General features: G+C 35.1%; 5 protein-coding genes across 7 annotated transcripts in view; 3 read left to right on the plus strand and 2 right to left on the minus strand.

Annotated features, from left to right (window-relative positions):
• Positions 1 to 2,263: 2,263 nt before the first annotated feature.
• On the minus strand, positions 2,264 to 11,524 carry tusc2a (tumor suppressor 2, mitochondrial calcium regulator a). Of its 2 annotated transcripts, none has more exons than XM_056459189.1 (4): positions 11,452 to 11,524; positions 9,059 to 9,266; positions 4,785 to 4,905; positions 2,264 to 2,680 (listed from the first exon to the last, which is right to left on the minus strand). In XM_056459189.1, the coding sequence occupies exons 2-4, from the start codon at positions 9,205 to 9,207 to the stop codon at positions 2,615 to 2,617; spliced, it is 336 nt and encodes a 111-aa protein (XP_056315164.1). In that variant the 5' UTR covers positions 9,208 to 9,266; positions 11,452 to 11,524; the 3' UTR covers positions 2,264 to 2,614. The 2 variants fall into 2 exon arrangements, with proteins under 2 accessions (XP_056315164.1, XP_056315166.1); XM_056459191.1 differs by having other exon boundaries at positions 11,448 to 11,513.
• Positions 11,525 to 16,273: 4,749 nt separating this feature from the next.
• Positions 16,274 to 25,443, plus strand: hmga1b (high mobility group AT-hook 1b). Of its 2 annotated transcripts, none has more exons than XM_056459192.1 (5): positions 16,274 to 16,597; positions 17,010 to 17,108; positions 17,542 to 17,619; positions 20,686 to 20,733; positions 25,189 to 25,443. In XM_056459192.1, exons 2-5 carry the CDS (start codon positions 17,019 to 17,021, stop codon positions 25,249 to 25,251), a joined length of 279 nt encoding a protein of 92 aa, XP_056315167.1. In that variant the 5' UTR covers positions 16,274 to 16,597; positions 17,010 to 17,018; the 3' UTR covers positions 25,252 to 25,443. The 2 variants fall into 2 exon arrangements, with proteins under 2 accessions (XP_056315167.1, XP_056315168.1); XM_056459193.1 differs by having other exon boundaries at positions 16,274 to 16,587.
• Positions 25,444 to 30,708: 5,265 nt separating this feature from the next.
• nudt3b (nudix (nucleoside diphosphate linked moiety X)-type motif 3b) lies at positions 30,709 to 50,820 on the plus strand. The gene is made up of 5 exons (XM_056460577.1): positions 30,709 to 30,966; positions 35,091 to 35,201; positions 41,934 to 41,978; positions 42,063 to 42,147; positions 45,989 to 50,820. Exons 1-5 carry the CDS (start codon positions 30,868 to 30,870, stop codon positions 46,186 to 46,188), a joined length of 540 nt encoding a protein of 179 aa, XP_056316552.1. The 5' UTR covers positions 30,709 to 30,867; the 3' UTR covers positions 46,189 to 50,820.
• A 2,383-nt stretch (positions 50,821 to 53,203) lies between these two features.
• On the minus strand, positions 53,204 to 58,751 carry rps10 (ribosomal protein S10). The gene is made up of 6 exons (XM_056460578.1): positions 58,651 to 58,751; positions 57,745 to 57,894; positions 56,257 to 56,431; positions 53,815 to 53,892; positions 53,663 to 53,718; positions 53,204 to 53,282 (listed from the first exon to the last, which is right to left on the minus strand). Exons 2-6 carry the CDS (start codon positions 57,892 to 57,894, stop codon positions 53,241 to 53,243), a joined length of 501 nt encoding a protein of 166 aa, XP_056316553.1. The 5' UTR covers positions 58,651 to 58,751; the 3' UTR covers positions 53,204 to 53,240.
• Positions 58,752 to 63,749: 4,998 nt separating this feature from the next.
• Positions 63,750 to 72,089, plus strand: part of pacsin1b (protein kinase C and casein kinase substrate in neurons 1b) — a 72,353-nt gene continuing 64,013 nt past the window's right edge. The window contains exon 1 of the mRNA XM_056460580.1: positions 63,750 to 63,832. The gene's annotated coding sequence lies outside the window, so the exon portion shown is untranslated. The remainder of the gene's footprint in view (positions 63,833 to 72,089) is intronic.

Genomic DNA, 72,089 nt, shown 5'->3' on the forward strand with positions numbered 1-72,089 from the left:
TATATAACTGGATGCATTTTGTGTCAAAGCAATAAGAAATGTGTTAATTTTATAGCCTACAAAGACAGATGTTGTGCTAACCGTGTTAAGAGTTTAGGAAACTTGTTAAATGTTTTGAAAAACCTGTCATAGCCATTATAAAAAAACTGTATTACACAACGGACAACAAAATACTAAATACAAAACTCAGTGTGAATCAGTGCACCATTGCCTGACATTGTAGCCTATTGGCCATGTCATTTGTTGTCTTTCTATTTGGGCTGTCAAATTTGCCTTTTTGCAAAGAATTGGATGCAGAATAAGAAATGCTTTGATTAAATTTATATTGAATTCATGACATTTTTCAAACTGTGGCTGAAAACAGAAATACTGTAAAGAGTAATAAAATACCGTAAATATTAGAGAAAACACATGTAAACCAATATACAGTCAAATCTATTGGGAGTATAGGACATAGCCACTATTGACCTCCTCCATCCATGCTGGCACAGAACAACACAGACCTCCCACCGTTTTAATGTTCGCAGACTGATTGCTAATTGAAGATTTGTGTGAAGGAGGTTCAAACCGGTGCTTCAGTGAATTCATACAGATCTTGGTAGTTTCTAATGGTTAGGAATAGATGGTTTCTGTTTGGTTACCAAACAAAGAAAGTTTGGAAGAATCTAATTTTGTCTAATAACTAATATGGTGCATTCATTAAACATTTAGCTTCACTTCAAAAGAAATCAAAACGAACCATATTAATTTTGTTAGTGCACATTGTGATCAATTCATCTGTGTATGTCATTTAGAAAAAAAACATTGTTTGCCCTCCTAATCTTTAATTAAAATCTGAAAACGCCCTTCCTGTTTGTTTTCAGTTAAATTGTCATAATACATCTGACTGAGGTATTGGGCGTGGCCAACATACTTAACCACGCCCCTCCAGCTGTCACACTAAACAGAAATGGAAAGGAGGAGGAGTCTGTTACGCTATAGTAACTCTTCTAAAACCCTTTTCCTGATCTTTCTGAATGAAATGCCTCCTTTGCTACATCCACTCAGCTCGCAGTAGAAAAAAACAAGCCACGCCCACCGTTTTTCCATTTATTATTTCATTTTCAACACCAGCTCATTCTGAAAACGTAGCCCTATATACATTTCTGGAGATCGTGAATTATGTATCCAGAAGTACGTATGGCTGCATTTCGTCTTTAAAATGAACGCTACGGGGCGGTATGATGCCATTCCTTTTCTCGCTCACCAGCTGAGAGATTACCTCAATATGGTTGGCTTTCTCGCCGAGTTTCTTACCAGTTTGTCTAGTAGCTCAACATGACTTGAGACGCAGAGAGGAGTTGACCACGACAACGAGGTTCGAGTGAAGAACGGTTCCAGAAAGCAGGTAAGACAAAAACAGAAGCCGAAAGATAAAAAATACAATTAAATAACAGGGTGAGAATGTGGTAAAATCTGTAAATGTGGTAAAACTCAGGCAAGGGCTTTTCTTTTTCTAGGTATGCTTTTTAAAACTGTTGGTTTCGTTTAGAGAAGTGGGTGGGCGGGTCAATCTGTGCTTTTGAAAACACTATTGGTTGGGTTTAGGGAGGGAGGAGGGTGGGTCAGTCAATGGGTTAGTCAATTGGTCAGTCAGTCAGTCAGCGGCCTCTGGTGAATTTACGCAGCGATAACAGAGCAGGTGCGAATGGCACTCGCGTGAGAAATTTGAGATTTCAAAAAGCGTACACAGCGGCCTCTGGTGGACTGGTGAAAACAAAAACTGCAAAAAAAAAAACGTAGCTCCAGGAATGTATTTGGCGCTCTCCAGAAATGTATATAGGGGTACGTTTTCAGAAAGAGGTTGACATTGAATGTGTGTGCTCTATTCCTTTGTGGACCATTTCACAGGTTTGGGGTCAGCTCTTAATGGCCAAGTGGCTGTCTGACGTTTGTGTGCTTGAGATATTGAGATATTGTTCATAATTGTACGCACACACACACACACACACACGGAAATGTTCTTATATGTATGATGCAGTTAATGATGTTATGTGAGAGTATAATTGTTGTTGTTTTGAGATTGTAAGCAGAGCAGCCTACAAACTCTTTGCGAGTGTTGAAGCTGGCTACTAATTAAACTGTAAACTATCTTCAGTAAACTTATTTTTGAATTGAATCTCTGACTCTTCATCTGACAGATTGGTCATTTTTGGGTTAAAACTGTTGGTCCGCCTACAGTACCGTCTTTTCTGACTTAGATAAATAAATCACTACTATATAATCTGCTAAACCATTTTATTCAAGTATATGAACTCATAACTTACTGTACAATACATGTTTACAAGTGCCAATACGGGTCGCAACCCAACAAACAGAATCAGACACAACAGAATATCATAATATACAGAACAATGATAGTCAGACACGAGTGCAGTGCGGTCGACATCAACAAACACCAGTGATTTATGTACAATCCCTGCATTGCTCTAGTTTTCCATACTTACTGTACATCACAGAAGACAGAGTGACGCACGTCTGCTGTCAATACACCAAAACACTAATCAGAAAGTATGATGTTTTTGGTGGAAGCCTCGCTGTGGTGACAGATGGATGAAGGACATCCAGGATCACGTCAGATTTCACACAAGATCACAGGAAAGTCCACGTGGATTCGGGGGTGATCCAATTTCACTATTCCCTGTAGATGTGAATATAAAAATACAGGGAAAACTAAATGATGTGATTCAAGATGAGCTGCCAAGAACTAATAAATGGATCAATAATTGAATTCAATTAAATATATTAGCAAAATTCATGTTTAGATGAAAGACGAATCAAAAACGTTTTAATGAAGAAAAGGAAGGTATGAATAAATGAAGGAAGAAAAGAAGGAAGTAACATTAATGAACAAAAACGGAATGAATATATGAAGGAAGGAATAATCTAAAACAATAGAAGGAAGAAATGAAAGAAAGAACAAATTAACAAGCAAAGAATAAAAGGAATTAACAAATAAATAAATAAAGGACGGAAGGAAGGAAGGAAGGAAGGAAGGAAGGAAGAATCAAAAACAATAGAAGGAAGGAATGAAAGAAGGAATAAATTAATGAACAAAGAAAAATGACTGAATGAATGAATGAATGAATGAACAAATTAATGAATATATAAAGGAAAGGAGAAAAGAAAGGAAGAAAGGAAAAAAGATGGAAGGAAGAATCAAAAATAATAGAAGGAAGCAAAGAAGGGGCAAATTAATGAGCAAAGAAAAAAGAAATGAGTGGAATGAAATTAGAATAAATTAATTAATTAAAACTAAAAGGGAAAAAGAAAGAAAGAAAGAAAAAAAGAAAGAAAGAAAGAAAAAAAAGAAAGAAAGAAAGAAAGAAAGAAAGAAAGAAAGAAAGAAAGAAAGAAAGAAAGAAAGAAAGATGGAAGGAAGAATCAAGAAACAATAGAAGGAAGGAATGAATGAAAGAAGAAGCAAACTTATGAGCAAAGAAAAAAGAAATGAGTGGAATGAAAGTAGAATAAATTAATGAAGGAACGAAGGAAGGAAGAAAGAAAGAAAAAAAAAAGAGAAAGAAAGAAAGAAAGGAAGGAAGGAAGGTAGGAAGAAAGAAAGAAAGTAAAAAACAAACAAACAAACAAACAAACAAACAAACAAGCAAACAAACAAGCAAACAAAAACAACAGAAGGAAGGAATTAAAGAAGGAACAATTTAATGAACAAAGAAAAAGAATGAAGAAAGCAAGGAAGGAGCAAAAACAATAGAAGGAAAGAAAAAACATAAAATAAAATAGAAGAAAATAATATTTCAATATTTAATATTTCAATAGAAGAAAGAAGAAACAGATTAATGAAGAAAGAAAAAAGGAATAAATGAAAGCAAAATGAAGGAAGGAACAAATGACGGAAGCAAGGAAAAAACAAAACAATAGAAGGAAGAAATGAAAGAAAGAACAAGTTATTGAACAAATAAAAAAGGAAGGAAGGAAAGAAGGGAGGAAGGAACAAAAAAATAGAAGGAATGAAAGAAGAAACAAATTAATTAACAATTTTGTGGTCAAAAAATAATGAACAAAGAAATAAGAAATGAATGACTGAATTATTGACTGAATGAACGAACGAACGAATGAATGAATGAAGGAAGGAACAAATTAATGAACTAAGAAAAAAGAATTGGATGAACGAATGAAGGAAGGAAGGAAGGAAGGAAGGAGGGAAGGGAGGAAAGAACGAACAAATTATTAAACAAAGGAAAAAAGGAATGAATGAAGAAAGGAATGACCGGAAGGAAGGAAAGACATGTATGGAAAAAGGAACAAATCGACAATGAATGAAACAAGTAGAAAGAAACAAACACAATAGAAGGAAGGAGTGAAAGAACAAACAAATTAACGAGCAAAGAAAAAAGGAATATGCCGCAAAGTAGACAAAAATCAAGCTGTAAAGCATTATGGCTATGACATAAATTAGACCTACTAGTTATTAAAAAAACAAGCCCTTAAAGAGACAGTTCACACAAAACTAAAATTGTGATCATTTACTCCACTTGGAATTTAAACACAAAGTAAAAACTGTCATTGTTTTGTGTTCAGAAGAAGAAAATAATACGTTTAGAACCACTCGAATGTGAGAAAATGGTGAGGAAATGTCCATTTTTAGATGAAATATTCCTTTAAATACAGTTATCACATTCAACTGGAACTATAAGATCACACCTTCAAATTATTCTGCACGTTTCAGTGTAAATTCTGTATAAATATATCCACATAACTGAATCCGAATCACTATATCTCACCTGAGGTATAAGGTTTTTCTGAATTCTCTTCAGCTTTGCTTTCTTTCTGCCGTTCTTGGTCACCACAGTCTCCTCATAAAACTCATGAGCCAGATCTCCATCTTCATCAAAATACAAGGAGCTGCAGCAACAAACAGACGCATGAATGTCACAAATAAAAGAAATGTTGCTAACACTTTTTAAAAAATGTTGGTAATGTATTTACTAACATGAACTAAGTATCTAGTTCAGCATTTATTAATTATAGTTCAACATTTATTACCACACAGCGGTCTGAAATACTTGATTATTATTGGTCAGTCGTGACATTCCAAGGTATATCATCCTGAGATAACAACCGCTAAATAAAAAAGGCTCATCCTGGAACTTCAAATCCCGGTTTTTGACTGTTTGGCGCCATCTTGTGAATGAATAATATTCAGCTAGTTTCATTTATGTCAGGTTTGCATTTTTGACTGTTTGGCGCCATCTTGTGAATGAATAATATTCAGCTAGTTTCATTTATGTCAGCTTTGCATTTTTGACTGTTTGGCGCCATCTTGTGTCTGAATAATGCGCAAGCTACAGCTGTTTTCGTTTCTGTCAGCTTTGCATTAATTTAATTAAAGTATTTATAAACTATAATGGCTCAGAACAGTGTTTTGTGTCTACTTTTTTATGTTTTGTGGAAAGTAACCGTGTAATAAACGAGATAAAGTACACCCAGGGGTGCGTATCCCAAACATCGACATAACTCGGGGCTGAACTATTATAGTACGATGCAGAATTTGGGAAAAGAACGATGTAGTGAGGAGTGTTTCCTAAAACCGTAGTTGCTTTGTCGCAGATCTATCATTTGAACCACGTTAGTTATAACGTAAAACGCCCATAATAAACAGGGCGGAGTAACAACTTCTTTAGAAAAAAAAAAAATCACAACTTTTGTACAAATTATATTGTTTTACAGGTACACACGTTTATTTTATTTTTTTAATCCAATACTAGGCTAGTTTTGGTAAATACATGCACTTTACATATTAACTGAAATTATTTACAAATATTATGAATTTTCCATATTGTATACTAAAACATAAAACCACTTACAAAAAGCGAACACGTATTCTAATCTCATGGGTAAATCATATAAATCGCTAATGGTTTTGATTTACAGTAGCTATTTACTAAGAAATTTAAATACATTTTTACTTCATAATAAAATTAATATTATAAAGGAAGGAAGGAAGAAAGGAGCAAAAACAATAGAAGGAAGGAAGGAAAGAAGAAACAGATTAAAGAAGAAAGAAAAAAGGAATAAATGAAAGTAAAATGAAGGAAGGAACGAATGATGGAAGCAAGGAAGAATCCAAAACAATAGAAGGAAGAAATGAAAGAAAGAACAAGTTAATGAATAAATAAAAAAGGAAGGAAAGAAAGAAGGGAGGAAGGAAGGAACAAAAACATTAGAAGGAATGAAAGAAGAAACAAATTAATGGACAATTTTGTGGTGTAATGAACAAAGAATAATGAACAAAGAAATAAGAAATGAATGACTGAATGAATGAATGAATGAAGGGAGGCAGGAAGAAAGGAAGGAAGGAAGGAAGGAAGGAAGGAAGGAAGGAAGGAAGGAAGAAAGGAACAAATTAATAAACTCTAAACAGGGCGGAGTAACAACTTCTTTAGAAAAAAAAATCATAACTTTTGTACATATTATATTGTTTTACAGGTACACACATTTATTTTATTTTTTTAATCCAATAATAGGCTAGTTTTGGTAAATACATGGTTTTAATTTACAGTAGGCTATTTACTAAGAAATTTAAATAAATTTTTACTTCATAATAAAATTATTATCATAATTAGTAGTAGTAGTCATTTTATTATTAATGTATAGTTATTAATTTACTATTATTATTATTATTATCATTATTATTATTATTATTATGTAGGATATTGTTTATTTATACATTTATTGTATTTGTACTCTTATTTATTTATTGTAAGTCTACTTTTACAACTTTGACACATTCAACCCACTGCAGAAATGTTCTAGCCATCAGGCCCATGTCAGTAGGCTACATTTCTTAAATAATAGCCTACTACAAATTAAAAGCATTAACGTCTGCTATGTTTTTTGTTTTCACAAGCTTTGGAGATGTAACATAAATTCCGCTTTTAAATAATAGGTCACCTATAGCTTTGGTCATGAGCCACGGCTGTGTTTAAAATGACATCAATGTCTTCAAAGTTTACTGCAAAGGGAGCGCAATTGTCAATATGAAGATCGCTAAAACTAAGCTGTAAAAATACATTGAAATCAAATTACACGTAAGAGAGATGACTTTAATGCTTTTTTTTACATTTCAAGTTTAAATGTTAGAAGTTTCGAAATGAATAGGGCATAGGGGGATATCTGGGAATAGAACAAAACCAGGAACTATGCTCCTACAGCTCCAGACAGGAGCGTAGCAACCAGGGGGGAGGGGGGTGTCTCTCACATTTAGAGACAGACCCTTTAGAAACAGGTGATTAATAGTTATATGAACGTATGATCTCATACAGCCCCCCCCCCACTTTTAAAATGTCCGCTACGCACCTGGCTCCAAAGGTCTAGTTGCAATTGTACAAGTTTGCAATGCAGTTTGCGAATGTTCATTGGAACACTGGACTTGGGAAATGCCAATTTTAATAGGGAAAATGCCATTATTGGGAAATAAACAAACTATGTTTGTAACAATAGAACTTGCGACCTTGGTTTTCAGAAAAGCACCTCAGGACAGTTGTTTTCAGAGAATAAAGCCCTTCAGCATACTATTATCTCAAAAACATTGCAAGAATTAGATGCTTTGTGTCCACTGAAGACTTAGAGAAACTTGTTCATGCTTTTATCAGCAGCAGGGTGGATTACTGTAACGGCCTCCTCACTGGCCTTCCCAAAAAGACAGTCAGACAGTTGCAGCTCATCCAGAACGCTGCGGCCAGAACTCTTACCTGAACCAGAAAATCAGAGCACATCACGCCTGTCCTCAGGTTTTTACGTTGGCTCCCAGTTACATTCAGAATAGATTTTAAAGTATTATTACTGGTCTAATAATCACTAAATGGTCTAGATTCTCAATACATTATAGATATGCTCACTGAATACAAACCTAGCAGATCACTCGGATCTTTAGGATCAAATAAACTAGAAATTCCAAGAGTTCAGTCAAAGCAGGGTGAATCGGCTTTCAGCTACTAACAGTGCCCCCTGTTGCTGGAATCAGCTTCCAGAAATGAACAGATGCGCTCCAACATTAGGCACATTCAAATCAAGACTGAAAACACATCTGTTTAGCTGAGCCTTTACTGAATGAGTACTGTGCTGCGTCTGACAGATCGCACTATTTTTCTCTTCCTTTTCATTCTTTTATATCACATTTTATCTGTTATATGTTTTTTTACCGTTTTTACTATTTGTTTTTTATTTCTCTTATACTTGTTTCTTTTATTCCTGTTTGTGTAAAGCACTTTGAATTGCCACTGTGTATGAAATGTGCTATATAAATAAACTTGCCTTGCCTTCAGTCTTAAACAAGAGTGCACTGTTTTGCAGTGGGCTGCAGATTATTCTGTGATAACAACCTCTTGGATGTACTTTATCCATAACCTAATCTATTATTAAAATCCAAATTTGTGCTTGTTAACATTAATTAATGCACTGTGAGTTAACAAGAACTAACAATGGAATCTTATTTTAAAGTGTTACAGAAGTCTTGACATAAATGTGCTGGATGTGTAATTAATTGAGGGCTATTACAAAGTGTAATTTAGGAACAAAACATTCTTTCTTTTTTCCTTTCATTCTTCTTTCTTTGTTTCTGTGAGATAATGACATTTAAATGCTTTATTGTTTTTGTAAATATCATTTTAGGACCACATTTTACTTTAAGGTACAATTCCCCCAGTTAATAAACCATTAACTGAGACAACTAAGACTTTTGCCTCAATAAACTCCTAATTTGCTGCTTATTAATAGTTATTAAGGTAGTAGTTAGGGTTAAGTATTAGTTAGGAATATCATGCAGAATATGCACTTTATAACTACTAATAAACAGTTAATATCTTAATAATAGCCAAGTAAAAAGCCAATAGCTAATAGTGAAAATTGGTTGTTAAACTAAAATGTTCCTATTTCTCTTCCTACGTAATAAAACTGAAATAAACAATATTCATACTGAAGGTGATTATTAACCTTGATAATCACAGGTTTTCCTCACATGTTCTGAACTATTTTAATATCACAACACAGTATTTACCTTCTCCTTGTGAAAACAAATGGTGTGGCATTCTTGGATCCTCGCAGACGTGCTAAACACTGTTCGCTGCCCTCACCGGGAGCTTCTCCTCCAGCCGCTGAGCTGGTAAAAGGCCAAACTCCTTTGGCTTTGGATCCACTGCCTCCCATTTTTATAGACAATGCATTATTCTGGAGGAGACGCACCAACCTGCAGATCAGATTCAGTCCTGAAAAACAGAGAGTGTGTGACAGACTTCAGATATAAATATAAAGTCATATGGCACTGCTTCTGGACTTGTGGTGTGGCTTCAAAGCCCTGCTGTGGTTGCACCAGCTGTCTGAACTCTATGGTTTGGTCTTTTTTTTATGGTTTGTAATACCTGAAGTCTAAAATGAGCTCTAAATGTGAGCAAAACTGGCTTTGGAGGATGGGAATGTTAAACCCTTGTGCACTCTTCAAATTTACTTCCTTTAGTTATGTCTGGGATGAAAACATTCACTGAATTAAACTGCTGTAAAAATGCATTTGATAAATATAAAAAAGATTTTTTTGCATAAATCTGTTATTCAGCCTCAGTCCTAATCAAAACTATTGAATGTTTTTTAAAAGTACAGGATTTTAACTCGTTAATTTTTAAGTTCACAAATGTTGTCACCAATTTTGTGGGAAAAAAACACACAAAATTACGTATTTTCAATATAAAAAGCAATTGCGGACTGCATTTTTTTAACCATTTATCAAAGTCTTGTACATTTGAACGATTAGTAACAACATTGGCTCTGATGCATTGTCGGATTTTTTTCATTTTGTCTACCTAATTTACTGTTGGTGGCTGTTTTGCCCCATTGACTTCCATTATAACCACATTTGATGGTGCATAAATACACAATCTTTGTTTTTATTTACTTCATGTAGTTCTGAGAGCTGAAATATTTGATTATTTCATGCATGCATATCATGCATATTTGATTTTCTCAGACACATCAAGGTAAGTGCGTAAAGGTCACACTCACACACTCACAGACACACTTTATTTTGCTGTTATACTACATAAAAATTCAGAAATGTTTTTTTGCACATGGCTATCTAAAGTGTTCATGATGCCAACTGATGATTAGCAGTGAAAATTACAAATTTGACCTCTTCCCAACAGGTAAAACCACCAACAATCAAAAATGCATGATTATATGGTGTCATGTTTTTGTAATAAAAAAAATGTGGTTATAATGGAAGTCAATGTGGGCAAAAACGTCCACCAACAGTAATTTAGGGAGAAAAAAACCCAAATCAGTGATTTGTCAATTAAAGTGTTAAAATCCTCTAATTTTCTAAGCAGTTTAGTAGTTTTAATCAGGACTGAGGTTGATTAACAGATTTAAAAGAAAAATAAAAAAATATTTAATATATATATTTATCTGATGGATTTTTAAAGCAGTTTAATTTACTGGATGTTTTCATCCGTAACATAACAAAAGGGTAGTACATATGCCCGGAGTGTTTTGTTGAGTTTTTTTTTTTAAATCTCAAAAAAGACTTGGCTATACATAAACAAACAATAACAATAAAATAATAAACATTTTATTGTACATTTTTTTAACCATGTACTATTTAATTTTTTTTCTAACAAAATAATTTGTTAATTTTAATAATACACAATCATATCATAGCCTTTTTTAAACCATATGTTTACCTACTAAAATGTCACTGAATGTAACAATAGTTTATACACCAAAAAATCCAGTCATAATTAAAACAAGAATATTTAATGACATATTATAATAATCTACTTAAGAAATAGTACACCAAAATCTCAGTTATTTTAAATCTTTTGATTGTCTTCATGTAGTCAGCAAAGTTTAAATCATTGGAAGTAAATAAAATGTAATAGGCCTATATTAATATTATATTACATATAATATGTAATAAATTTAGATATTTTATTAAATACATGTCTGAATGCTTTCAAATATATATTATTTAGACATATACATACATATTTTATTCGTTATTATGACAGAAGCGTTGGCAACAGTCTCCAAACACAGAGATTTTACTGGTTAAAACTGTAATCCCAGTTGGTTAAAGCTGTAATCCCAGTTAGTTAGCAGACTAGCTCCTTACCTTTGGCCAAACTCTATACTCACGGCTAAACACTGTTTTACAGATGTCTGACATTCTGACATCTGACATATATAAATAAATACAGCAGTTTTCCCTTTTCAAAACGTTACTGACTCGCACTGTTAAGGCAGAATGTTCTAGAGTTGCTTGCAATGAAAACAAGACAGAATCCATTCACAGCCATTCAACACGCAAGAAAACACGACTTTCGCGCATTTCAACTCATCGGTTCGATCAGGTTTCATGACAGAAAACATTCAAATAAAGGACAAAGTGAAACGCTTACATACAGATCACGTAAAGCTCATTGTTTTGAATATTCCAGTCTGCTGTCTCCATGCGCAATGACGTGGTTTGCCAACGTCACATTCCCGCGCCGCCTAACTGAAACGAGAGGAGCTCGTTCTTTAATATTTCTTCGTTTTAATGTTCACGTATTAACATTACGATTATTATTTCAATTATAAATGTATTTGTAATCTATCTATCTATCTATCTATCTATCTATCTATCTATCTATCTATCTATCTATCTATCTATCTATCTATCTATCTATCTATCTATCTATCTATCTATCTATCTATCACTTTAGTTTAAATATAAATTTCCATTGTTAATTACTAGCTTATTACCAGTTTAAGATATTGGCTGTTTAGTAGTACAGTTGGCTTCTTGATATCATTAACCCAACTACAGATGCATCCCAAATTGCATACTTATGCACTATTCTATGCCATTTTGTGTTTATGTAGCTACAAGTTATTATAGCCTATTATATTATAATATATTATATCCTACATCTATCTATCTATCTATCTATCTATCTATCTATCTATCTATCTATCTATCTATCTATCTATCTATCTATCTATCTATCTATCTATCTATCTATCTGTCTGTCTGTCTATCTGTCTGTTTGTCCGTTTATGCAGCTACAAGTTATTATAGCCTATTATATTAGAATATATCCTATATCCCATCTATCTATCTATCTATCTATCTATCTATCTATCTATCTATCTAGCTGTCTGTCTGTCTGTCTGTCTGTCTGTCTGTCTGTCTGTCTGCTTGTCTGTCTGACTGTCTGTCTGTCTGTCTGTCTGTCTGTCTGTCTATCTATCTATCTTTTAAATATCAATTTCCACTGTTAATTACAAGCTTATTACCAGTTTAAGTGATTGGCCACTTAGTAGTACTACTTGGCTACTTGACATCATAAACCCAACTACAGATGTGTCCCAAATCGCATACTTATGCACTATTCTATGCCATTTTGTGTTTATGTAACTACATGTACATATGTTATTATAGCCTATTATATTATAATATATTATATCCTACATCTATCTATCTATCTATCTATCTATCTATCTATCTATCTATCTATCTATCTATCTATCTATCTATCTATCTATCTATCTATCTATCTATCTATCACTTTAGTTTATCTATCTATCTATCTATCTATCTATCTATCTATCTATCTATCTATCTATCTATCTATCTATCTATCTATCTATCTATCTATCTATCTATCTATCTATCTATCTATCTATCTATCTATCTATCTATCTATCTATCTATCTATCTATCTATCCCATTGTTAATAACTGGCTTATTAATGCTTATTATTAAGATAATGGCTGTTTATTAGTAGGCTACTTACATCCCTAATCATAAACCCAACTACTACCTATATTACAGTTACGCTTTGGTGCATTTCTCACAACACTACTTACATTTGCACAACAGTTTGTTTGCACAATGCATTTCTCAAAACAATTAGTACAAACTGCAAAACCTAGTTGATAACCTGCAAATGCGTGTCACTTGCTCAAACTGGATAGCTCTTTCCTCAAAAGCAAGTATTCATGTCAATGAAAGTGTCAGTGTCATCTAGATGAAGAGTCCTGACACCAAGATAGTCAAGATAGTGTTTTCATTATGACAGATTACTCTGCTCATTTTTTCCAAAAGTCAGATTTTGGTGACACATCCTGAAAATGTTCAAGACAGCACTATATACTATTTGCACAGCCATTTGAAAATACAGTAAAGTCAGACATCACTGCATTTAGTGAGGTATCTGAGTACAAGACACTGAATATGTATGTTTCACATTTTTACTGCATTTGCTCTGTGCAATTCTAATTTTCTAATTTATTCACAGCACTGTGCAAAAGAATAAACACACCCTTATTTACAACAAACATATGTTGTAGGTTCAGTTCCAATATGTACTGCAATATTGTTTACAGTTGTGCACAGCTCTAGCCAAAGAGAGTTTACTCTTTGGCTAGAGCTGTGCACAACTGTAAACAATATTGCAGTACATATTGGAACTGAACCTACAACATACACAGGTCTGTAAATCATTCATGAAATTGTTCAGTTTAGAAGACATTTTCAGAAAAAAAAAAAAGATTTAAAATATTTTATAAAATTAGCTTGACAGATTTTGATAACTAGTTCAACATTTGTGTGTGTAAAGACTCAAGTAATGAAATGAGGATTGTTATTTGTATATGGAATGACTATTCAGCATTCACAAGTTTAGTTCATTTTGACTGACATGACATAAGCAAATGATAATGTTATAAAACAGCAGAGAGTTGTATGACAGCAGTTGATGCATGTCCAAAAGCATTCTCAATTTGTTGGAAGGAATGAGAAACTGCTGCTTTGATGTGCACAACTGACTAAATGTTTTGAGAAATGCATTAACTGTTGTGCAAATGTAAATAGTGTGAGAAATGCACCAAAGCCACTGAGAAAAACTGTAATAAGCAGCAAATTAGTACTTTATTAAGCTAAAAGTTTTATAAGTTAATAGTCTGTTAAAAGCTAGAATTGTTCCTTAAAATAGAGCAACTTTTTAATATATTTATGTTTTTAAGATGTAGCACGTGTTTTATTTTTGGATTATGTGCATGTATTATATTATATTACATTAGCGTATAATGTATTATAGCCTATTTATTTTCTTTTCGGCTTTGTCCCTTTATTAATCTGGGGTCGCCACAGCGGAATGAACCGCCAACTTATCCAGCATATGTTTTACACAGCAGATGCCCTTCCAGCTGCAACTAATCACTGGGAAACACTCATACACTCTATCACACACATTTGCTATGGCCAATTTAGCTTACCCAATTCACCTGTACCACATGTTTTGGACTGTAGAACATGCAAACTCCACACAGAAATGCCAGCTGACCCAGCCCGATGGTGCAGTGGGTAGCACAATCGCCTCACAGCAAGAAGGTTGCTGGTTCAAGCCCCGGCTGGGTCAGTTGGCATTTCTGTGTGGAGTTTGCATGTTCTCCCCGTGTTGGTGTGGGTTTCCTCCGGGTGCTCCAGTTTCCCCCACAGTCCAAAGACATGCACTATAGGTTAATTGATTAAGCTAAATGTTATGTATGAGCGTGAATGCAAGAGTGCCTTGGTGTTTCCCAGTGCTGGGTTGCAGCTGGAAGGGCATACACTGCATAAAACATATGCTGGATAAATTGGTGGTTCATTCCGCTGTATGTGGCGACCCCTGATTAATAAAGGGATTAAGCCGAAGGAAAATGAATGAATGAATATTTAGGGCTGGGAAAAGTCTAATTGCAATTAATCGCATCCAAAATAAAAGTTAGGTTTGACGTAATATAGACATATGTGTGTGTGCTGTGTATATTTATTATGTATATATAAATACACACATGCATGCATATTTTTGAGAAAAATAAAATGAATATTTAGATATAAAATATATATGTATATGATACAAATTATATAAAAATGTAAATATTTATGTAACAAAATAGTTTAAAATATTTATGTTTATGTGTATCACATATACGTACATACCAAATAAAAATAATACACATATATATAAGGTCAAAACAAACTTTTATTTTGGATGTGTTTAATCAAGATTAAGATCTTTGCTCAGCACTAATATTATATTATATTATATTATATTATATTATATTATATTATATTATATTATATTATATTATATTATATTATATTATATTATATTATATTATATCATATCTTATCATATCATATCTTATCTAATCATATTATATCATATCTTATTATATTATATTATATTATATTATATTATATTATATTATATTATATTTTATTATATTATATTATATTATATTATATTATATTATATTATATTATATTACATTATATTATATTATATTATATCATATCTTATTATATTTTATTATATTATATTATATTATATTATATTATATTATATTATATTATATTATATTATATTATATTATATTATATCATATCTTATTATATTATATTATATTATATTATATTATATTATATCTTATTATATTATATCATATCATATCATATCTTATTATATTATTTTATATTATATTATATTATATTATATCATATATTATATTATATTATATTATATTATATTATATTATATTATATTATATTATATTATATTACATTATATTATTTGTATTATATTATATTATATTATATTATATTATATTATATTATATTATATTATATTATATCATATATTATATTATATTATATTATATTATATTATATTATATCATATTATATTATATTATATTATATTATATTATGAAGGGCATCCAAGATTAAATCATGTGCTGGATAAGTTGGTGGTTCATTCCGCTGCGGCGACCTCTGATTAATAAAGGGACTAAGCCTAAAAAGAAAATGAAGAGTGGATGAATATTATATTATCGGCTATATCTGTCCATTTTATCTATCTATCTATCTATCTATCTATCTATCTATCTATCTATCTATCTATCTATCTATCTATCTATCTATCTATCTATCTCTCTATCTATCTATCTATCTGTCTGTCTGTCTATCTATCTTGTTTCTTGATTTGTTTTTGTTATTTTAAATAATAGATTGATTGTGAAACCATTCGTCTATTCTATTCTATTCTATTCTATTCTATTCTATTCTATTCTATTCTATTCTATTCTATTCTATTCTATTAAAGAGCTTAAATACCCCATGATCCCTGAAGTTGTTTTGTACTTGGCGCCGCTAATTTGTCAGCGCCAGTGTATAGAGTATGCAGCAGCAGCATATGGCCCCGTGAGATCCGCCTCTCTTCCCATCAACCTGCGGCTCATCCTGCTTTTCCATTGGCCTTTTATTCCACAGACAGACTGCTATTCCTGAACTCGCCGTAATCGCATCTATCCCGAGTGTCCCTCGACAGGATCGGAGCTGACAGAGTTAATTTCGCTCCTTTAGCACCCGCGGACGTCGATTTGCCTCGGAATTAAGACGGTGGTTTATTGGTAGACGGTCGGTTGCGCTTTAATTCAACCGGGCGACATCGTGCGGGAGGTGGAGCCGCCGAACAGAACAGCGCGCGCAGCACATTATTATTATTCCTCGTAAGTGCATGTAAGTCAGTGTTTCGTCTTGTGTTAAATGAATGCACGAGGGCTGTAATGCTCATTTGCACGTCCGCCTTTAAAGTGGAGCTCACGCTATATGGCTTCCATACAGATTTATCGTTGCATAACCTATTGAGCGCCTCGCCTGCCTGTGCATGATCAACATCAGAGTGATTCAGAAGGGCTACCAGCGTGAATTAGCCAACTTTGAAACTTGATTATGCATTATTTTGATGTCTTTCATTGTTTTGAAGTGTATTAAATTTCACCATTTAGCATTGCATTTATAGTTTTAGGAATGTGTTTATAATCATGAGCTATTAAACCTATGTTTAGGTAGCAATAAGAAGTGAGATAGAAATATTAAATATTGCATATCATAATCAGCTGTTTAATTGATTCCACCTGTTTTTAAACAGACTACAATCATGAGTGATTCAGAAAAACAAACCGTCTCCCTTAAGGACAAGGATGGAGTGGAGAAAAGAGGACGCGGAAGACCAAGGAAGCATCCTAAGGTATATAAAACAATTGCATTATCTGTGATCAGATATTATTGATCACCGAGCAATCATTTAATGCATAAAAATATGCATCCTCAGTTTAGTATCACATTACAGAGGTAACATCTTAAAGGGATAGTTCACCCAAAAAATAATATTTATTCACTATTTACTCTCTTTTTAAACCTTTATGAGTTTCTTTCTTCTGTTAAACACGAATGATGACATTTTAAAGAAAGCCAGAAACCAGTAACCATTGACTTCCATAGAAAAAATTTGAATGGAAGTCAATGGTTACAGGTTTCCAGCTTTCTGTAAAAGACATTTCTTTGTGTTTAACTGAAGAAAGAAACTCATAAAGCTTTGAAACAAGGGAAAGGAGAGTAAATGAAGACAGAATTTTCCTTTTTGAGTGACCTGTCTCTTTAATAAACATGTTTTCTTTTAGGAATCCAGTGGGTCACCGAGTGCGAAAAAACCAAGAGGACGACCAAAAGGCAGCAAAAACAAAGGCCCATCCAAGAGAGTGAGCAGTATTGCTTTTAATTAACTCACACTATGATTAATTAGGCTCTTTGTGTGATCATGGCATAGCCGTGAGTATGGATATAAATATAGACTCACTGTTTTTTTTCTCACTATTGCCTGGTAGTACAACACAGCTGTCTCAGGTTTGCAAACACACAGAGACATATGCATTATTAATTTTGTATAGTGTATGCAGGTTTTTTAGTTGACGGCTCATCCGCTGGCTAAATGCAGGTGACCCGCTGTTAGCCACTTAGCCCTGAGCAAAGCACTGTCAGCTCCTGCCTCAAGAGTTCTCCATGAACTCAATGCCCCCTCCATCTGTTGTTATGTGCAGAAAGAGGCTCCCTCTGCTGGTGCACTTTGCCTTGCATTGCGATTGGTCTGTGAAAATGCTGTGGGGAGGGGGACAAAAATCACCCATTATATCCAATGGCTTAGCCTGAGAGGGTCAATTGCATGCAGTTTAATGACATGTTTTTTTATTTTTTTTTTTATTATAGGTTTTGCAGACATAAAAAACAAAGAACAGAGAGACAAACCCATCATGTAACAATAAATCTGTGCAAAAATGTCAAATAAAGCATGAAACCATTGAAAATGGTGACATATATGACTTAAAACGGACTGGATGTAAATAAAAAAACAACAACTTACAAATCTTCAGAAATTAAAGGACATTATTAGTCTTTTTGTTGTGTTAGAAAAAAAATCCCACATTTTATTAAATTTTGCAGAGTTCCTAGAGGTAGCATATCTAAATCTTTCCAAATGTAAAGTATAGGTGAGTCCAAGAAGTCAGTCAGAAAAGAGAAGCCTAACATTTTTCTTCCAGAAACAAAGGATAACTTTCTTAGTCATGCTTTTGCTATACTGGGGTGCCTTTCCCAAAACCATCGTTAGCCAACTATAAGGTTGCAAGTTGCGTCGTTACAAACATAGTTTGTTGATTTGGCGTTTCCCAAATCCATCATTATAACGAACATTCGCAAACTGCGTTGCAAATTTGTGCACTTGCAACTACACCTCTGGAGCTGTAGTTAGAAACATGGCTGTTCTATTCCCACTTATCCCCCCTATGCCCTATTCATTTCAAGAGTTCACACTTAGCTGATAATCAATAAAGCGTATTTGGCATGCTGTCCCAGGAGAGAGCCCTGAGCTCGTAATATCCTCGAGCCCGGGGCTCCCTCCCGTTAGAAGGGCGAGAGGGGAGTTCGAGCCCAGGTAGGTCTCGAGAACTCCCCTGCTTGTCGCCGCGTGAGAAGTGTAAACTAGGGTTGTTTTCGGTGATAATTTGGTTTAATCTATTGCTATGGTATATGTTTTTGGACGGTGGGAGGAAACCGGGGGACCCGGGGGAAACCCACGCGAACACGGGGAGAACATGCAAACTCCGCACAGAAACACCAACCAGCCTGATAAGAGGCTGGACCAGCGGTGTTCCTGCTGCGAGGCAACAGCGCCAGCCACTGGGCCACCGTGTCGCCCTATCGGAAAAAAGAGGGAGGAAGTAGGGGTGGAAGGAGGGGGAAGCTTCAAGACGAAGATAACTGGAGTGAAAAACTCTGGTTATTTATAATGCTTCCGTAATCATCTAATGGGTCAGATTACGGAGCTAATTAGGAGCCAGCCGTGTTGCTCATAAGCACGTGATCCTCTCGAAATTAGTTCATAAATAAACCACACTTAGAACATTCTAACATTTAAACTTGGAATGGTTTAAAATATTAAAGCATTAAAGTCATCACTCTTAGGTGTAATCTGCTTTTAAACTATTTTTACAGTTCAGTTTTAGCAATCTTCATGTTTACAATTGCGATCCCTTCGCAGTGCACTTTGAAAACGTTGATGTCATTTTGAACACTGCCTCATGGCGAAAGCTGTAAGTGACCTAATATTTAAAAGCGGAATTTATGTTACGTCTCCAAAGCTTGTGAAAACAAACAACATAGCAGACGTTAATGCTTTTAATTTATAGTAGGTTATTTATTAAGTGTCTGTACTGTATATGACATGGGCCTTTTGGTTAGAACATTTCTGCAGTGGTTTGCATGTGTCAAACTGTAAAAGTAGACTTTTAAAAAAATAAATAAAGATATTCTATTTAATAACAGTAATAATAATGATAATAATAATGATAATAATAATCGTCATCATCATTAATATTATTAATATTATTATTAAAGTAGGATTTTTTTTTCATTTCCTAATAAATAATAAATATTAAATTTCATTTCTTAACAAATAGCCTCATTATTTATTTATTTATATGATTTATATATGATATTAGAATACGTGTTCGCTTTTGTAAGTGATTTTATGTTAATTTAGAATATAATATGTGATGTTCTCAATAATATTTGTAAAGGAAACACAGGCCCTATACAGTATGTGCCATTTACATCTATTTGAATTAATATGGAAAGCGAGTGCATGTTTTTAGCAAAACTAATTTTGGATTTTATTTTATATGCGTGTGTGTGTAAAACAATATAATCTGCACAAAGAAATGATGGGGTTCTTCTCTAAAGAAGTTACTCCACTCCGTTTAGAGCATCATTATGGGCGTTTAGTATAACTAACGTGGTTCAAGCGATGGATCTGCGACAGAGAAACTACGGGTTTTGGGAAACACTTGTCACTACATCGATCTTTTTGCAACCGATGCATCATACTATGATAGTTCAGCTGCAAGTTACGTTGTTGTTTGGGAAACGCACCCCTGTGCAAGTAACCTTACATTTTGGTCGAGAGTCTCCAGAAATCTGACCAACCAAAAATTGCTATCATTGGCTCAGGGAGCAAAACACAATAGCAAAAACCTGAAATATTTCTAAGCAAAAACTTTATTGTGCTAATATGTGCTAATGTCCCCTCTGCAGCTTTACACTTGTCGCATGTGGTGGAAATAGACAGATAAATTTTACTAAGCTTTGTTTTAAAATAGTAAAGTCTGTGTAATACTATTTACTGAATAAGGTTGTGCCTAGAATGTATGGAACATGAATAAATGACATGATTTTTGAGGCTTGAATAACTTATTTATTTTGTTGTTTAATAGAAATCATCAGCCTCTGGCCGCAAAGCGAAGGGAAAGCCTAAGAAAGAGGTAGGTTTTAAAATGTTTAAGTTCTCCTGGGGAACACGGATTGAGATATTTTTGATATTTGCACATGAATGTGACATAAACGTGGCTTAAGGGTCAATAAATTAGTTTTCCACTGATGTATTGTTTGTTAATATAGGCTAATATTTGGCTAAGATACAGCTATTTGAAAATCTGGAATCTGAGGGTTAAAAAAATCACCCTTGAAGCTGTCCAAATTACATTTTTAGCAATGCATTACTAATACAAAATTGAGATTTTAATATACTTAAAAATATCTAATTAATTAAAAAAAAATAAAAATAAATAAAAATAATTAATAATAATAAAAGTAATAAAAAATATATAACAAAATATATTTATTTACTAACCTGATTTTTACTTAATGTTCTAAAATTACTTAATACTTACTTAATATTCTTAAATTACTTAACAGCCATCCAACACAATTAGGTGCATGAACCAATGAAGTATAAAGCTTTAAATTAAAAAATATTGTTTTTTAGAGTAAAGACTATGCAGACTATTATTTGACATGGTTATTCAGTTGTGTACCTGAATACTGTTAGACCCACCTTAAATAAAATTAAGCAATATTTATTTTATTTATATGTTTGTTCTGATGTAGTTATCTTGGGTTGTAAAATATTGCATGCAGATTCGTTTCCTTTTTAAAATCAACCCAGTCATTCTAATATGATGAACATTTTATAAATAAAGCTACATCATAGTCATCTGGTCGCAATTTTCATAGCATAAAATATAGTATTGTATATTATCATGCTGTCCTTATTCTTTTCCAGCAAAAAACAGCTCCTGTCCTACCTAAAATGCACTGATCAAAGCCCAGATCTTATGAAATGTCTTATGAGTTTAAAATATTAACATATTGCCACCTAAAGTATAAACGACAGCCTAGCCAACAGTAAGGATGACAGTATAGACGACAGCATAGATGACAGTAAGGATGACAGTATAGATGACAGCATAGACAACAGTAAGGATGACTGTATAAACAACAGCATAGACAACAGTAAGGATGGTAGTATAAACAACAGCATAGATGACAGTAAGGATGATAGTATCGACGACAGAACAGACGACTATAAGGACGACAGCATATACATTGGTAAGGATGACAGTAAATATGAATAGACAACAATAAGGACAACAGATCAGATGACAGAATACCCCATAGAATATGACAGTACATAACACTGAAAAACTGACAGGACAAAAGATTAAGACGACATCTACAGACAACATGTACGTCAACAATGCTGATTTTCCTGAACATGCGGGCAATGAGAGTAGACGAAGACAAATGTGAAGTACAAAGCAGAGAGCAGGCATGGGAATTTTGGCACAAATGGAACCCCATAATTCTCTGCACCTACTGAGTCAGTAAAGATTTTTTCCCATACGGCATGCAAAATCAAACTCTATTATAACTACAGTTTTCCAGCAGTTCATAATCGCATTCAATATCTCGTTTGTCACTGTGGACATGCTTAAACTACAGTTAAAGTCAACAAATTAAAAATGAAACTCCAGAGGAAATGTGGATAGTGTGATGACGCAATGGCGTTAATCGAATTATGTGTTATAACATGTAAAACGTGATCATGAAAGGAACATTCAAAACGCAACTCATGAAAACACCTTAATCATATTATTGTCTTACTCAGATTAAGGCAAATAATTTGATTAATGATGTCCATGTAAACTGGTGATTATGGTAAGAGGTGTTACAAAGTTTTAAAATGCTTGAGGTGTTTGGACAATCACAACATACTGGGCCAGCTAGCCAATCAGCACTTCGGGAAGGCGGGGCTTTATAGGAACCAAACCATTTTACTAAAACTGAAAAATATGGTCTCTTTAAAGGGAAAGTTCACCCAAAAATGAAAAATATGTTGTCTTTATAGGGATAGTTCACCCAAAAATGAAAAATATGGTCTCTTTAAGGGGATAGTTCACCCAAAAATGAAAAATATGGTCTCTTTAAAAGGAAAGTTCACCCAAAAATGAGAAATATGGTGTCTTTACAGGGATAGTTCACCCAAAAATGAAAAATATGGTCTCTTCAAAGGGATAGATAACCCAAAAATGAAAAATATGGTCTCTTTAAGGGGATAGCACACGCAAAAATGAAAAATATGGTATCTTTAAAGGGAAAGTTCACCCAAAAATGAGAAATATGGTGTCTTTATAGGGATAGTTCACTCAAAAATGAAAAATATGGTCTCTTTAAGGGGATAGTTCACCCAAAAATGAAAAATATGGTCTCTTTAAAAGGAAAGTTCACCCAAAAATGAGAAATATGGTGTCTTTACAGGGATAGTTCACCCAAAAATGAAAAATATGGTCTCTTCAAAGGGATAGATAACCCAAAAATGAAAAATATGGTCTCTTTAAGGGGATAGCACACGCAAAAATGAAAAATATGGTATCTTTAAGGGGATAGTTCACCCAAAAATGAAAAGTATGGTATCTTTAAGGGGATAGTTCACTCAAAAATGAAAAATATGGTATCTTTAAGGGGATAGTTCACCCAAAAATGAAAAATATGGTCTCTTTAAAGGGATAGTTCACCCAAAAATGAGAAATATGGTGTCTTTTTAGGGATAGTTCACCCAAAAATGAAAAATATGGTCTGTTTAAAAGGAAAGTTCACCCGAAATGAGAAATATGGTGTCTTTACAGGGATAGTTCACCCAAAAATGAGAAATATGGTCTCTTTAAGGGAATAGTTCACGCAAAAATGAAAAATATGGTATCTTTAAGGGGATAGTTCACCCAAAAATGAAAAATATAGTCTCTTTAAAGGGATAGTTCACCCAAAAATGAGAAATATGGTGTCTTTTTAGGGATAGTTCACCCAAAAATGAAAAATATGGTCTCTTTAAGGGGATAGTTCACCCAAAAATGAGAAATATGGTGTCTTTATAGGGATAGTTCACCCAAAAATGAGAAATATGGTCTCTTTAAGGGGATAGTTCACCCAAAAATGAAAAATATGGTCTCTTTAAGGGGATAGTTCACCCAAAAATGAAAAATATGGTCTCTTTAAGGGGATAGTTCACCCAAAAATGAAAAATATGGTCTCTTTATAGGGATAGTTCACCCAAAAATGAGAAATATGGTGTCTTTTTAGGGATAGTTTACCCAAAAATGAAAAATATGGTCTCTTTAAGGGGAAAGTTCACCCAAAAATGAGAAATATGGTGTTTTTTTTAGGGATAGTTCACCCAAAAATGAAATATATAGTCTCTTTAAAGGGATAGTTCACCCAAAAATGAAAAATATGGTCTCTTTAAGGGGATAGTTCACCCAAAAATGAAAAATATGGTCTCTTTAAGGGGATAGTTCACCCAAAAATAAAAAAATATGGTCTCTTTAAGGGGATGGTTCACCCAAAAATGTGAAATATGGTGTCTTTTTAGGGATAGTTCACCCAAAAATGAAAAATATGGTCTCTTTAAAGGGATAGTTCCCAGAAAAAATGAAAAATATGGTCTTTTTAAAGGGATAGTTCACTCAAAAAATGAAAATGTCCTGTCCATTTACTCACTTACTTTCTTCAGTAGAACAACATTAAAGAAGATTGAACCTGTGGTCTTTGGTGATTCATGTAATGTATATGTGTATAATGTATAATAAATAATCCATATAAGTAAATGGTGGCCGTATATTTAAATTAAACATAAAAATCATACAAACAAGTCCAAATCAGTAGCCTTGGCTCCTGAGGACACACTGAGGTCTTGTGAAGCGAAACGATCTGTGTAAGAAAATGAACATTATTTACAATATTATTAGCTTTGATCCACAGATTTCAGCACATTTCTGGCTGTAATCCGATTGCTTTTGATGAAAAAAGTGCTTTCGTCATAAAAAGTGATCGGACTACAATCAGACTACATGCACCGAGAACCAGGCCGTGGATTAAAGCTCATTTTAATTACCAGCTTGAAACATTCTTTAATGTTTTACTGAAGAAAAACATCACCTACAGTGCACTGGGGTACACCGTCGCTTCCCATCCAACCTGAAAGAGCTTGAGACGTACTGCAAAGAAGAATGGGCAAAAAATCCCAAAGACAGGTGTGCCAAGCATGTGGCATCATATTCAAAAAGACTTGAATGAATACTTTCCGGATGCACTGTACATCTTGGATGATATGTGAGTACATAAACAGGAAATATTCACTTTTGGGTGAACTATCCCGTTAACATGCATTTTGTAGAATGAAACTCTTTTTAGGGGAACTGTCTCTTTAAATTTTAAGTTTCTTTTCAACTACACAGCAGAAGTGACATCATCCTGAATGATTTTAAAGGTCAAGCTACTTTGCTAAACCTATTTCAAAATGGGAGTTGGTTGTAAATGTCAAATACTCCACATGTAGGAGAGAAGCTTGCATTTATTTATCCCCAAATATTTGATCTGAACAGGAAAAGGAAAAACCTCAGGATTCATCTGATGACGCCGAAGAAGACGACGATGAAGAACAGTAACAATCTGACCGGAGCACTACCTCATATTCAACCAAACCAACAGCTGTCTGCTCTCCAACCTGTGGACAACACAGAATGTTTTTCTACAACCACAAAAGGACAGTAACCGATCCTGCATAATACATGAGCTTCATGGTATTAGATGAAATATACTGTAGAAACTACATCCACACTGCATACAATAATGTGTTTCCAGTTATTTTTATTATATATATATATATATATATATATATATATATATATATATATATATATATATATATATATATATATATATATATATATATATATATATATATATATATATACATATATATATATATACATATATATATATATATATATATATATATATATATATATATATATACATATATATATACATATATATATATATATATATATATATATATATATATATATATATATATATATATATATATATATATATATATATATATATATATATATATATATATATATATATATATATATATATACACACATACACAAATATATATAAATCTATATATTGGACTGAGGTGCTTTTCTACTAAAGCTTTGTTTGTAGTTTAGTCACTTTTGTGTCCAAGTTGTAGGATAGATTTAGATCAAGCTATAATTTAATGTGTGACATCATGGGATTAATAGTTTTCATTGAATGCATTCATTTTGAATGTAGCCAGTCAAACTACACTGTAAAAAATATCTGTAAATGAGCATTTTTCCTGTATTTTTCCCTATTTTTGATATTTTGAATTGAATTATGGGACTTTGATTATTCTTCCGACAACTTTTAACCTTGAAAAGTTTGAAAAAGTGACATTTATTACCGTTTTTAATAGGTTAAAGTGATATATTGTCTGGTTTGGTGTTGTATATTAAGCTACAAAACCCTTGTAATAAACTGCCAGTACATTTTCTGCTATTTTACACTCTTATTTCTTTATATATTAATTTTTATACACTATTAAAATGACTAAAACGTCAATAAAAGTCGTTGAATTTTCAGCATCAAAAGTCGACAGAGCAGAGATCAAGCTCCCATAATGCAATTCACAATCATAAATAAATAATATAATTAACAGATATTTTTACAGTGTTGCTTGTTGTTAGTGTAGCTGTGCAACTATCATCATTGAGTATTTGTTTGAAGGCAGGGGACTTGTATTTTGTAGTAACTCAGATATACGTTACCCTGACCAGGAGTGCATAGATTTTAGCAGCTTATAGATGTAATGTTTTCCACTAGAATCCCCAGAAATCAGCAGTGAGGATTATAAGACACGGTTTGTGTCTGGGTGTACCGTGTATTTCTGTATTTGTTAGTCACTATAGAAGTTTCTGAAAGCATCGTTACGTTTTGGAGCTATCGCTGACACTGATCTCTCGGGTACAAATTGCACTTTTCAACTGATTCGCAGAAAACAGTCGTTTTTGGTGGTATATTATGCTGGATGACATTCCTGGTAACAAAAAACAGCACTATTTTGAAACTGCATGATGATATTTATTGTACTTATTCCTTGTGGGAAATAATTTGGCCATTTTATGATTTCTTAAATGGTTAAAAAGTAATTTTGGTATTTAAAAAACGATATCAACACTCACCGGCCACTTTATTAGGTACACCTATCCAACTGCTCGTGAACGCAAATTTCTAATCAGCCAATCACATGGCAGCAACTCAGTGCATTTAGGCATGTAGACATGGTCAAGACGATCTGCTGCAGTTTGTCAATGGCCTCCACAGTCACCAGATCTCAATCCAATAGAGCACCTTTGGGATGTGGTGGAACGGGAGATTCGCATCATGGATGTGCAGCCGACAAATCTGCAGCAACTGCGTGATGCTATCATGTCAATATGGACCAAAATCGTTATATTTACAGTATCTTGTTGAATCTATGCTACGAAGGTTTAAGGGAGTTCTGAAGGCAAAATGGAGTGCAACCCTGTATAGTAAGGTGTACCTAATAAAGTGGCAGATGAGTGAATAAATACAATATACGCTTTGCATGTTGAAGTGCTTCTCAGATGGTTTTGCTTCAGGACACCATCTAGTGGTGACCAAAAATAAATAAATATGTTCTCTAACATTGAAATGCATTAAAGTTACAAACAACCCACCTATATATGGCATTGTTCCTTAGAGGACCCTTTGCATTACAGATTTTTCCACACCCAAGTGCTTTTAAAATGAATATGATTTCTTTAAATCATCTGGCTGTACATGCAAACGCTTCAAATTTCTGACTAAAATATAAATGATACATTCCCTATGCATACATAATATAGGATACAAATATTTAATATGTGCAATTCAAATTATAGCCCTCATTAATCCTCCTTAAAACACTAGGATTGTATATTTGTGCATTTAAGTCCTTCCAATCTTCAGAATTTTGAGACATTCACCTCAGGTATAAAGGTTTTATGAACAGACAGCAAAAGCCCAAGACAATGTCAATCCCTCTGGCAGTAGAAAAACCCTTTATTCTGCAGTGATTGTCCGTGTAGCAGTAAATAGCCTACGTAGGCATACTGTGTGTGTGTGTGCGTGACATTTTATTAACACAATATTAGAGTTCAAAATGTGTATTAGATTTATAGATTGTTTATTTGTATGTATAACGTGTGTGTTGATCTGAATAAAATACTTTTTCAAATTGGTTTTGAGTCTTAATTATTCACAGTAATTGCTAGTGTTATATTTCATATTTTATTATATATGTTATTTTATATTTAGTTAATCTTAACTTTGTGTTTTGTCTGTTTTCTGTTTGTTTATGATTTTTGTCTAAAAAACAACATCATACCATTCTCTATTCTACTAATCTCCCTCTGAGCCAAATAATGAGAAAGAACCAAATCTCCTACCACAGTTATGCTGATGACACTCAGATCTACTTAGCCTTACTGCCTAATGAACTACACTGTTCCTATTTACTATGACCCTTTATGTGAAGCTGCTTTGACACAATCTACATTGTATAAGCGCTATACAAATAAAGGTGAATTGAATTGAAACTAATGATTACAGCCACATGGACACCCTCTGCCAATGCATTGATGAAATTAACAGTTGGATGTGCCAAAACTTTCTTCAGTCAAACAAAGAGAAAACTGAAGTGATTGCGTTTGGGAACAGAGATGAGGTTCTCAAGGTGAATGCGTAGCTTGGCTCTAAAGGTCAAATAACAAAAAATAAAGTCAAGAATCTTGGTGTGACTCTGGAGTCAGATATGAGTTTCAATAGTCATGTCAAAGCAGTAAGTAAATCAGCATACTATCATCTCACATTGCAAGAGTTAGCTGCTTTGTTTTCAGTAAAGACTTAGAGAAACTTGTTCATGCTTTTATCAGCAGCAGAGTGGATTACTGTAATGGACTCCTCACTGGCCTTCCCAAAGTGACAGTCAGACAGTTGCAGCTCATCCAGAACGCTGCGGCCAGGATTCTGACCTGAACCAAAAAATCAGGTCCTTAAGTCTTTACGCTGGCTCCCAGTTATACATTCAGAATAGATTTCAAAGTATTATTACTGGTCTATAAATCACTAAATGGCCTAGACCGCAATACATTACATATATGCTCACTGAATACAAACCTAATAGATCACTCAGATCTTTAGAATCATAGAAATTCCAAGAGTTCAGTCAAAGCAGGGTGAATCGGCCTTCAGTCACTAACAGCGCCCCCCGCTGCTGGAATCAGCTTCCAGAAATGATCAGATGTGCTCCAACATTAGGTATATTCAAATCAAGACTGAAAACACATCTGTTTAGCTGTGCCTTTACTGAATGAGCACTGTGCTACATCCCACAGATCGCACTATTATGTTTTCTCTTCTTTTTCATTGTTTTATAACCCATTTTAACACATTTTAATCTGTTCTTATCTGTTTTTTATTTTCTTATACTTGTCTCTTTTATTCCTGTTTATGTAAAGCACTTTGAATTGCCACTGTGTATAAAATGTGCTATTTAAATAAACTTGCCTTGCCTTAATCTATTATTTATCTGTGTTTTCTTTATATATAAATATATATCAAATATATAAATTAATATTTTATAATTTGCTAAAAGATTTGTTGTTTTATTATTTGCCATTGTATATGTATATTTGAGTGGGAACCTTAACATCTTATAAATGTTTTATACGGTGGTGCAGTGGGTAGCTTAATCGCCTCACAGCAAGAAGGTCGCTGGTTCGACCAAGACATGCGCTATAGGTGAATTGGTTAAGCTAAAATGTCCGTAGTGTATGTGTGTGAATGAGTGTGTGTGGATGAATTCCAGTGATGGGTTGCAGCTGGAAAGACATCCGCTGCGTAAAACATGTGTTGAATAAGTTGGCTGTTCATTCCGTTGTGACAACCCCAGATTAATAAAGGGACTAAGCCGAAAAGAAAATGAATGAATGAATGAATGAATAAATGAATGAATGAATTTGTTAGTATATAATCACTTTGCAGTACCATGTTTTACTACTAAACATGTTTTTATAACATATAACCACTAATGTTAATAAATATAGATTAAAAAAATTATAGTTTATTCTTTAAAATGTTTAAAAAGTGGTTAGCACTGTCCCCTCACAGCAAGAAGGTTGCTGGTTTGAGTCCCAGCTGTGCAAGTTGGCATTTCTGTGTGGAGTTTTCATGTTCTCCCCGTGTTGGTACAGTCCAAAGACATGTGCTATAGGTGAATTGTATAAACTAAATTGGCTGTATTGTATGTGTGTGTAAATGAGTGTATGGATGTTTCCCAGTATTGGGTTGCAGCTGGAAGGCCATCCGCTGTGTAAAACATATGCTGGATCAATTGGCGGTTCATTCCGTTGTGGCGACCCCGAATGAATAAAGGGACTAAGCCGAAGGAATATGAATAAATGAATGTTGTATGTGTTTATATTAGTAATATCACGACATTAAAATTAAAATATTAAATTAATAACGATTAAAATTTTTCGTGTATACAATGAGTAGAGAATAATTTTGTAAATCTTTAGGATTGTTAAAATCTACATCAGGAAGAACACATCTTGATTTAATGAAAAAATTGCAATATTTTTTAATTGTATATTTTTATTTTAGATTTTATTTTATTAATTGGTAGCCTATATTATTTGTGCAATATTATGAACGTGTTTGCATGCGTTTTTGCCTTCTAGTGATTGTGTTATACTGCAATAAATAATACAAAGTAAATATAAATTAATAAACAAACAAACAATAGATAAATGGCAACCTTTATTATTTGAGCTCTGTTCTGCACGTTTTTCCGAACGTGTTCACATGGGTTTTTCCTTTTTGTGCTTGCGTTATAATAAATATAAATAAATAAATAAACAAACAAACAATGAATAGACGGTCATGCGCAATTTCCCATCCGCAGGCCCTATTCTCTAAAAACAACTACGTGTGGTTTATCTGTCTGTACCGTGCGGGTTGCGCACATCCCGTAGTAGCGGTTTTGGATAATGGCGTCTGTCTCAGAGATGCGCTCGGTTTTGGGAAAATGAAGCGCAGAAGAGCTCATTTCCAGTAATTCACGCGGCGTTTCCATTCACGGACTTTGCCTCAGTTCAGGTTCAGATCTCAGTCTTGACGAAATGATGAAGCTTAAGTCAAACCAGACGCGCACATATGATGGAGACGGGTACAAGAAGCGGGCCGCCTGCCTGTGCTTCAGGAACGACACCGAACAGGAGGTAAGTCCCGGTACAGCGAGCGGGGGATCGGCGGATCTGGCCGCCGATATGAGCGTCTGTCAGTCGTTGGAGTTTACAAGCTTCAACCGCGAGTTAGCGGTGTGCTATTAGCGGTTAGCCTGGTTAGCTGAGCTGGCCTAGCATTAAAGCGATAATCAATGAAGCTGCAGTGCTAACGCGCTACTCGCTGACAGATTGACTGATTCACTGACATACTGATGTGGGATTGTAATAAATCCCTGTTTAGAAAATCAATCAGACCATACTAACGTTTAAGCGATGACAGTACAATGGTAATTTGAGCATTGCGTTTCTATGTTACTTACAAAATACCATGGTAACGTTACTTTTTATTTAGGGCACTAACAAGTAACGTAAAGTTGGTTTTGTTTTCGCTCATTAAGACTTTCTCCCTGATAATATAAATATTATTTGAAAATTCTAAATGGAGAGATCATATTAGCAGCTAAGGACTGAATTATCCAAGTACAACATTGTTTACAGTCAACAAAATAGTGCTATTTAATTGTTTTGAAGTCATACTCGCATGCTATTTCAGACTGAATATTCAAATTAGCAATAGTAAACATTATAGGGACCGTAAAAATGAACGAATATAAACCAACTTTACCTCAGTTAACATAATGATATTGGGAGTTGAAGGGATAGTTCACCCAACAAATGGAAATGTACACACTATTTACGCTCTCCCAAGCGGTTTCAAACCTTTATGAGTTTCTTTATTCTGTTGAATGTAAAAGAAGATATTTAGAAAAAAAGCTGAAAACTAGTAACTAACCATTAAAACAACATACTATGGAAATACTGTAAAACACAGACTGTAAAACATATGGACGTAGTATCCGTGACGTCACCCATAGGTTTCTGAAGAACGCAAAAGAAGCTACCAGTAGGCGTGGCCAACCGTCACCATCACACCAACCGGGGGATACCAAACAAGGGCAAAGAGGCCGAGCGTGACTCTTGTGTTCTGACCACATGTGTTTGGTTGTAAACTATATAAATAAAGTGTTTAGTCTTTTTAAAAACACTGTTGTAATACATTGCGCCACTAAACATTGTTCTTATGACATATTTCGACAGGAGAAAAACACGAATTACATCCAAACACTTTAGATATAGTCTGTGTTAGTAAATGCAAGGCTAATTATGAAATCCAGGCATATCACGGTATGACGTTTCAGATGACTGTTCTAGAGCCTACAGCTAATCAATCTGTCAGATTCTGGAGTGCATTACAGGTCTTAACAAAATTAGAAATGATAATTTATCTTAAATAAAACAAATACATTTATAGAGATGGCATAAAAGTATATAATTTCACTCACCTGGGAAATGGAGGCCATGTGAATGGTTTGGGAGCGCAATAAAGTGTACACAGCATGCCATATCATCTAATAATTGTAAAAAATCATTCCAAAAGGCAACTGACTGTGTAAAGCCACATAAAACAACACAAAAATACGATGTATATGCCGAGTTCAGTGGCTAATCAGCCGGAATCAGCTGAGGTGATGTGACAGCCACCAGGGAGACCTAGCTGTCACTCAAGTGGCCACTCCCTTAATTATCCAGACTTAATATAACCTAGTATAAACAAAATGAATGAGTTATAAAAACATTCACCCCCCTCACAGTTGTCATGAAGGGTAATATTAGCTAAATGAACCAAAATAGGTCTTTGTACTAGGCTGTAAACACCTTTTTTTCTGCTGTAAAGTTGGCCATTTTAACTGTGGGCTTAATAGAAATCTGCTCTATTATGGAGCCAGGACTTGCGGAATTTCGATGAATTACAATTTCAGTTACTTCCGTATTGGCTTTATGAGGGAGAGCGGGAGGTTGCCGCTTGGTGGTTACAGGTTTCCAGATTTTTTTCAAAATACCTTCTTTTGTGTTCAACAGAATAACGAAACACAAACAGGTTTGGAACAAGTGAAGGTTGAGTAAATGAGATTCTGATCAACTATCCCTTTATGCTTTACAAATTTAATGGTACTAGCATGGTACATTCATGGTGTCCAGTATTAAACCTGGGGTGAGTAGCACATACTATGTTTTTTAAATGAGTACCGCTAACAGGTAAGTTCCATACTGTTCTTTCAAAACAGTAGGATTAGCATCTCTTGCATTACAAATACCATATCCAGTGTTTCCTCTAGGATTTTTTTCCAGCTGTGGCGGCAGCCTTTCACACAGATCCATCTACTACCAATCATATTATTTCAATGACAAATGTCGTGAGCGCAGATTGCATTTATGTAATATGAGCATGCAGATCTCTGCTTGCGCGCCGATTTCCTCTGTTCGGGCATAACTTTTTGCACGCCCCCTCAAATATACGCTGCTTAAGTGCAGATTTTCTTGCGCGCTCTCAAATAAACGCTGCTGAAGTGCGATTTAGTGCGTTTATGTGACAGGTATGTCTCCGACATTTATTAGATTTGCTTGGAACATTTATGAATGTCTCTAATAGACCTACAGAGCGACATCAATGCGTCCTAAAGTAAAGTGAAACGGCTATAAACTCCAGCAAGATAGTCATTGCAAGCAAAACCATAGACCTTTATCTATAAATAAGTGAAGTTTCATAAACTAATTTCGAGAGGAGCACGTAATATGATTGAGCACGACTGGCCGCTCATCTGTAATCAGTAATAATCCAATCAGAGTGATCATAGTTTACTATAAATGGATCTTTTTCTTCCTACTGCTCTATCTTCGTTTTGGAAGAAAAACTTCCACCCCATCTCCTCCTTTTCCTCCCTTTTCTAAAGGGGGAGCTCTCGAGACCTACCTGATCTCGGATCTCCTGATATGCTTATTTACCGGACGGGAGCTCAAATATCTCCGAGCTCAGGGTTCTCTCCCGGGACAGCATGCCAAACCTGCTTTTAAATGCTAAGCATATCTACGTGGGAACTCTTGAAAGTATAATTATATGAACTGTGTTCATCTTAACTGAAAGCTACGTCATGTTTGCTAGCCTCATGCATCACGCACTTGTCAGTCAGTCAGCACGTCACCTTAAAGGGTTTAACAAATAGCGCACAGCAGTACTACAATTACAGAAAATTTCGCACTATCATAATTCACTTATCTTTTAATACATTTTGGTGCGACTATAACCCGCTATTAAAAAAACAACGACTGAAGGATTTGAATGAGAAGCTGTAATGTAGCCGTGGCAGGATACATTTTGGTGTGGCGCCAGGGGCATTGCTAGACATAAAGCTCTACTGGGGCACGTCCCCCCTCAAAGAAAAAAAATAAATTATATATATATGTTATATATATGTACAAAAATATTTATTATAAATAAATAAAAGTATTATTGTTATTTTACAATTATTATTTAGTTAATTAATCCTAAATGTAACTGGAGAATAGTTTTTTAAATATTTTGCATAAATATAAATTTTTTTTGAATGAAATTATATAGACAATTCTATTCAATACAAAAAATTTGTTTAGAATTATCTGTTGCTTTAGACTTGACACATGACAGAGAATTAGCTTTATTAAGTTTTACCTCCCTGACTCGTCACTTGCTTCATAAAAAAAAATCTATGAGAAAAGATCACCATCATTTTATTTAAACTTTAGTTTTGTCGACTGCGTGCCGACACCTCTGCATAAAAGACTGTTAATGCCGGTTTTGCAGTTGTAAATTAGCCCAAATAAAGAATATGCTTCTTCAGTGTCAAACCAAATGGTACCCATTGTATTTTAAAGAAGAATCTCTCTATTCTCATTCATTTTACTCATTATTGAGCAAGGAACCATGTATGGTAACTTAACATTGATTACAGTGTATAGATATTTAAGTAATGGATGTTTTGTAATAATCCCCAGGAACACTCCAGGTTTTTTTCCAATCAGTATTTCAGTGAGTGTCCTATAAAGGGTTAAAACTAATATGTTTAATATCTGAGATTGAGCAGAACAACTACATTAACCATGATGCTGTGCAGCAAATCTACCAATTAGAGAGTTGCAGTGAGCAAAGTGCTTAAAAAGAGTTTTTAGCTCCTCCCACTCCCATATGACATGGCTATGCTTTTTAAATGCGTATATAAAACACACATAATGTGTCCGCACAGGTGTTACTGGTGAGCAGCAGCAGACATCCAGACAAATGGATCGTACCCGGAGGAGGAATGGAGCCTGAAGAAGAGCCCAACGTCGCTGCTGCCCGAGAAGTCTGTGAAGAGGTTTGACATTAAGCACATATACTTCTACAGGATTGTGCATCAAAATATATCATTGTCTTTATTATTTATAATATTCAGCTGTCTGTAGAGGACAATTCCAATGACTAAAAATTCCACAGTACCATAGTTTCCAATAGGTTTATGTCTATGGCTGATAATGTCTATAAATGTGCACAATAAGGGTATTTGCAGAGCTAGTGTTTTTCCCCATACTGATAAACTTCCGGTGACCTGTTATTGTGAGTTTTTTTTCTATTTTATACGGTTACTTTTACAGCATCAATATTGTTATGTAATTCAAATACAATCAGTTAAACAGACTTTGGCATTCATTTAGTTGCTCAAGCATAAAAGGAGACAAAAAGCCGCTTACTCGCACATGCCCATCAGAATCGGCAAATGTAATTTAATGCAGTGCTTCTTGTACAATCTGAGACCGACTTTATATCGGATGTCACTCAGCCAGTGGAGACCATTGATTTTGAAAGAAAACAGACCTCAAATGCACCGATTTTGCATTGGCATACACTTCACCGGAAACGATAAACCCAGGTTACTGGCAAATTAAAAGTCCTATTAGCATGCTTCGGCATATACCCTATTTCTAATTTAAATGCATGCTCTTTGGTATAATATTAGCACAGAATAGATTCAAAGTTGGTATACTTTGGCCTAATATTTCTAATACAGGGGTCTTAAAGAGTGTTCAAAGTTGATAAGTCATCATAGATAATTTAAGATAAGTATTTAAAAGTCTTAAATGATATTTTACAAGGTATTACATTTTGCATCAGTATACTAAAGTTTGCCTGTATTAATATACAAATATTGGGATGGTGGGGAGTAGCAATGTAAAAATTCCAATGACTTAAAAATAATTCCACACTACCATAGTTCCCAATAGGTTTATTTCTATGGCTGATATATGTGTAAAAATGTACACTATTTCTAATTTAATTGCATGTTCTTTTGTATAATATTAACACAGAATAGATTCAAAGTCAGTATGTTTTGGTCTGATATTTCTAATACAGGGGTCTTAAAGAGTATTCAAAGTGGATTAGTCGTTTTAGAGAAACCGAAGGCCTTTAAAACGTATTTAAAAGTCTCAAATGCTATTTTACAAGGTTTTAAATGTTGTATTGTATGCTAAAGTTTGCCTGAATGTGATCTGCAAATATTGGGATGTCGAGGAATTTCTGAAAATAATAAAATCCTGGTAGATTTTACATCATGCTGCTTTGTTTACTGCAGTAACCAAGGCAACACCGTTATTTCTGCAGCTCCTATAGGCGCCCGCTACTGGATTAGCAATCTTATTCAGTATACGAATAACATATTAGTTTCCTACAATCAGTATTTAGTAAGTATATTGTAAGTTGATATGTCGCCAGGTCAGCGTTACTGGTTGAAACCTAAAGTGGCGACGAGGACTTAAAATGTATGGAAAGAGTCTTAAAAAGGACTTAATAGCTTAAAATGTTTCTTTATATTTCCAAATAACATTGATTAATCGGCTAGCGGATGTATTGGCCTATCACTACTAAGAATAAAAAAAAATCTTAGTTTTTTCTCTTTGCTGACACTTAACTAACTCTCCTATTTTTCTCTGGCCATCTGACAGGCAGCAAACATGCTGTTCATCCTGCCGGAACGATCGCCTTACAGTTTTAAAGGGCATTACACTCAGATTAAGAGCTGCTCTTCACACCTCCACTGCCAGACAGTAGCCAAGAGCCACCATAGACTAAAAACATACCATGACACAATGTCAGGTGTTCAGTGCAACCACATTTGTGGAACTGTCCTGAAGTCATAGACCACATTAAAACATGTTTACATTTTAAAAATTAATACAGTGTTGAATTGGTAATGATTATTTAGGGCTGGGTGCTTCTCAGTTGCCGCTGAAATGCAAGTAAATAAACATGTGACTTTCTGTACTGAAGGTCACATGTTCTTGGTTGCATTGAAACTCCAGATGCACTTCAGAATATTTTAAAATCATCCTTTTGTTTTGACAAAGTCCGAAGTAAGACCGAAAGTAATATTTCTATGTAAAAGTCATGGATTAAATTAAAGACTTTTATTATGTTATAAATGAATGCTGTTCTTATGAAATTTGCTCATCAAAAAATATCAGTCATAAGTCGCAAAACACATAAAGGAGCACAACAGTTTTATACTTGTTGTTAAAATGATATTAAATGTTTAAAATAGTGCTGTCGCATGTTTAATCGTGACTAATCGCATCCAAAATAAAAAATATTTTTCATAATTTTTCATGTACTCAATGTAAATATTTCTAATACAGGGGTCTTAAAGAGTGTTCAAAGTTGATAAGTCATCATAGATAATTTAAGATAAGTATTTAAAAGTCTTAAATGATATTTTACAAGGTATTACATTTTGCATCAGTATACTAAAGTTTGCCTGTATTAATATGCAAATATTGGGATGCTGTGGAGTAGCAATGTAAAAATTGCAATGACTTAAAAATAATTCTACACTACCATAGTTCCCAATAGGTTTATTTCTATGGCTGATATATGTGTATAAAATGTACACTTTCTAATTTAAATGCATGTTCTTTTGTATAATATTAACACAGAATAGATTCAAAGTCAGTATGTTTTTGTCTGATATTTCTAATATAGGGGTCTTAAAGAGTATTCAAAGCGGATTAGTCGTTTTAGAGAAACTGAAGGCCCTTAAAACGTATTTAAAAGTCTTAAATGCTATTTTACAAGGTTTTAAATTTTGTATTGTATGCTAAAATTTACCTGAATGTGATCTGCAAATATTGGGATGTCAAGGAGTTTATGAAAATAATAAAATCCTGGTAGATTTTACATCATGCTGCTTTGTTTACTGCAGTAACCAAGGCAATCTGCAGCTCTATAGGCGCCCGCTGTTTATAAATGTTATGTATATATAAATATTTACAAAAAATACAACAGTTAATATTTACAGAATACATTTACATGTATAATTATATACAATTTGTATTACAAATATGAATAAAAATAATTAATATACATATATAAATCTTGTTTTTTGGAAACAATTTAATTGTGATACATTTTTTGACAGCACTAGTTTAAATCCATCATAAATGTATTAGAATGACAGCGCTTCCCACAGGTTTGAAATATACTTGCGGTGGTGGCCGGATTGAAGCACAACGTTTAACCACATCACATAAATAGTTAATTATATGTGACAAACAAAACATTATTCCATTTTTATTGATAATTGTATTTATACACTGTTTCTTTTTAATGGGTTAAAGACTGAAATAAAAAAGAAATATTTTTATGCTATTCAGGAGCCATGTGCACCCACTGACAAGTCAAATCTGCTTCTCTTTCTCTCTTTCAAGTTCAAAACAAACTTGAACGGCAAAACATTTTAAACATGTATATCAAATAACATCATCAAATTAATAAAATAATCAGCAAATGAGAAATAAAGGACAGAAAAGTTTATAAAAACATACAATATCTCTAAAAATGATCTTAATTGTAAGATTGAAACGAGTAGATTTTTTTAAAAATAAGGCAAATGCATTGATTAACCATTACTAATGGTGTACATATATTTTGCAGCCAGTTTAGATCAGTCATTTCGTCCTTTGGAGTCGTTTAGATTAATGAATCTGTTATTAACCAGTGTTTCCTCTAGGATTTTTGTGGTGGTAGTAGGGGTGGGCGGTACACCGGTGTCATAGTCATCACCGGTGTGACATTGCGCCACAACATGGATTTTCTAATACCGTCAATACCGTAATAAACCAATTATGCGCCTTGAACGGCTGCATTTACATCAATAATAGCTAATTCTAAAAAATAAGGCATTCAATTTTCTTCAAACGTTCAGTTGTGGTCTGAATACATGTCCTTATACTAAAGGGCTCGAAATTGCAACCATTTTGGTCGCATGTGCGCCCGAAATTTAATCTATGCGCCCTCATAATATATTTGGGAGCATTTGTGTGTCTGAATATAATGGTTGTAGTGCAATCTGATTAGATTTTCTCTAAAAACTTCGCTCTAGAGAATAGCTCTACCCTGCTGCTGTACCGGTTCATATTAGCTGTCAGTCACTCAACGCTTCCCGCTGTCAGATAACAGGGAGCTTTTGTTACTGCAGGAAATGCAAACGGCTGAAGAGTGAAAAGTGCACAGGTTTGCAAACCTCACCTAAAGTTATAATAATAATAATGGCGCAGATGACAGTGATCATAACATGAGGTAAATGTTGATCCGCCAGCTGAGATCAATCGAGTGTTTTCGGAGAAGGTGCCTGAATCTTGATGCGTTGCATTCACCGCGTGTTCAGCGCAAATGTCCGCTAAATATAAAATCTAACACTGTACACATCATCGCCAAAGAAACGCACCTTTACTAAGTTTACACTGAAACTACGGCTCATAACAAAGAGCGGAATTGCGCTGGTGGTCATCGCGAGAATCCTGCTCTGTCTGCTTATAAATTGGTGCGGCTGACTCGCCTGCTTTATTCCACCAACACAGAGAAATGAAGATCAGCTCATAACGAGACTGAGCATTTACAATGACCCAAACCGAAACTTTTAAAGAGTGATAGAAGTGAGACTTTCTTTTGTCCGTTCTTCCTTGAGATGTATATTATTTTGCTATTGAAAGTAAAACCATGATATTATACCGTCACCGTTCAAAAGATGAAAAATACCGTGATATTAATTTTAGGTCATATCGCCCACCCCTAGGTGGTAGGCCTTTTACGCAGATCTACCAACTACCTATGGTATTATTTCAATGACAAATGTCGTGAGCGCAGTATTACAAGTTGAGATCGCATTCCTGTAATATGAGCATGCGAATCACTTTGCTTGCGTGCCGATTTTCTCTGTTAATGCAGAAAACTTTTTGCACATCCTCAAATATACACTGCTCAATTGCAGATTTTCTTGTGCACTCTCAAATAAACGCTGCTGAAGTGCGATTCAGTGCGTTTATGTAATGAATATGTCTCTAACATTTATTAGATTTGCTAGGAATATTTATGAATGTCTCCAATAGAGAATGGCATTAATGCATCCTGAAGTAAAGTGAAACGACTATAAACTCCAAGATAAAGATAAAGTCATTGTATGCAGAGCCAAAGACCTTATCTATAAAGCATAATTCTGGAAACTGTGTTCATCATAACTGAAAGCTACGTAGTGTTTGCTGGCCTTACGCATCGCGCAGCCCTGTCAGTCAGTCAGCATGTAACCTTAAAGGATTAACATTAAACAAATAACACCATGGAAGAATGAATGTAGCAGAAACCCTGATTTTCTTTTTCTCTCTGTATCGGGGCTGTGCGTGCGCAGTCAGCTGAGAAACCAGACCGAAAGTAGTCTTTAATAAAAGAGTAATGCAAAATCGCGGATGAGCTTTAGAAAGTGAAAGCAAAAGTTGAATCCAGGACATTTTAGGAGATTTAGAAACCTGGGCCAGACTAATTTTTAAGTCTCAAAAATGCGCGTTTCTGTGGGTCTGAAGAGCACGTGAAACTGTCTGCACGATTGTTGACAGGTCTCGCGGGCACAGAACGAAACGGGTAAACGAGACGAGATTTTCCACTGCTTAATCCAGGGGTCACCAAACTTGTTCCTGGAGGACCGGTGTCTTGCAGATTTTAGCTCCAACCCTAATCAAACACACCTGAACAAGCTAATCAGGGTCTTACTAGGTACACTTGAAACACCCAGGCAGGTGTGTTGAGGTAAGTTGGAGCTAAACCCTGGAAGGACACTGGCCCTCCAGGACCGAGATTGGTGACCCCTGACTTAATCGATCGTGGATGTTTGGTTAGATTGAGCGGATACAAAAAAAGTGTAAAAGGATGTTAACAATAGTAAAAAAAAAAAAGTCACTACATATACCTAGGCGGCCTGCCCAAGAAAGGTCTATGTGTGGGAAGCACTGAATGATTCTGAAGCAGGGGTGGGCAAACTCGGTCCTGGAGGGCCGGTGTCCTGCACGGTTTAGCTACAACACTAATCAAACACACCTGAACAAGCTAATCAGTGTCTTCAAGATCGCTAGAAATCCATAAGCAGGTGTGTTTGATTAGAGTTGGAGCTAAACTGTGCAGGACACCGGCCCTCCAGGTCCGAGTTTGCCCACCCCTGTTTGCCCAAGGATAATGGAGTAATGGAGCAAAGCAGTTTTTTTTTGTATCACATTTTACATTTAATTTAAAGTATAAAACATTCATTTAAAATTATAATAGCATTTCATTAAAGTGCCATTTTTTGTATTTTTCATCAAATAAATACAACTTTGAAGAGCGACTATTAGAGCAATTATTAATTAACATGATTGTATAAATTATTGATTAATAAATGTACTTAAATAATAAACAAACAAAAAAATAATAGAACAAATAAAAGAATGGAAATTAAATCATTTTCATTAGTGATCTCAAACTGGACCATATCTGGACTAAATTTAGATCCTGCTAGATGATAATCGACCATCGGCATGTTGTGTACATGGCATTTGGCCTAAAGAGTGTCCTGATGGATCTCTATCACTCAGGTCAGGTGTAGACGCTCGCTGACTGCTTGTTTTCACCGCTGTGTCTTTTCTTGACCTCTGAAACATATCAGCTGTCAAATTCACATGAACTCAGTCAGTGGTTCTGCACTGAAAAACCCCCATAATGAATCTTGTTGTTTCATCTGTTCATTGGTTTATAGGCTGGAGTCAAGGGCACTTTAGGAAGACTAGTAGGAATATTTGAGGTAAGTAGTAGAGGAAAGCATGGTTTTCTGTTAAAGCTTGTATAACGTAATTGTAAAGTGATTTAAATATTGTTTTATTCTCAGAATCGAGATAGGAAACATAGAACGTATGTCTACGTTCTTATCGTAAACGAAGTTCTGGAAGATTGGGAGGATTCGGTGAACATTGGTAAGTCCTCCGGGTTAGGATTTGGTAAGATAAATTTTTTTTACATTAACAAAAAAAAATGATATGAAATATTAGAATACAAAACACCAGTTTTCTGTTTGAATGTACACTCACTGGTCATTTTATTAGGTACTCCTTTCTAGTACCAAGTTGGACCATATTTTCCCTTTAAAACCACCTTAATTCTTGTGGCCTACATTCAGCAAGGGGATTTTGCTTTATTTTGATATGATTTGTTGGCTCAACATGCATGATGTGAGTTTCCCATTCCAGCACATTCCAAAAGAGGGATTGAGATTTGGGGTCTGTTGCGAAAACTTATGCCAAGTTCAGACTGCATGATTTTAGCCCAGATTTTGACTCACCGAAAGGTTTTGAGAAATCGCAGACAAATGCCTGAAGTCACAGGCAAATCGGTGCTCGTTCACACGAGTAACAATCACACAGTGTGAACTATTAAAGATGCGATCTGACAAAATCGCAGATGAGTCTCCGACACCAGTGAGATATTTGACATGCTAAATATCTGGAGCTGTCTGCAATTCAAATCATGCTCTATGAAATGAGTTTTGACTGAAAATAACATCGGCGATCACCTACAGCCAATGAGAGAGCAGCATCCACTAGTATGGGTACTCACAGGCCAGCAGGAGGTTGGGGGAGAAGTAAAAATGCAAATTTTCAGTTTATTTGGACCCAAGAAATGGAGGGAAAACTGGTTTAAATTTGGCAGGAGCAGCCATGTCTGTTTGACGTGTCACATGAGCAATATCACAACCAGGTCAAAAAAGAAAAAAGTTGAGGAGGATTTGCTAAATCCTACACAGGTGGACAAACATGTACATTTTCTACCCCATTAAAGGCTTCATTCTCATTATGTAGTTAATAACAAAATATACTACGTGTGTTTGGTTGTAAGACGTAGTTTGGACAAAGTTGTCGGCGATTCTTCCTATTGTAAAGTCATGCAGTGTAAAATTTCCTGTCGCCGATCCATCTTGCAGTGTAAACAAAGCAGCAGCAAAACTCTAGCCCAGATAATCATGCAGTGTGAAAACATCTGTGACACGACTACTTTGAAAATCATGCAGTCTGAACTTGGCATTAGCCACCATGTTAAGGCCCAATCCCAATATATTCATAACCGCGTTCGTCTTTTACTGTCATGCTTTTTTTTTTTGATTAAAAAAAGCTAAGATAAAAACCGCAAAATTTTGCGATCTATAATCCGTAATCATAACTCCTGATATAGCAGTTCCACAACATTCTGTCACTCGATGACACTCGAATACCCTGTCAGAAAAGTCTGGTGGCTGGGAATGGGTTTTTACAGTGTCTGCTATAATGTTAATGTTTTCGTGTGTTTGCATAAATGAATATGGCCACTGTATAAATGCAAAGTATTACGATCTTATTGCCACATTATATCGTTATGATAACATAAAATATGCCTTCAGTGATTTCTTGAAGATAAATACCAAAAAATAAAGCAACTGGAATAACTACAGCAGTCACGATCGTCTGATCTTATATAGAGATCGCAATGACATATGCTGACGTGTGCAGGTGCTGTCCCAATTCTTAGGGGTTTTAAGCCCTCGGTTTTAAGGGCCATGGGGTAGGGGTACAAAAATAGAATTGGGATTGGGCCCAAGTCTTGGTCTTATAGACTAGTTTTACTAAGTACCAGTCAGCCAAGGGCTAAACATCATGCTGATGATTCACATGGCAACTTTTTGAGCAATGTTGCTTGGCTCCTTTTCTATTAAAGGGAATGGGCAACAATTTTATGTCCGTCACCCTTTATCCTAATTAGTTGCCCTTTTATGGCATCATTTCCCAAAGTTGTCCAGAAACATTTCTCAAAAAGTTGCCCTGTGATGATCAGCATCAGTCTTGCTTTTGGATCCAGATGAGAGAGATTAGCCTTTTTGTAATTGACTTTAAAAGTTACTGTCGGTTCAGAAGGACAAACAATAGTGACTAACGTTTTACAGGAACACTGCACTTTTTTCTTTTTAAAAATAGGCTCTTTTACATTTCCTCTAGTTAACAATTGAGTTTTATCATTTCTGAATTCATTCAGCGATCTCTGTCTCTAGCAGGAGCACTTTTAGCTTAGCATAAATCATTTAATCAGATTAGACCATTAGCTTTTGTCTCAAAACATTCAAATAAGAGATTCGATCATATTTCTATTTAAAGCTTGACTCCTCTGTAGTTACATCATGTACTAAGACTGATGGAAAAGAATGGTGGCTATTATCTAGGTCAATATGGCAAGAACTATACTCTCATTCTGGCGTAATAATCAAGGAACTTTGCTGCTGTACCATAGATGCAGCAGGCACAAGGATATTATGCAGCACTGTTACCTATCTGGGGACTATTTTCAGGCACTACGTCATATCATTGCCTAAAATCACCTTTCTTCCATATTGTGATGCTTTGCTTGAACTCCATATGCATCGAGTAGCTGCAATGTGATTGGCTGATTCTAAATTTGTTGTAACAAGCTATTGAACAGGAGTACCTATGTGGCTGGTGAGTGTACAATGACACTGCATTTACTCATTTCAATTTATTGACTCTTTATAATGAGGTATGTGTGACATCAAAATTTACAATGTTTAATTTGCTAGCGCACATTGTTATTCTTCAGTTGATCAATTAATCCGTGCAAGTTAAACGACTGGGAAAAAAAAGTTAGTTTTAGTACTCTTCAAAAAGTCTGATCATTCAGCCTGATCTCACGAGGAAACGTAACTAGTTTACATTTTGGCTGCATTTACACTGCAGATCTTGATGGTCAATTCCGATTTTGTGACTGTATCCAATTTTTTTGATGACCGACTTCTATCATCTTTTAAAATTAAGACTTGTATACAATTGTCTGCATTTACACTGCACACAATGACAAGGCGCAGTGACCAGGAAAAAAAGAGCGGGCGCTGACTAACAGCTGATAATAAGAGCGCTCTTTTCTACATTCCTGTATTTATTCTGTTCACAGGGTTTCATTTTGAAAAAAATCTTTTTGACAAGCTGCTTTACTATAGTTTATAACAGGCTTCCATAGCAACTGCATAGCAGTATTATTTACCACGCCCCTCTTACCTAGTTTGTTAATTATACATTGACGATCATAGGGGTACTTTTTCACTAGTAGTTTGGTAATGCATGCTACAGTGAATCAAATTTATGAATGTATTTAAATTACAACTAATTCATTAATAAAAACGTTTATATTTTCAGTGTTTTACGGATATTTGGTGACTGATTAGCTATTTTAGAGGTTACTATAGGTCAAACTATAAAAATTATGTGTCTAATATTTCTCTTTTTTTAGGCTACATGTAGATATGAACACCGAATTTAGAAGAAACGTGTATTATGAATACTTCATGAATGGATTTGCCAGTTTCAGACTATTGAATGATTCTTTTCCCTAGCATTGATTGGTGCGATTATGCATTCACAATGGTATTGGGTGGGGTCAAATGTATATTTATATAAAATATTTTTTAATTATTAATATTTAAGCTATAGATCAGAGACCAGAGAAAGCTATTTCTCATTATTAAAGAGCTGACTCCCTCAAACACCTTATTTTGATGCCCTTCAGGGGGCGATCAAGAGTTAATTAGGGACGTCAAACTCCCCTGTAATTCGCGCCCCACTCTTACCGTTAGTTTGCTATAAGTGAATGATGTGCAGAAAGAAAGCCCTGCCCCCTATTTAATATTCCATTTCTGTAGGAAGTACATCAACATACTGAAATAAGTCTTAGCAACTTCAGACTTTAATGTGTGTGTGTGTATGTGTGTTATTGTTTTGACAGGGAGAAAAAGGGAATGGTTCAAAATCGACGATGCCATACAAGTGCTGGAGTGTCACAAACCAGTACAGGCCTCTTACTTCGCGGCTCTACAGGAAGGCTGTCTGAACAGTAACGGGACGCCCCTGGTGGCCACGATAGGCGGAGGAGACCTGTCACCCACCTACAGCATTAATCAGAGCTCCGTCTCTGACATGAGATAACTAACGCAAAACACAGACACTCCGGATGCTTCCACCACTCTTTCTCTTACTTTCATTACTTTATTCTGATTTCAATTTATTTTTCTTTCTCACAAAAAAAAAATCAAAGAAAAAGAAACAATGGTTTGCCAAGGCTTTTTGAGCGCCGAGAAGGTGGCACAAACATCAAGTGTCGGTGGAATATTCGATGCGTTTTGTAAGTGTGATACTTTTGCGCTTTTTTTTTTCGTCCCTTATTAAATTCCCCCTATCATGCGGACTGTTGCATGAATACCCTTTTCGCCCTTTTTAGTGCCCTCTCTGTGGCTCATGTGTGAGATTAAACGAATGCAAGAACTACTTTTTACTGTTGTGAGGTGTACAATATACACATGGTGCGTCAGCATGTGGCTTTCAGTATTTTTACAGATTCGATTTCCTCTGCGTGCGTATGTGTGAACGCATTTTTCGTTAGTTCTCTTTCTGCGGGTTGTGAGAGGAAACGTCTGAATGGTGGAACTGTGATCGTTTTGCATGAACACTGGTATTTATTTGTGTTATGAGGAGTTTGTGTGATGCGATGAATGTTTAACCTGTACTTGGTGTTAAATCGTTGCTCTTAGCTTACCCCTTTTTTTTCTTCTCTATTTTCTGGTCATCTTGTAAATAACTTTTGAGCCTCTAAAAAACATCTTTAATTTATACTAGTACCTGATTAGACTGGAGCGTAATTCTTTTAATCCAGAACCCTTTATTTCTGATGTGTGAAGGATTTTTGTATTTAACATTACAAACTTTTATGCCACTAGCACCATTTAATTGCGACAGAATTGGTTGAACTGCACTTTGTTTAACAGAATTGTAAAATCAGAATGATCTGATTTACTTTTTACTACACTGTTTTTTCAGCACATCATATTGAACAGCAAACACGTTTTAGTATTAAAACACACGTTATTTTCATGATCCAATCACTTTCAAATAGGTCTGTTAGATAGTACATTTCAATGAAGGAAAATCGATTGTGTAAACTCGGTCCTGTCCTGAAAAGTTTAGTTCTGACTCCTGTTAAACACATCTGCTCAGCTAATTAAAGTCTTATTAGTCATACTAGAAGCCTCCAGTTGGCATGTTTAGGAAAGTTGGAGCTAAACTCTGCAGGACAGTTTGGAAGCTGTTGCTTTAAAGGGATAGTTCACCCAAAAATTGTGTTTTTAAATAAATGCACTAGGGTTGGGTTGGTGCCATCGTCTATCGCTGATAGACATCACGATACTGAGCCGGCATCGCGATCCTCCGCCCCTGTCGCAGCAGCAACCCACTCTCGAAAAACACACTTTGGCTGTGTCCGAAACTGCCTACTACTCAGTAGGTACTGCATTTGAATTGAAACGTACTACTCGGCTGTTAGAAAAGTACGTTCTATGAAGTATGATTGGAATTCGGACGTACTACATCTGCCATTTTGTCACAGTCATGTGACCTACCTGTGTCATCTGCATCGCTTTACTCCCATTCATGAATTCGCTCGCGGGGCATCATGGGATAGCGCAGCATGCATGGGATGCGCACTTCAGAATCTCGCCGGAAGTAGTAAGTCATCCGGATTTTCGAATTCTATGAATTCGGACATACTACTCGGCTCGCGTACTGTATAGCATGGAAGTATGCGGTTTCGGACGCAGCCTTAGGCCCAATTTACACAAATACGTCTTAGTTTTAAAATGGCATTTTAGAACAAAAATGATCTAAATCCACACTGGCGTTTCATCTAGCATTTCTGAAAAACTCTCCATCCACACTATACTGCTGAAAATGCACATCACGTGACCATACACACACGCGCAAATGAGCTTGTGTCTGAGCTCCAGGCAGTCAGCGGGTGCTTTGAGCACAAAACCTCAGAGAGCAGTGCGCGTCGTACAGTTTATCAAGGATGTACCACTGGATCTCGTCTCACTATAGTTGTTAAACTTGATATTTAATTAATCTTGTCTCTATCTGACGACTCTTCTGTCTTTTGAATCTATCAGGTAACATGTCACAGCGTCAGTACACTGCTTCAGTCTTTCGCTTTTACACTTGTACTTAGTCATTTAAGTGAAAACTTCAGATACTGTTGGTTGGTTCCTGTTGGTTGTGCACCTATTTACCAACCAAGTTTGTTGACGCCATTATAACGACACAGATCACTCTGCCGAGTCCTGCGGAAAAAGTGATTGACAGGTGGTAATTTGTGTGTAACTTTATTTATTTAGGATTTGGTTATGGGTAAAACGAAGACCATGCGGGTCAGGTGGTTGAAACAGTAGGCTACAAATAATTAATTTGTTATGAATTAATTAATTATTCATGAATAATAAATTCACCGCTGCCTACGACGACGATACCATCAGCCATCGAAATGTGTCACATTAGACATCGTACAATGCCAAATTGGTCGACATCACCCAACCCTAAAATGTACTCACACTCATGCCATCCATGATATAGGTGACTTTTTTGCTTCAATAGAGCATTAAAGAAAATTTGTAGCTAAAACTCTGGTCATTGGCGATTCATATAATGCAAGTCAAGAGCAAGTTTTTGGAGTGTACATCTTGGGTGTCTTTAAGGTTGAGTACATTAACAACAGTTTCTCCCTTTTGGATAATATTCACAAGTGGTTCTAAACCTTTATCAATTCCTTTTTTTCCCCGTAGAACACAAAGGAAAATATTCTGAAGAATGTTGGAAACTATCGACATCCATAGTAGAAACCAAAATAAATTCAAGATCTGTGGAAGTCAATAGCTGATTTTTTCCCAACATTCTTCAGTGTATCTTCCTTTGTGTACAACAGAGGAAACTCAAACAGGTTTGCAACCAGTGGAGGATGAAGAAACGATGACTGACTTTTCAATTTTGGGTGAACCGTCTTTTTAAGTGCCACAACATATAGGGTGGACAATGAAATCACAAACTAGAAGGCTGTCTTCAAATTTCACCAGGATTTCTCTTTTTACCAATCCTCATAAACCACAAGAAATCAAAATGGACCTTCTTTACTTTCTTAATGTGTTTAATAATTGAGCATAGATAATTTCAGTTAAGTTATTATTATAAAGTTATATCAATGAGCATTTGATCGTGGATCAAATTAAGCCATTTCTTGAGCAATACGCAGAAAAGTCATAACATTAAGAAAGTAAAATGGTTTCCATGCTCATTTTAGCCATTAGCTGATGTTTACATTTTGTTAATGCCATAATGGCGCTCTAATAACACTTAGAGATGTTTATATACTATATTATTCGTTTGTTATTGAATGAAATGTCCACAAAACTCGCATTCGCAGTTTTCATATCACGTTTTAATGATCATTTTGATCAATCTTCTGTAAGCCCTCAGACTTCCCCATTCACATTCTCATGATCAAGGCCTTCATTTTGGACTTCAGCTTAAACTAATGACGTTTTTAACCTCTCCCCCATAGCTATTAACCCTGGACGTTGAAAGATTTAGATCAAGAAGTAGTACAGATCAGGTTTTAGCATGCATTTCCTCTTATGAAATGTCCGATACATCTTCGAAGCCGAACTGCACGCTCTGAAAGCAGCGTTTGGCACAATACTGTGAATCCTGAGCCACTGTAGTTAGCCAGATGTATTGGTGTCTTGTACAGATCAAAGGCGAATGGTTAAATTCAATGTATAGGTATGGTACATGTGAGATCGGCTGTCTTATTTCCTCAAGACTCGACTTTTTTGTTGCTCCTCTGGGAGATTTAAGTGCATTTAAGATCTTTATAAAGTATGTTTGTGATGCTTTTTACGGTTAGTCTGACTGCAGAGTAATGGTGAACTCAAGATCAAGTTCATTGGTGATTTATGTTTACATGACTTTGATTAACACCTATCAACACTAATGTCATCGATCTGATTGCAAGTCTCTCTTTCACTTCTAGTGTAGCATGTAATCGCTAATCTGAATTGTTTTCTTGACTGATATGTGATGACGGCTATACTGATGTATTCTCTGTTTTACAATGGCACAGCAGCAGCATATGAACTATTCAATGGCTGCACTTATGTGGTTATGTAAGCCAGTGTTTCCCAAGACTGTTCCTAAAGGCACACCAACAGTACACATTTTCAACCTCTTCCAAATCAAACCTGAATCAAATCATCGTAAACCATTGAAATGAATTAGGGAGATCAGATTAGGGAGACATCCAAAATATATACTGTTGGTGTGCCTTTAGGAACAGGCTTGGGAAACGCTGATGTAACCAATAGCATTGTTGTGAATGATTCTCGAAGCACAGTCATACTATGGAAACAAAAACCAAGGATGTGAAATCAAAACTGCTGCATCTGATTTATATAAAATCATGTGAAATACCCATATCCTTGACGGACATCTCGCAGAAAGCACCTTAAATTTCGCCCTGCTTGTGACTCTGAATGTAAACTTTAGTAGATCACGTTTTATTTGGCCGCATTTTAAAACAGTTCATCCTTGTATACGTGTTGTAATTGGTTTCAATGGGATTCTGGAATTCTGTACTTTTCACTGGAATATTTTGCTCTTTCATTTTGGGATTGTGAAATCAACCAGTTTGAGAATGTAATATAAATGTGCCAACTAATAAACACCAGTATTTCACTTAAAGGTTTCAGTATTTTTTTAAACCCCAAACAGAAGTCTGCTTGTAATTGTCTTACGTGCTGAAATTTTGTGATTTATACTGATTGGCCACTTTATTAGGCACACCTTACTAGTACCGAGGGACCCCCTTTTGCCTTCAGAACTGCCTGGAAAAACAAACTCAAGACGGCACTGGAAATATTCCTCTGAGATTTGGTCCATATTGACATGATAGCATCAGTTGCTGCAGATTTGTCAGCTGCACATCCATGATGTGAATCTCCCGTTCCACCACTTCCCAAAGTTGCTTTATTGGATTGAGATCTGGGGATTGTGGAGGCCATTTGAGTACAGTGAACTTATTGTCATGTTCAAGAAACCAGTCTGAGATTATTCGTGCTTTATGACATGATGTGTTATCCTGCTGGAAGTAGCCATCAGAAGATGGGTACACTGTGGTCATAAAGGGATGGACATGGTCAGCAACAATACTCAGGTAGGCTGTGGCGTTGACATGATGCTCAGTTGATACTAATAGGCCCAAAGTGTGCCAACAAAATATTCCCCACACCATCACCACCAAACTGAAGCGGTGATACAAGGCAGGATGCATGCATTCATGTTGTCGTCACCAATTTCTGACCCTACCCTCCGAATGTGGCAGCAGAAATCGACTCATCAGACCAGACGTTTTTCCAATCTTCAATTGTCCAATTTTGGTGAGCCTGTGTGAATTGTAGCCTCAGTTCCTGTTCTTAGCTGACAGGAGTGTCACCCGGTGTGGTCTTCTGCTGCTGTAGCCCATCCGCCTCAAGTTGGATGTGTTGTGTGTTCAGAGATGCTCTTCTGCAGACCTCGGTTGTAACGAGTGTTTTTTTGTTATTGTTGCCTTTCTATCAGCATTAACAAGGCATTTGCAACCACAGAACTGCCATTCACTGGCTATTTTGTTTTTCAGATCATTCTCTGTAAACCCCAGAGATAGTTGTGCATGAAAATCCCAGTAGATCAGCAGTTTCTGAAATACTCACACTAGCCTGTCTGGCACCAACACCCATGCCACGTTCAGTCACTTATTTCACCTTCCTAAACGCTTTTGCTGACATGTGATTGGCCGATTAGAAATTTGGATAACAAGCAGTTGGACAGGTGTATCTAATAAAGTAGCCGGTGAGTGTATATAACGTCTTGAGGGAACTTGTATGCATAAAATGTCAGAAGTTGTAGAGTTACAGGTTCTTCACAGAAAAGCAGACCAAATATAGACATAAAATGAGTTATGTTTACATTTTCTAGTCTAGTGTTCTAGGTTTTTGGGTTCAATAAGCAAGACCTGAGTTCTATTTAGTAAAATTAGTTTTCTAATTTTTAAAATCAGCAATACAATGTAAACTTGTACAAATTGTTAGGTTGAGAGAAGATACAGCTGTGTATCATCAAACAATCTGTTTTTTGTGACAATCACCTACCTGTAGCATATATAAAAAGGGACCAAGAATTGAGCCTTGAGGTACCCCACAGCGTATGATGCCTCTTCATTAACTGATAATGTTCACAACAATACATGCAGTATCACATGGCATTCTGACAAATAAAGAGATGTTTTCTGGTAGTATAATGAAATGTAAGTGAACAAAACTAGCTTTAGTTTGCAGTAGCAGAAATCACTGAATTGTTTAATTTTAAATGAATAGATTTCAATATTAAATTTACTTGAAACAAGTTTTATGGCACTCATTCTAGTCAAACCAGTGAGGTTATTGTTTACTTTAACAATTCTTAGAACTGACATCTACAATTAACTTGGAAGATTTGAGAGATTGATTAGCATGGACAAATTTGATTTTGTTATCTCCGTGGGTTTCCACCCGGTGCTCCGCTCCGCCCATATTCCAAGTATATGCTGGAATAGTTGGCGGTTCATTTCACTGTGGCGACCTCTAAAATAGAAACTGGGCCAAATTAATAAAATTTGATCTTAGTATATCAAAACAAAGGGCTGCACGGAGGCGCAGTGGGTAGCACGTTTGCCTCACAGCAGGAAGTTCGCAGGTTCGAGCCTCATGTGCCGGTTTCCCCCACATGCCCAAAAACATGTGGTATAGGTGAACTGGGTAGGCTAAATTGTCCGTAGTGTGTGATTGAGTGTGTATGGATGTTTTCCAGTGATGGGTTGCAGCTGGAAGGGCATCCACTGCATAAAACATATGCTGGATAAGTTGGTGGTTCATTCCGCTGTGGCGACCCCAGATTAATAAAGGGACTAAGCCGAAAAGAAATTGAATGAATGATATCAAAAAAGTCAAATGCTGCAAATTCTGTAAGTCACAATACTGTGAATCTTGAGCCGAAGATGTTCAGTTGTATTTTCCTGCCACCATATTAATAAATACATCTGACACAGAAATACTTTTAAACCTTTATTGTACAGATCATGTGAAAAATCACTGTGGCTGCTGTCCTCGGCCACGGCCAAAGCCACCTCTCTGAAAAGAAAAACAAAGGAAACGTAAACAACATTAGCATCACAGCTTCATATTTCTAACAGCATGCATTAAAAGTATAATTCACCCAAAAATGAGAATTCTCACTATTAACTGCACCTAAATGTTCTAAAATTTCTGTTGAACACAAAAAAAGTCAAAGCTTTTTCTTCAGGATATCTTCCTTAGTAATAACAAAACATACTATGGAAGTCAATAGCTGAACATTCTTCAGAATATCTTCCTTTGTGTTCAACAGAAGAAAGAAACTCAAACAGGTTTGCAACAAGTAGAGGACGAGTAAATAAATGGTAATTCTCATGTTTAGGTGAACTGCCCCTTTAATATACTCCTTCTGAATTGTATTTAAATGCTGTACTTACAAACTGGAACTCTGTGGCTGCACCTGCACCAGCCTCAGCCTTCTTGTCTGCACCGGCTGTTGAATAAAGGGTTGTGTTTAACATAATGCTGCATGAGAAAGGCAAAAGGTAAACATGCTGGCGTCAGCATTCAGTATGTATTGTGTACGTACGCGGAGCTGCAGACCGTCTGTAAGCGTCTCTGTCTCCCTCGCCACGGGCCAGACGAGCCGGTCTCTCTCCCTCAAGACCTGAAAACACCATATTAATACTTATAACAACATATACTACACCTTCAGAGTTATATATTACAAACAATACAATAACATTACCACTTAAGACGAGGCTTAGATTAATGGAAAAAATGCAGACAATGTTTTTTTTTTTTATATCATACACGAATGCCTGATTAAGCATACGTTTATAATAAAAAAAAAATATATATATAGATTATTAAAAAGGTTGAGGCTTCTGAACTGGATTTTGAGTCTGACTTGCAAAGTTTTGCATAAAAACCATTCCTAAAAGTGAACGTGCACCAGAATAAATCTGAATTTCTGAACAATTATGGCTCAGAAGATTATTTAAAGTGGTTCAATTTGGTCAATATTTAGGTTAAATATGCTTGATTTTACTTACAACTGCACACACTCCCATCATGCCTGTTTTTTTTTTTTATATACATCACATCTTTTGCACATTTCCACCTGTTTTGAGAGTACGACATATTTATAAATGAAACCCCAGTGTAGGGCTGCACGATGTTGGGAAAAATCTGACTGAGATATTTTGTATTCTGCAATATACATTGCGATGTGAATTTAGCTTTACTTGGAAATAATTCTTCCTTTTAGATTGATTTGGGTGATTTTGTAGGGGATTAGATCTCGAATAATATATAACAACTAACTTACAGGCATAGATAAATAAAATATAGCAAAGATAAGTGAATTATAGTTTTCTGGAGAGTCTAACGGTATTCAGGTACAGATATTGAACTATCAACAATGCATAGTCTGTATTGTATATAATGTAATCTTTATTAAAAGTTACAGACACCTGTCCAGAAGTATCTGAATTTTAGAAAAGTATCTTCAGACTTTATTCCCAGGCTTTTGAAATTGACGTTAAAATTGATGTGGAATTATCATTGTTTGGATGTACAGATCAGGCTCTAACCTGGCCTAAACATCAATAACTCTCCCTTATGTTTGGCATGATGCTGGCCAAGAGTGATTCTGATGAAGTGGAAATCCACAACACCTCAAACTTTTTTTAAATGGTTATCTGAAATGGTTTCTGCCCTCAAGCTGGAAAGGTTATATTTCTCTAGATTTAGCAAACAGAAGTTGCATGACAAAACATGGAGCCCCTTCCTTAGCTGTATAGGTTAATAATATCTCTGAAATTTTTTTTTTTTGGTAATTTTTTTTCTCTTTTCTTCCTTTGTGTCATTTTATTTTTTTTCTTACTCCATTAGTCCGGCTGAGATTTTTTATTTATTTTTTGATGGTGCTGTATGATTGCTGTATTGTTTGCTAGTGTTTTGGTGCATGTTCTAGTTAGTTTCAGGCTTCTATAAATAAAATTTTTAAAAATAAAAAAAAGTTACAAACAATAAAATTCCTTGTGGCCGGAAGCTTTAAACTCTGAAATGTTGAAATGTTTACACAGTAACAGGCGTTAAAGGGATAGTTAACCCAAAAATGAATATATACTCAGTATTTACTCACCCTTCACTTGTTTCAAACTTCGATGAGTTATTAAAATATCGTTTTGTGTTCAATATAAAGAAATTCAAACATTAGAAAAGTCATTTTTGGGTGAACTGTCTTTTTAAAAATGACGCAGATGATAAACTTTTTACTCGGTTATAATTCAACTCTCCATAGATTAAAATGAACTATAATCCCAACTCAACATTGCAGATCCTGCGATGTGACTATTGCGGATGCACACACTGTGATATGATGCTGAAACAATATTTTGTGCAGCCCTACCCTAGTGCATTATGAATTACACTTTGTTCCAACACACAACCATTTATAGGTTACACTCCGTTCAATTAGTTGCATTTCAGTTACTTTGTAGTAAAAATAAAAAATAAAGAAGTGCAGATTATATGAACTACCATTTCTAATCATGTAGTGAAAAAAGCTTGTTATTGAATGCACAAGATGTTGATATTCTACTATGATTATGCATGGGTTGTTACTTTCTCTTATTTCATATTAGTTTAAACTCAATGTTTTTGTCATTTTTAAATGTAATTTATTTATGCATCATTACTGGACTATTATTTATAATTTTTCATTACCATCAACCATTGCAACTGTATCTTTATGTAACATCAATATGAGAAATGTTTGTCAAAATTGTGACAATTCGACCATGGATGGAAGGTTGGTTATCATTATTTAGCTTTTTTTGTTGTTAATTTGCTAAAAAAAATAAATAAATAATAATAATTTGCTGACATTCTTTGTATTTTTTCATTCCACATAATGTTTTGTATATTTCCAATAAACATACTTATTAAAATAAAATGACGATTACGATTATGCATGGCTTTGAAACATTGTGGTTGATTTCTGCAAGTCGATGGATTGTCTTACCCTTGGGACGGGGTCTGGCGGTCTCTGGGCGGGTCTGGCGGCGGAGGGTTGCGGGCACGATCTCTGGAGGCAGGTGGAGGAAGTCTCGCAGGTACTGGATGCCCTCATTGGTCAGATACCAGTAGAAATGGCGCCAAGCAAACTGCTCTTTGACGTACCCACATGACTTCAGAGACTGCGGAGGTGAGCGTTTGAAAGAAATTCACATTGATCCAAAATCAAACTAAAAGTGCTCAGGGGTAGCTTAAAAGCGTCGGTGCTCTTTGGGTAGGATTCATCAGAATAAACAGCAAAAAACAGTCCAAGGCACTCAAAATTTGAAAAAAAAAAATATTAAAAAGCCTTTATTCACAGTTTATCAATATGACAAACAAAATATATGTAAAATATCGTCGTTTTACCAGAAAAATACTATTCTTTTGCTTATTCTGTGGCACAATTTACGTTATTAACATATAATAATAGTTCAAATACAATTACTGACTCAAGTTAAAGCCCCTGACTCAAGTTAAACTGCTCTTTGATGTACCCACATGACTTCAGAGACTGCGGAGGTGAGCGTTTGAAAGAAATTCACATTGATCCAAAATCAAACTAAAAGTGCTCAGGGGTAGCTTAAAAGCGTCGGTGCTCTTTGGGTAAGGGATTCATCAGAATAAACAGCAAAAAAAAGTCCAAGGCACTCAAAATTTGGAAAAAAATATATATTCACATGGCTAATCCTTAAAAAACCTATGCGTTTTGCCAAAACATGTTTATTTTTACGGATTTTTAAAGTATTAGCCACGTGAAAAGGTTTATTAAATATTTTTTCCACAATTTGAGTGCCTTGGATTAATTTTTGCTGTAAATTCACATTGATGTTGGGTTTACCCATTTAAGCTTGGTGTACCCAATGAAAACATGCTGTTAATTTAATAATCCTCATGTGACTTTTTTCTACAATAGAAAAACACTAAAGATTAGTTTGTTTGTTTTTTTTAGTGAAACTGTGGTCATTGGAGGTTTATAAAACACAACAAGTGTCAATGACAAAACAAAGCTGGCAAAACAATGTGAATTAACACCACCCGGGCTTCAGGTGATTCACTGAGGTCTTGAGAAATGAAACAATCAGCCGGTGTAAAAAAAACCAAAAAAACTTTACATTATTTTTTTAATATAATAATTATAATAATATTTTAACCACAGCTTTAGCAAAGAAACCCAACGATGCTAATACAGGCTTCCCACAGCTTGGTTATTCATGAAATTTAGGGAGTTATCCCACGCTCACTCTAGAGTTCGAGCATGCAAAATCCAGTTGTATGACACTGCAAAGTGGCAGGATAAACAAGATGACTACACATTAATAAAGCGAGCAATTGTTCCATGTTAAACTTGTCACACAAGCTTGGATTTAAAGTCTGCAGCATGCGCATGCATATGAACGGAGGTCTAAATGGAAAAATGGTACCCCATCAGTGACAGTGAGGTGGACCTGCTCACCTGCATGGCCTTCATCACGTGAAGGTTTGGTACGTTCTTGTCAGCGAGCTCTGGATGTTTAGCGAGATGCACATCTTTTTTAGCCACCATGACGCCCTCTTTAAAGAGGAGCTCATAGATGGCAATGCGGTTCTTCTTGGGCATCAACATCTACAGAAAGAGACACACAATAAATAGCAATACAATTATTAGCATAGTTTGACAATATTTATAGGTTTACATTTGGCTATGCAAAGTCCAAAGAAGTGAACAATAAAGTTTATTGATATGATATGAACAAAATATATGTAAAATACCGTCGTTTTACCAGAAAAATACTATTCTTTTGCTTATTCTGTGGCACAATTTACGTTATTAACATATAATAGTTCAAATACAATTACTGACTCAAGTTACAGCCCCCTACAAACACGTACTACTGTAATATCTGCATGGGTAACATCATGGTACTTAATAATGGCGTTCACACATTAGTACCATCACTTTAAAAGAGAAACATGGTATTAGCATGGTGTTTTACAGCGCTAACGTACTGCACGAGTCTGATGTAGATGATAGCATGCTAACCACCGTGATGTATGTACAATAACCTCTTTCAAACAGATTTATCAACTTAATAATTTATTTCGAGGTAGAAGAACTATAGTTTACTATTTTAATCAAATGTTCTCATTTATTTTGTTACTATGGTGACTTGGTACTATTCGCAAAGCTCTGTCGCGCCTTAGCGCACCAGACTAGCCCATATCCTGTTCGATAAATATGATTCATCGTCAGCATATGTGCTCAAGATTGAGATATTTACATAGTAAAAAGTTCATTAGACCTAAATAAGATCAAAATATCACATTAAGCAAGACGATGATAAAGATTTTGGACGGATTTTCGACTCTTGTTTCGGCCTACCTTTACTCTTGCTGAGAGACCGGAGCCGGAAAGAACGTCCTCAGCTGTACTTCCTGTATTATTTCTCTTCGCTTTTTACAGACATGAGTAAAGAAAAGGCGCCAGCTGGTGAAATGGAGGAACTGGTTCATTTGTCAACGTTTATACATTTATATTAGGCTTAAATACATTTTATAAATCCTTTTTCCAAGAACGTTAATATTGTAGCGCCGCGGGGTTTTTTTTGGCACAAATTACAGGTCTAAATGTACACACACATTTTACCAAAATGTCCAATTCATTAACATTTAACGCTGACGGTGCTTAAAACATCAACAATAACACACAAAAAATCATCATAAATACTACAAGAAACAAACTGGGGTAAGTAAAACTGCTTTCCTGCATTTTTTTTTCAAAAAACTTTGAGTCATAAATGTACTGAAATCAAGTATAATAGATTATTTACATCCATACAATCATAAAACTGTTCTGCAATTTAAGATTTGTAAACAGAGTGGGATTTAAGCTTGTTTATTAGAACAAATGGTTTGTGATTAGTGACCTTCCAGTTGAAATTGTGTATTATTTTGTCAATATTTAGTATTTAAGTGGCATCTGTTGAATTTCAAAAAATTTAATTGAATCATTATACACTACCTGAGAAAATCTTGTCGTCTATTCGTTTTAGGAACAACAAATAATAACTTATAGTTTATCATTTGGCATCAGAAGTGGCTTATATGAAAGGCAAAGGCCTCTAGATTACGCTTATTTTACCAATATAAAATTTGACCATACCTTGATTTTTAATTATTTAATTAGGACAGTAAGGTCTGACTTTGCTTAAAAAGTCAAAAGTCTTGTCACTTAACAGAAATAATGTACAGTATAAAATATAAAGTCATGGTGCAGTGGAAACAGAATGAATGTTGTGTCTGACTCCATCATGAGCTTGGAGGACTGCATCCATACATCTCTGCAATGACTTAAATCACTTATTAATAAAGTCATCTGGAATGGCAAAGAAAGTGTTCTTGCAGGACTCCCAGAGTTCATCAAGATTCTTTGGATTCATCTTCAATGCCTCCTTCTCCTTACCAAAGACATGCTCAATAATGTTCATATCTGGAGACTGGGCTGGTCAATCTTGGAGCACTTTGACCTTCTTTGCTTTCAGGAACTTTGATGTGGAGGCTGAAGTATGAGAAGTTATTCTGTGGTTTGTAATGTAATGGGCAGCACAAATGTCTTGATACCACAGGCTGTTGATGTTGCCATCAACTCTGCAGATCTCTCGCACTCCCCCATACTGAATATAACCCCAAACCAGGATTTTTCCTTCACCAAACTTGACTGATTTCTGTGAAATTCATGCGGGTTCCAGTTGGTCTTCTGCAGTATTTGTGATGATTGGGATGCAGTTCAACAGATGATTAATCAGAAAAAGCGATCTTCCGCCACTTTTCCTAATGATCAACTAGAAGTCAAGTTATTATATCTTGCTTTTACAACTGGGATCAACGACAAGACTTTTGTCAGGTAGTGTAGGTTTGCTTTGGCTGTTTTTTAAATGGTAATTTTAATCAGTCTGGTTTTGTTATACTTGGCAGCCTAATCTTGTTTTGTGTGTTTAGGCCATTATCCATAAGGACTTAGTTGGTTTAACTTGCCACCAATAGAAAACAAACAAAAAAAAAGACCATAGAGACTCTCAAAGACCATTACATTTTCGGTATAAACCAATCCAATCTCCACAACCAATTCAAATATGAGAGGTTAATATAAACTACATTAATTAACCAATTTATAAAGCATTCATCTTAGTTATTCCAACTTTTAATAAAGGCTACATTAAAGTCAAAAGTTCATTCATTCATTTTCAATTGGCTTAGTCCCTTTATTCATTAGGAGTCGCCACAGAGTAATGAACCGCCAATTTATTCAGCATATGTTTTACACAACGGATGCCCTTCCAGCTGCAACCCAGTACTGTGAAACATCCATACACACTCATTCACACACATACACTACGGCCAATTTAGTTTATTCAATTCACCTATAGTGCATGTGTTTGGACTGTGGGGGAAACCAGAGCACTTGGAGGAAACCCACGACTACACTAGGAGAACATGCAAGCTCAATACAGAAATGCAAACTGACCCAGCCGGCACTCAAACCAGCCACCTTCTTGCTGTGAGGAGACAGTGCTATCCACTGAGCCATTGTGTCGCCAAAATCAGAAGTTACATTCGTTAATAGGCTAAAGGTATTTTCGTGTCTGTGTTGTATTAAACTAATCTATGTGATTTATTTATATATATATATATATATATATATATATATATATATATATATATATATATATATATATATATATATATATATATATATATATATATTATATATATATTATTATTATTATTTTATTTAATTTTTTTGTATTTTATTTTGTATTATTTTATTTTTTTATGTGGTGATGCCATTGACCCATGAACATTTCCAGCGTGTTGTCAAACTATTTTAATAACTGTAACAAGAGGCAATTCAATCATATCTCAATGTTAAAACAGCCATCATAACATTATTTATTAATATGTGGACCTTTTAGGGTTCTCGGGAGCTATGGAAATAAAAGATGTAAAGCAGAAAATCCATTAACACCATTGTTATTGTTTACGTCCCTCAAAATGGTCTACACAAGTAGTACTTGCAAAGCATGCAAGTAAAGCGTGTACTTTAATGACAAAATAAATGTAAAATTAAACTTTTTAACTTAATTTATTTAAATGTATAAAATAATAAGTTACCAAACTAATTTTAATTGTATTTTTAATGATTAAAACCGTAATGCTTTTAGAAGGGTAGTAACAGTAAAAAGATGTAAATGACAATTAATTATTATTTTGGGGCTGCACTGTCTCTAAATAGAGTTCTTTATGTAAAATTAAATAAATTAAATATAGGACACTTCAGCACGATAGTGGAAAAGTGGCTATTGTTGTATTTGGAAACAAACATACTCCATTATTGAAAATTTATTTTTAGTATTTACAGATGTCTACTATGATGTGATTTTGGATTTCTGTATTGTGTTGTCTAATTATATGTACGGTATGTAATGTTGAAAATGGCTGTTTTGACTGTAAATGCTGTCCTGTTGTGTAATCAAACAACAGTCACAACCATGTCCGTTAATAGTCACTGCCCTGCTATTATTTCCTCAACTGGATAAAGCTGAATACTAAAGGAATTACTTTATATTCTCTCCATGATCGCTTAAGGAAACTCAAGATCACTGTTTAACAGCTGAGTGGAGGTAACCGGAGGTAAGCATGCAATTTAATAATGAAATATTTAAAAGTAAAGTGTTTTTAGGTGTGCTTTATGTGTGTTTGATATGACCTTATTTGTCATGATTGCACTTTATGGACTGAGATATCATCATGAAGAGCTCAAAATGTGCCTCATTGCAAAATTGTGAGTTATTTTCAAGCATTTACCATTATTTATTCTTGATCTAAAATGATATACAATACAACAATTGTATATTTTACAGGAAACTGAACCCATTATTTATGTAGGATAATGGAAAATGCTTAAATATTATGGGGAACATTTGATTCTGTTACTAATTGTTTAAATTATCACATTTAAAACTATACTAACCGAGTTGACAAAAACAGAGTTGAGATTTTCCACCATTTTGTACTTGAGCTTAAGATGTCAACCTCAAACCAGATACCACATGGCATGTCTAAACCTGAATTTCACATATTTTCATCATATTATTATTGTTTTCAAAAAGAGAATGAAAAATTCACTGGAAAATCACAATAACAGAGTTGACAAATAATTAATCTCCTGTTGGTGTATACTAAATATTTCGTACAAATGAATGAGAGAAGAATATACATGTATATTATGAGAGGTCAAATATATATTAAGGTGAACTCGTTATAAGTTTTTTGAAGTTGCAAGTTGTGATTTGTAACAATCTGGAATACATTAACAGCAGTTGTTCAATTCATTTGCATACTAAACCTCTCTGTGTATGTGTTAACAAGAAGTGTGTTGGTTAATATTTCAACACTCTGTTGAAATATTAACGTTTGGCAGCGAACAGTGTTTTCCTGTTTCCCGATCTGTGTTGCGAGGCGGTGATGTGTTTAGTGCCTGAGGTTTGTAGACTTATGGGAATGAACCTTACAGGAGCTTTGATTGTTGTTCCACCTGTGCCAGCAAATTGAGAAGTTAACATTGCAACACTTCCATCTGCTTTTATACACAGACCACCTGTGCTGCACTCAAGTAAGATTACATTTAGGAGCAGATTTGACAGAGCTCATAAGAGTCACAGGTTTGAAATGCATATTTAAAAATCTAAATAATGAAAAAGTGCATGCCAAAACTGTAGATTAGCTCAACTATGATATCAATGCTGCAATATGACAAGAAACTGAACCCAAGTACATGCAATAGCAGCGTTTCACCAATAGGTGGCAAAAACAAACCTTGATATGCGGGCTGCTTTAAGTCTCATGTAAATACCTCAGTATGTTAGTATGGTATACAGCAACATGGTATTACCATCACTGTATTGTCTCAATATTATTTTTGTTAAAACATCATAAACATCACAGCAGCACCATGTTGTGCTATTTGTGTTAATTACTGGAACCATGCTCAATTGTACGCACGCCAATGTTGAATCTAAATGATTCAGATAATGTTTACCTTAGTAATCAATTTCAATTGTGCTAATTTCGGTAAAAGTCATTAATATGTAACATGGGTCTCTTGCCTGACCATCCCCCATCTGATACACCCGCAGCACAACACTGCCCGTGTTCATCCGATACCTTTGTGTTTTAGTGACGTTCGATTCGCGAGCGAATCATTCACTTGAATCGATTCGCTTTTTATTCAGTACTTAATGCGTGTGTAAACCTCTTCGCTATAATTACTTGTATGTAATATATAATATAACAGCATTTCGCGTTGAGCAAAACAATTATTTATTCGTATTTACAAACAGCACGTATAAAGAGCTTCGTGAACAGACTCGGTGAATTTGAGTTTACGATTTGGCCGAGCGAATCGATTCTTTAAACTGAATCAGACGACTCACCGTTATTGTGTTTTACTAGAGTGCAGGATCGTCTTATCACAGAGAAGCTGGATTCACGTTCATCTCAGTTTGGTATGTTTTAACGCATGATTTTGCTCTTATTCAGCTGTTGAACTGTAATGGCCTGTCGATATACAGTTGTGTCGTCTCTCGTTATGTCATTTATTTGTGAACGCTTGCGCAGTCATTTGAGAACGATGCGGTTCTTCGCAATGTTGAACACTGAACGCTCTGTGCACCTGGAATTAACATGCATGTGTCGAATCAACTGGACTTGCATGAATAGATCAGAGGTTTATGTTTTATTCATTGTGCACAATCATAATATTTTGCATATGACAAAATACAATGTATTGGGGGGAAAATAAACTACTTTAAAGCTTTTAAAATAACTGTGTTACAAAACATTGCACATTGTAAAGCAATTTTGCAGACTTAATGGGAATTTTATGTTTAAATAATGTAAACTAATTACGTTTTACATAGAATATGCTAATCTGAAGTTATCTTGCATGTCATATTTATTTGCACATGGTTTAATGCAGTCACTCTTACAAAAAAAGTGCAATGGTAGTCATGCTAATTCCACGGTTTCTATATGCACCTAATATTAGCATTGTACTTCAAGCTAAGCTACTTTATATTACTTTTTGTAAGTTTAGTTTGTGTTTTGTTCTATTATACAGTTGTTTATAGACCATATACTGTCTAAATGTTGGAAAATACAGTGGTGTAAAGTAATAAATTACAAATACTCAAACTACTGTAATTGAGTAGTTTTTCTTAGAAATTGTAATTTACGAAGTAGCTTTAAACATGTGTACTTGTACTTTCATGAGTACATTTTTAATGCTGTATCAGTACTTTTACTCCACTACTTTCCTATAACCTGCAGTCACTACTTTATTTTTTCTTTGTGGATTAGAAAAATCAGTCCTGTGATTCCTGTCCAATCAAATCACATATACAAGGTAAATCGCATCATAATGAACTACCTCAAGGACGCTTTATAATTGAAGCAAACGGTTTGGAAGAATTAAAGGGGTTCAAGAAGATGACCAAAATCTTTACAGGCATTGACTCAGAGAGTGTTTACATGCATGTCACTGAGGAGAAGATGATGGATGTTTACTGTATGATGACCGAAATGGCCTTAAACACCCAGCAGGCACAAGACATTAACATGACGTCAGGTTGACGTTGTACTCCAACGTTGTGGACGTTGCATTTTGTTTGGAAATAAAGATCAGGTTGATGCCAGAACTTAGACGTCAATATGCTCAGACCAACGTCAATATCTTACCTAAAATCAACCAAATATCAACATCTAATGATGTTACAGCTTGATGTTGTGTGGACGTTACTAATATGACACCTATCAGATGTTGGATTTTAGTTGCCATACCTGACGAATAAATGTCAGTATTTAATGTCAATATGACATTGGTTTAAGATGTTGGATTTTGGTCACTTTCTAATACAAACTAAAATCAACCAATTATCAACGTCATTCGACGTCATTATTAGACATTAAAAAAAGATTGTCCTTAGACGCTGACTAGACATTGAAATTTTGTCACCTGATGTCACGACCTAAATCTAACCTTATATTAACATCTTATGACGTTGTGTGCCTGCTGGGCAATAACTAAATGCGCTACAGAATGTTACGTTTACACAAATCCACAAATTACATGTAAACGCATCAGCTTTTTACAGCGTAATACTTACTACTCACTATTCTTGAGTCCTTTTGAAAGGGTTACATTTTACACATAATTTGAGTAATATTTAAAACAGATAATTTTACTCTACTTGCACTACTTTTTTAGGCAAGTAATGCTACTTTTACTTAAGTATGATTTTTCAGTTCTCTTTCCACCACTGGGAAAATATGATGCTTAAAGTTATTAACACCTAATTAATTTAACAAATAGAGTAGTTAAATTAACATTTAAATCAAATACATTTATTCAAACTGCTTAGACTCAGCACAAATCTGTTGATCCTGAAAATGATTTTGAACATGGTTAAATAGGAGCAAGCAAAGTTTAATTAGATAAAGGTATACATTTGAATGATATTAGGTTTATTGACGATACATACAGTTGAAGTCAGAATTATTCGCCCCCCTTTGAATTGTATTTCTTTTTTAAATATTTCCCAAATGATGTTTAACAGAGCAAGAAAATGTTCACAGTATGTCTGATAATATTTTTTCTTCTGGAGAAAGTCTTCTTTGTTTTATTTTGGCTAGAATAAAAGCAGTTTTTAATTTTTTAAAAGCCATTTTAAGGTCAAAATGATTACCCCCTTTAAGCTATATTTTTTCAATAGTCTACAGAACAAACCACCGTTATACAATAACTTGCCTAATTACCCTAACCTGCCTAGTTAACCTAATTAACCTAGTTTAGCCTTTAAATATCACTTTAAGCTGTATAGAAGTGTCTTGAAGAATATCTAGTCAAATATTATTTACTGTCATCATGGCAAAGATAAAATAAATCAGTGATTAGAAATGAGTTATTAAAACTATTATGATTAGAAATGTGTTGAAGAAATCTTCTCTGTGTTAAACAGAAATTGGGGAAAAAATAAACAGGGGGGCTAATAATTCTGACTTCAAATGATTATAAACATATTTACTGTGTATTTTCATCACTTTCCATGCTATTACTAAAAATCCTAACAATTTTGCCCCTTTTTTGTATGTCTGATGATAAATATGTCTGAAACAAAGTTTATTTGCATTTTTTTACACCTGTTTGGTACATACAGCTTTTAAAACTTTATTTTTTAAGTTTTATATAGGTTTATAATGCTTTTTATTATGCTTTGTGCTAAAAAATGGCATTAAATTACACAATGTGACTTATAAAGCTAATATAGGGCACTTGTATTATAGCAGGCGTCTGAGTTTCACAAAAGACCATTTTAGTAAGTGCAATTTCTGTTGCTCCCAAAGGAGATTTTTTGCATATTAAACCTAAAAGGTCTGCTTTAATAAATCAATAGCCTCTGTAAAGAAGATGAATCATTACAACAGTGTGTTATTTGATTAGGAGATGTCTAATGCTGGTTTCTGTTGTTGTGTGGCTTAGCGAGTTGTTGGTAGTCACATCTGTCTCCGTCGGCAGTAAATACACACTCAGACTTACAGACGGCAGATGTCCTTTTGACTTCTTCTGCTCCAGTCAAAGGTCAGATCCACCCATCCGAGACTCGTGAACTGTCCAAGGTCCTGAATCCTCTCCTGGCACTTGAACCCATCAGCTCCGGGTCAATTGTTGTTTTGTTCTGCCAAGGGAAATGCTGTGGTTTCTGTGCTTTGGGTTTTATGGGAGTTCAGGAAAGTGGCATTTGGCGTTTTTGGATGCCATGAAAACACAATTATCTTAAAGTTATGACTTTTTTGTAATATAAATTACAACTTTTTCCTCACATTTGCAGTTCTGGCCTTATTTCTGGCATTGTTTACTTTTTCTAGCATATATATCTGTCATATATTAGGGCTGGGCGTTTTCGCCAAAAATCTAAATCTTGATTGATCTTAATTGAACATTTTAACTTGATTACGATCAATGAATGATTATTTTATTTAATTTTTTTGCCCTCATAGTTCACTGACAAGTTTTGGAAAGTACATATGCTTACATATCACAAGTGTGAGATGTTTGAATGAAGGGTGCTATACTTGATTTTAACATAATTAAGGAAACACATACTATCTGCTATCTATGATTATGTACTTCAACGCTGAACAACATATATTCAAGAGTTCACACTCTCCCGGGCAGGTTTGGCATGCTGTCCCGGGAGAGAACCCTGAGCTCGGAGATAGGTGAGCCCAGGGCTCCCGCCTGGTCCATAGAGCATATGAAGGGAGTACGAGATCAGGTGGTTCTCGAGAGCTCCCCATGGTAAAAGAAAAAAGGAGGAGAAGGGGTGGAGGGGGGGTTTCTTCGGAAAACGAAGATAAGAGAGTAGTTCTAGCTAGGCTACTTATAGTGAGTTGGGGTTAATCTGATTGGCTAACTAGTGAATGTAGATGTGTGGCCAGCTGCAGTCAATCATATCACGTGCTCCTCTCGAAATTAGTTTGAAAACTTCACTTAAAACACACATTGCCTAAAACAAACAGTCACTCTTTCTTATAAAAGGTGGAAATAAATAACGTGCACTTTTGGAAACAAAATTTATTTTTATTATTATTATGTTTTTCAACATAAGCAGTATCTGTTCTAAATAAAATAACTCTTGTACATCCTATAAAGAATATTTTAAACTGTGCATTTATTGAATCGTCTGTAAATAAATATTTTAATGTAAATAATCATTTTATTGTAATGGAAAATATCCCGTCTCAAGGCTCTTCTGGTGCAGCTTCTAATCATCGTCAATTTAGTGCAAACGTGCAATGTGTAGTTACATTTTTTGAGAGGTGCACAAAGGCTCGGGGAGAACATGCAAACTCCACACAGAAATGCCAAATGGCCCAGCTGGGACTCGAATCAGCGAACTTCTTGCTGTGAGGCCACAGTCTTGCCCACTGAGCCACTGTGCCGCCCCTATGCAGTTCCATTTACATTTGTTTAACTCATGGCAGAACTAATGCATACGTTTGCTCTGAATAACACAGACAAAAACATTGCATGAGCTCCACTTATAGTCTCTGCTGAAAAACTGTGTTTTTGCAATCCTTTCAGCCGATGAAGTCAAAGCTATAAAATAAACTGTAGCTCTTTAACCGGATTATGTTGGAGGACTCTTTCACCTTGTTTAAACTGTTGAAATATCTGCCACTGAATCTGTCCTTCAGCCTCCAGAAGATTTCAAACCAAGGAGAAAGTGTCCATAATGGCTTTTAATCAAACTCAAAGTACAACACAAGGACTTTTATCAGATAAAACCTCTTTTCAAGCCAAGACTTTACCTTTTGATAGAATAGATTATTAATATAAACTCATTTTTTCATGCACCTGTCAGTTTTAAGATATGTTGGCTTTTCATAAAGTGTATTCAGTATAAGTGAATTGGATGAACTAATTTGACTGTAGTGTATGAGTGTGTGTGAATGTGAGAGTGTATGGGTGTTTCCCAGTACTGGGTTGAGGCTGTTAACCTGCGGTGTCTTGCCGTAATAAAGTGTACACTGTGTAGTAAGCAGTTTGTAGTGCACTATTATTCCATTGATTGAGATGTTCAGCATCACGCAGGATCATTTGTATGAAGGTCATGCTGAAGCGTCTTTCATTTCGAAGGATGATTCAGGGTTCAACTGAGTCATGTCGATGTTCACTTGTAGATGATTGAGGTCAAAGGTCAGACTCAAGGGCACACGTTTGATACCTGGTTAACTACTTTCAGTCTTTTAAAGCCCACATGGGATTCCAACCTGTAACTCGGTTATTGAGCTAATTCCTATAGTTTTTTTTTCTACTTTTGTCATTTTTAGCCAATTTTATTCACTTACAGGTATTTATATAATTAATTTAATATTTTAGCTATAACATTATTTTAATATTTTACTTATAAAATTCAATTTTCTTTTTATTTTGAAGCATAATGTGTTGATTTAATTATAAATATAAGCAATTTATTTATAAAATAATTAGTGGTTTAATAATGTAATTAGAGTTTTTTTTTATTCTATATAATTAATTTAGAGTTTTCGTTGGTAGTTTTAGTCTTTAATAGAGTTTTAGTTGTAATTTTTAGCCAAATCCATTTTTTATGTAGGATTATAGTCAAATTATCATTTATTATACATTTAGTATTTTATGTAAAAATTAATTAGTGAGTTACTTATACATTAATTTGCAGTTTTATTCATACAGTAGTTTATTTAGTAGTTTGATAAAAATAAAAATAGAGATTTTTTTTGTTTTTGTTTTATAAAATCAACATAGAAATTCAATCATTCGTTTTCTTTTTTGAATGAACTGCCATCTTATCCAGCACATGTTTTACGCAGCGGATGCCCTTCCAGCTGCCACTCATCACTGGGAAACATCTATACACACTCATTCACACACAAACGGACAATTTAGCTTACCCAATTCACCTATACTGCTTGTACACGGGGAGAACATGCAAACTCCACACAGAAACGCCAAATGGTCGGTGCAATAGCCTAGTGGTCAGCCCGCTGACATAGTGCAGTAACACTTCAGGGTGTCCTGAGTTCGAATCCCAGCTCAAGGATATTTCCTGTCCCTACCCCCTGTCTCCTCTCCCACTTCAGGCCAAAAATAAATCTTAATAAAAACAGAAAGGCCAACTGACCCAGCTGAGGCTCGAACCAGCGACCTTCTTGCTTTGAGGCAACAGCGCTACCCACTACCCTACCGCGTCACCAAATAGTTTTTTATTTTATATAATTAATTTAGAGTTTTCGTTGGTAGTTTTAGTTTTTAATAGAGCTTTAGCTTTAGCCAAATCCATTTGCTAAGTAGGATTATAGTCAAATATTCATTTTCTTTTCGGCTTAGTCCCTTTATTAATCAAGGGTTTCCACAGCGGAATGAACCACCAACTTTACAGGCATATGTTTTACGCAGCGAATGCCCGTCCAGCCGCAACCCAACACTGGGAAACACCCATACACACTCATTAACACTACGGCCAATATAGGTTATTTTATTCACCTATAACGCATGTGTACGGACTGTGGGGAAAACCGGAGCACCCGGAGGAAACCCACGCCAACACAGGGAGAACAGAACTTCACACAGAAATCCCAACTGACCCTGACCCATCTGAGGCTCGAACCAGCGACTTTCTTGCTGTGAGGCGATCGTGTTTCCCACTGCGCCACCGTGACGCCTTTAGTCAAATTCAAATAGCGTTTAATTTTATCATATATTCAGTGTTTTATGTAAAAATAATTTAGTAAATAACTTATAAAATTAATTAGCAATTATATTCACGCAGTAGAGGGGGGAAAGAGGGGAACAAACAACTGTTGTCAGTCGGCTCACAAAATGAGACACAAACCATGAGGAGACGCATGATTTTATAGTTTACAAAGTTAAAATGCAAAGAAATAAACAGTAAGTAATTTAATGCCCTGCTACATTTGTTATTCGTAATTTCATATACACAACCAGAATTTATAAATCATTATAAAGATAATCATGTTTATATAAGCAATATAAATGAGGAGGACTTCTCTTTTCCTCAGTGCCCATGTCTGAATGCAGACACAGTGGATAGCAGTGCAGCAGGTCTCTTGCCCTGTCTATTTCAACCATTAGCCCTGGAGGATTTTAAATGCCAATACAGCCGCACGGATATATGCGATGTGTCTGAATGGTAACAAACTCAACTGATAAAAGACAAAGTCCACCATTCTCCAATTCTCGTAGAGCTCTCCCGACAAAAATGCTTGCTGCAAACTAACAGCTTTGCTGTATCGGCTCTGACAGCATCGCATGGGAAAAAGATGTAACAAACCCTGTTGATCATGGAAGCAAACATATTCGACCCGTGCCGTGCGCGGACGCGGCCTCACCCAGTCATTGGGTCTCACAGCTTGGCAGGGGTGCCTTGCCTTCGGAAAGCATGTGCTTTCATGAATAATTAAGAAGCAGGGTCTTCTCATAGGATAAAAACTCAGCTATGAATAATGAGGAACCGACGCATCATCACTTCACAAGCAGATTTGCGCTACGTCACAGATTTTGATCCCGCCCCAAAAATAATTTTAAACCTGGAAGATGAAGTTAGCGGACAAAAGCTCAATATTATCCAGTTTCCTCCACAATTAAAGCTAACAGGTGCTGATGTTGTCTTAACTGATGTTTAACGCACAAATCTGTTAATTTTTTTTAAACAGAATTGTGTGGAAAAGGGAAGGAAATATGATCAATTTAAACCAGCATAGAGCATTATAAGAGCTCGGGCCCGCATGACGTCTTTTATAGGATAGATTACGCTGTTCTTTGAAGCCTCAGGGAATTCATGCAACAGGATCTCAGTTGCCGCAGCTCTCTGGTGTCGCATTACCACAAGTCTGGCCTGCGTTTGGACAGATTCAGATGCGGTGTGGATATCAGCTGTTTTCTGACCTCGCTTTAACACGCAAACACTGCAAATCCTCACCTGACGTGCTTCTGGCTGATCTGAGATCTGACCTGATGCCTCTTGCCTAGGGATGAGCAATGTGGACTAGAGTTGAGGAATTATTAGCCCTCCTGAATTATTAGCCCCCTTTTATATTTATTTTCCCAATTTCTGTTTTGAAAGATATGGGGTGGTATGATGACGGAAAGAGGATTTCTTTTCAATACATTTCTAAACATTCGTTCATTTTCCTTTGGCTTAA

This window comes from Danio aesculapii, chromosome 6, assembly GCF_903798145.1.
Source record: "Danio aesculapii chromosome 6, fDanAes4.1, whole genome shotgun sequence".
NCBI lineage: Eukaryota > Metazoa > Chordata > Actinopteri > Cypriniformes > Danionidae > Danio > Danio aesculapii.

What these genes read in the sequence shown, in the direction of transcription:
- tusc2a (XM_056459189.1), bottom strand. Translation starts at nt 9,207, where the DNA reads ATGGGAGGCAGTGGATCCAAAGCCAAAGGAGTTTGGCCTTTTACCAGC. An exon ending in TTTGTTTTCACAAGGAGAAG is followed by an intron (nt 4,906 to 9,058) that starts GTAAATACTGTG and finishes TTGTTGCTGCAG; the next exon opens with CTCCTTGTATTTTGATGAAG. An exon ending in AGAAAAACCTTATACCTCAG is followed by an intron (nt 2,681 to 4,784) that starts GTGAGATATAGT and finishes TCACATCTACAG; the next exon opens with GGAATAGTGAAATTGGATCA.
- hmga1b (XM_056459192.1), top strand. Translation starts at nt 17,019, where the DNA reads ATGAGTGATTCAGAAAAACAAACCGTCTCCCTTAAGGACAAGGATGGA. An exon ending in ACAAAGGCCCATCCAAGAGA is followed by an intron (nt 17,620 to 20,685) that starts GTGAGCAGTATT and finishes GTTGTTTAATAG; the next exon opens with AAATCATCAGCCTCTGGCCG. An exon ending in AGGGAAAGCCTAAGAAAGAG is followed by an intron (nt 20,734 to 25,188) that starts GTAGGTTTTAAA and finishes TGATCTGAACAG; the next exon opens with GAAAAGGAAAAACCTCAGGA.
- nudt3b (XM_056460577.1), top strand. Translation starts at nt 30,868, where the DNA reads ATGATGAAGCTTAAGTCAAACCAGACGCGCACATATGATGGAGACGGG. An exon ending in GGAACGACACCGAACAGGAG is followed by an intron (nt 30,967 to 35,090) that starts GTAAGTCCCGGT and finishes GTGTCCGCACAG; the next exon opens with GTGTTACTGGTGAGCAGCAG. An exon ending in CCCGAGAAGTCTGTGAAGAG is followed by an intron (nt 35,202 to 41,933) that starts GTTTGACATTAA and finishes ATTGGTTTATAG; the next exon opens with GCTGGAGTCAAGGGCACTTT.
- rps10 (XM_056460578.1), bottom strand. Translation starts at nt 57,894, where the DNA reads ATGTTGATGCCCAAGAAGAACCGCATTGCCATCTATGAGCTCCTCTTT. An exon ending in CGCCAGACCCCGTCCCAAGG is followed by an intron (nt 53,893 to 56,256) that starts GTAAGACAATCC and finishes TGGTGTTTTCAG; the next exon opens with GTCTTGAGGGAGAGAGACCG. An exon ending in CAGCCACAGAGTTCCAGTTT is followed by an intron (nt 53,283 to 53,662) that starts GTAAGTACAGCA and finishes TTTTCTTTTCAG; the next exon opens with AGAGGTGGCTTTGGCCGTGG.